This window comes from Canis lupus, chromosome 37 (genome assembly GCF_048164855.1).
Source record: "Canis lupus baileyi chromosome 37, mCanLup2.hap1, whole genome shotgun sequence".
NCBI classification, from domain to species: domain Eukaryota; kingdom Metazoa; phylum Chordata; class Mammalia; order Carnivora; family Canidae; genus Canis; species Canis lupus.
The window spans coordinates 20,457,361-20,528,905 of NC_132874.1; the positions used below are offsets into that span (position 1 = coordinate 20,457,361).

Below are 71,545 nucleotides of genomic sequence, written 5' to 3' on the forward strand. Positions count from 1 at the left end.
AAAGCAAAAAACATCGTGTTAGCATCTCCTCTCAGCCTTACGTGCGGGACTAACTGTGCTCTCTCACTTCTTCACTTTGCAAAGCGACTCCACGCCAGCGAGGGAGGCAGGGGCGCCAGGGGAGGGAGAGGCCCGCGGGGGTGCCCGTGTGTGTGTGTGGGGGGCGCCCTCGGAGACCCTCCCGGGGAGCCCCAGTAGGGCGGCTGTGCGCACGCGCGCCCGCACCCCGCGGTCTCTCCTCCCACACCCCCACCGCCCCGAGGTCGGGATGACGGCGGATGAACCCCAGGGCATCCTCAGAAAACGAGCTTTTGGAAGATCCGAAGTGGGTGGGTGCGCAGGAGGGAGGCAAGGAGGTTAAGAGCAAAAATCTGACACCGACCCCAGCTGGGTCTTTGCAGAAGTCTCAGCTCCGAGCAGGCGGGGGAGCAGACGACCGGGCCCTGCAGGGCGCGCGGGACCCCGAGGGGCGGGGCGGGCCGTGGGCGGGGCCGTGGGCGGGGCTGTGGGCGGGGGGGCCGTGGGCGTGTCCGGGGCGGGGCCTGCCGCCGCTTCCTCGAGGCCCCGCCCCTCGGACCAACCTCCCGCCTTGCCATTGGAGGGTGTCGGGGGCGGGTCCGAGGGACACCCTCCTCTCGCCACCGGCCCCCGCCCCGCCCCCTGCCGGCCTACGCCGTCGGCCCTTCCAGGAGCCTCTGAGCACCGGGAAAGGGAACACCGGGGCTGCCACCGAGCTCCTGGACGCTGCAGAGGCGGGCCCCCAGCCACCCCACCCGCCGGCCGGTGACGTCACCGGGTGGAGCTCCGAGGCCCCGCCCCCGCCCCCGCCCCGGGGCCGCGCCCCCACTCGCAGCCTGCGGCTCCCGCGGGGCGCGGGGAAGCGGCCGCCCTGTGCAAAGTGCTGCAGTCAGTCCCCGCGCTCTCCACCGCACGTCCCACCCGTCCTTTTTTTTTTTTTTTTTTTTTTTTTGCCCCTTTCTCTGACTTTGACTCTCCAAATGTCTGAGAGAGTGTTGGGGACCCGAAGATGGGAGCGCAGATGGCACGCAGCCCCAAGAAGTCCATTTGATTCGATAGCTCCTTCACCCGTTTGCATTTCTACTGCCTATTTAATATCTTGCTATTTTTCGCGTGTAGTTTTTGAAAGATTGGTGGGGTGGGGGGGGTCGTTTTCTTTTTTTTTCTTTTTTTTTTTTTTTTTTTTTTGTTGTTCTGTTTTCTCTCTTCGGGGACTTAAAGTTGACCGTTGCCTTTTTTAGATAATTTAAAAACACAAAAACAACAACAACAACAAAAAAACGGATTTAGTCATCTTTTCGTGCAGAAGGGAAGGAAACCAAAGCCTGACGCCCTTTAGAAAGGAAAGTAGCCCTGTTTGTTGTTTGTTTGTTTGTTTTTTTCATTCTTAACGCAAGCTGTCGTGGTTAGCACCTTGCACGGAGCACACACGCAGCTGCAGCACTCGGTTGCAGAGTAGGCTGCGTCTACACAGGGTCTGTGCCCGCGCATCCAAAGACAGTGCAGGTGTATGTGGATGCGGGTGTGCGTACGTGATGTACGTGTGTGCGTGTGTGTACGTGTGTGTGGAGCTCAACAAATAACCCCAAGAGGCGCATCATGAATCCGAAAGAGCCCCGCATACTATCAAGGGCCTAGGAAATTTCCTAAAGCTCTGAGAGTTAGCGAATCTCTAGTATCCGGACAATCCTCTTTGCGGAGAGGCTCATTTCTCCGTGCTCTCCGGTCCCCCAGAACAGGTGCCGCTGTGTCTTGGGTCTCGCCCCCTGCGGCGTCAGAAGTGGCGAAATTCACGGAGGGCAAAAGAAAACGTGGATTTCGGGGGGGGGGAGGGCAAGCGCGCGGACCAAACCCCCGGGGCCTGGGCGTGTGCGCGCGCTCCCGTGCGCTGCGCTGCGAGCAGGCGGGCACGGGGGCGCTCGGCTGGCGGGCGTGCGCGGGTGTGTGCGTGAGTGTGTGCTCACGCGCCCTAGGCTGCGCCCAGAGCTCAGCCGAGGCTCTGGCGAGAAAGAGGGGAGGCAAGTGCAGGGGGGCAGGAGGCTGAGCGGGGGTGTGCAATTAATAGAGCTGCTTTAGCTGTTCCCCCTCTCCGAATCTGGCCCGTTTAAATCCCACTGCACCGTACGGAGAGGGGCTGGATTCTCCGTGGAGCCGATGGAGGAGGGGGAAGCAACTTGCAACAACCGAGTGGGCGCGCCAGGACTCCCCGGCTCCAGGCGGGGAGGGGAGAGGGAGCCCCCGTTCCGCGCAGGGAGGAGGCGGGGTTGGGGGCCCCCCCCGCGCGAGCAGCGAGGAGGCGGGGGGTGACCGCGGGGACCGGGAACTGGTCACCCCCGGGAGGCGAGAATTCGTTTGGACCGCACATTAATTGGAGATATCTGATTAATTCCAGCTCCTGATGACTATAAATGGCGATTCTCTACCAAGGTGTCTTTATTTAAAAAAAAAAAAATCATTCCGTGTCATCCCCCACGTCAGGCCTGCTCGTGGGCGTGAGGCTGTACTTCCTCCGCCCCCTCCTAATGGAGTGAACCATTCCCAGCTCTTCCCCCCTCTCTCTCCGAGCCTCTCTCTCTCTCTCTCTCTTTCTCTCTCTCTCTTCCTCGCTCCCTCTCTTTCTCTCCTCCCTCTGCCTTCCCCGTGCATAAAGTCTCCGTCGCTCTTGGAACTTGTTGGCAATGCCTATTTTTCAGCTTTCCCCCGCGTTCTCTAAACTAACTATTTAAAGGTCTGCGGTCGCAAATGGTTTGACTAAACGTAGGATGGGACTTAAGTTGAACGGCAGATATATTTCACTGATCCTCGCGGTGCAAATAGGTAAGTGGCCGCCGGGCCGGGCTTGCGGCTGGTGCAGGCGGCAGCCGGGCCGGCCCGCGGCGCCCAGGGGGACCGACTGGCCCGCGGCTGCTCCGGGGGTGCGGAGAAGCCGGCAAGCCCCCAAGGGTGGGGGCATCGGCTCTTAGGGACTCGTGCGTCCCGGGCTGGCTTTTCTTAAAAAAAAAAAAAAAAAAGGAGAGAGAGAGAGAGAGAGAGAGACTCCAAACGTTCGCCAGGAAATGTATGCAGCTGGCCGTTTTCAGGAGGGGGCTTTTCCCCTGGTTTTTGCACACCCCCCCCAAACCCCAAAGCGCACGTCCATTTTTGCTTCCCTTTCTCGGGGTAGACCAGATTTCCTGCGCTCTGGGGCAATGCATTGGCCCCTGCGATGCTGCAAGGTATTATTTTGAAGGGTCGAAAGGTGAATGCAGGAACAAGATGGCTAGGCAGCTAGAATGGAAAGTTTATGTGCAGAAAGCAAAGATATTTCGGGGCTCAGACTGCTGCATTTAGAACTTTGTCATTCACCCGCCCCCCCTACCCCCCATATTCTAGCTGCAGCGTTTGCACCGGGCACCGCAGACCCGGCTCAGGGGCAAAATGAGAATGATAGGGAACCTCAGACTACATCTTTTAATATGTTTATCATTGAGGAGGTTGAATATAGCCAAATAGACATGGATATAATTTTCTATGAATATTTGTCCTATGTGGAAAGCCACATAGGTATCCAAATTTTATATATAGGAAAGGGTTAAGAAGTGTTTGCAATATGTCACATGGGGGGGGTTGTTATTTTTGTTTGTTTGGGGTTAATTATGACCGATTTGTTTAGTCCCCATTTTCTGTTAAGGAATGTTGAGTCCTAGTTACACTGTTTTGGGGCTTTTAAAAGTTCACATTTTTTCCATCCAGAATGAGGAATTCGTGATGGAAGGAAGGCAGCACTAGAAACCCCACTTCTGCGATGCAGGTTGGAGCATTAATTAACCTGACCTAAAAGTGATAGTGAAGTAGATTATTAATAGAATGGACAAGAGAAAAAATAGAAACTCTTCAAACGGGTTTTCTGGAGACAGAGGGAATTGTTGCCTCCTATCATTTCAGGCTGTAGCATTCTTTACAGACAAACCCTTGCAGTATTTGGGTAGGAGGATGCTTTAAGGAATGGGGCAGCAGGAAATGCATAATATTTTCCCCAGGAGAAATGTGGAAGAAATAGGGTTTGGACTTATCTATACATTAAAATGGATTCTTTTGCAGTGGTCTTTAAATGTATTTGACATGATTTTGTGTATGCATATTTTTTTTTGCATGGGCATTATAGGGATTTTAGACTGTGTGCAGGATGTTGGTATTTTCCCTTAAATCTAAGAAGTGATTTGATATTTTGAATCTGGTTCTTTTGAATCTTTGACATCAGTGCAAAGAGATTCAATAAAATTTAAAGATTCTAATTGCAGCAAATTCCTTAAATGTGGGGAATAAGTGAATGGGGCATTTTGCAATTAGCCTGCAAATTTTTAGAGAGCAGGAGACAGCAGTTACCTTTAATATAGGGATTTTAATCGGAGCAGATTCGGGGCTCTGTTTCCTGGAGGGAAATAACCTTACTTAGGAGGGGTTAAAAAAAAAAAAAAAAAGAGCGATTGTGCATGCGGGATATGCTTGGAACACATTAACCTCGGCCGGCAAATGACCATTTGTTGGTTGTGGAATTGAAATGGAGCATGTTTGTTTCCGAATGTCTGCCCTTTCCCGTACCAGAGCCTCAATCTTTAATTCATGGCTGGGAGCTGTCCCAAATCATTGACATTTGGCAACAAAAGTGGGGGGTTGGGAAGGGACGGGGAGACGGAGAGGGTGGCGAACAGAAATGAAGACACGCGGGAGGAAGTTTGAAATGAATGAGAGGTTGAACGAATGAATGAACGGATGGAAAAGGCACAAGCCGCGGACACCAGGGAGGGCAGGAAAGGAGCCCAGGTCGCCCGCCTGAGCCCCGCGGAAGCCGAGCTCAGGGAGGACAGCGAGGGTCGCATGGGCTGTGTGACCTGCTCGGAGGCACGAGCCTCCAAACACGTCCCGCGCGCAAGCTACAGTCCTCCCACAGCCAACTAGAGACGAAGCAGTTATAGTTGCAAAAAAAAAAAAAAATTTTTTTCACGACTTCTTATTTTACACACGCACACACTCACACATGCGCGGTGTGGAGGGTCTTCTCCTCCAGCAGCTCCCGCAAAGAAACCGTGACGGGAGCGCTTCCCGCCCCCATCGGGCCCCGGGTCCCCCCTTTTAAAATACTGTCCGTGCATCTTAAAGGCTACTTTCTCGCCACTGAGTTTTAGGGGTGGAGATAAAGGGTAAGGTGAGACGGGACGCTGGGTGGGGGAGGGGAGGATGGACTGTATTTTCCTTGGTTCTGGGGCTGCAAAGCTGCATTTGTGGCATGCATTACAGAGGAGGACGTGTGGGATTCGTTTCGTTGTGACCGCATCCTAGTAGAACAAAGATTGGCTTATTCTATCTCAATGTTCTATTCTACGTTGCAGTTGCAAGGGCTTTTCATATTTGGGGGTGGGGGTGGGGTGGGGAGGGAGATTCGTGAAGGTTTACGTATCTGCTGGAGCCGAGGTCGAAGTTAACCTTAGTCCCTTCCCCAGAGCTTCCCGTTCCGGATTAGAAAGCGCAAGGCCCGCCTAGCTCTTCCTGCAGCAATTTGCAAACGCGGAGCTCCCGGAGGCTGCTGCAGGTTCGGTCACCTTCCCTCTCGGTCTGGTTGTGGCCCGGCTCTGGGGACCAGCGGCTGCGGGGTGGCGGGGGCAGCGAGGTGTCTAGCCCTCCTTGGAGACATTCACACACAGGCCGTGGTGACCAGAACACTGTCCAGGAGGGAGCGGGCGCTCGGGGTCCCGGGCATTGGAGGCCCCAACCCTCTGCTCCCCTGTAGCCCCAACGGCTCGGATCAGCGGTTCCTGCGCCCCTCCCGGCCCCCCGCCTGCGTTTGGCTGAGCGCCAGGGAGCGTTTAGTCTGTTGGGTTGGCCTTGGGATGGACAGAAATGGCCTTGGCAGCGGCAGTCCGGCGCCGTGGGGTTTGGCCGCCTGGAGGCCAGGAGCGAGGACTTCGGTGCGGCTGGGGTTACCTCCCTCCTCCCGCGCCCCTCCTCCCCGCGGTGGCGGCCGCTAACCCACCCCCCACCCCCTCCCCCTGCCTCACCCCCTGGAGGGAACCCGGAGCTGGAAGCGCAGAGCCCCGGGGCGACTGCCACCTGCGCCCTGCAGGGTTGGGGCCTGGAAAGAAAGCGTCCCACCCGCCGCAGGCCGTTTGGGGACTTTGGTTTCTCCGGGTGTGCGGGGAGCTGAGACGCGGACAGAGGATGTGGCCGTGAGGATACGGCCCCCCGCGGAGGTAACCCGGGGTCACCCGAGCAAACACAGCCGAGACTCCCCGCCCGGCCCGGACTACCCAGACCAACTCATCACCCCCCGCCCAGTCTCTGGACGCAGAGGCTGCTCTTTCTCCAGGAGGGGGGGGGGGGTAGGGGTGGAGGTGGGGAGGGCAATCCTACTCCGCGGGAGGCAATCAGCTTTATAATGAAACAACCCGCGTCGATGGCTGCTGCCGGCTTCCAGAGACTTTATTAATGTATTCAATTCAGCAGTGTTGGCTGAGCACCCACCAAGCCCCGGCCCGAGGCTTTCTGGCACGACGGGGCCTGCGGTCCAGCTGCGCGGCCGCAAGCTTTGCCGCCCCCGCACCCCTTCCGCGCCCCCGCACTCTGCTGTCGTTGCACCCACCCCCGTCACCTCCGAAATGCAAAGATTGCGCTGCGAGAGCCAGGACGGGCTTGCTGGGGAAGTGTTGGGAAACGAAGGAGGGAGTGAGGAGAAAGAGAGAAATAAAAGAGACGGGGGAGGTGAGAAGAGGGGGCGATGGAAACAGAAAAAGATGCTGAGCGAGATGCGGGAGGGAGCTGCAGGAAAGGGATGGACTCGCCTCCCCCTCCCGCACCCGCTCACCCGCGGACAGTCGTCACCCGACAGTAGTTGGAGGCGGGTCAGTGATCCTCGGGCCCCAGCTCTCATTCACCTCTAACCCTGGGGCCCCGCGCAGCGCTGCAGGGCAGGCAGGGTCGCGACGACGCTGCTGACCGGTGTCCCCTCCTCCCCGCAGCGTACCTGGTACAGGCCGTGAGAGCAGCGGGCAAGTGCGATGCGGTCTTTAAGGGCTTTTCGGACTGTTTGCTCAAGCTGGGCGACAGCATGGCCAACTACCCGCAGGGTCTGGACGACAAGACGAACATCAAGACCGTGTGCACGTAAGTGTCCTCTTTGGCCTGCTAGGTTTTTGTCTGGGGGGCGCTGCTGAGGTCAGAGAGGGCCGGCGGGCCTGCGCTCTGAAGTCCCCGCCAGCGCGAATCCGAGCCTGCTGGGCTTTGGGCTCTCGCCCTCCGGCTTTGGCCAGGGCCTGCACTGCCCAGGGGGATCCTGTGGCCTGAGCTGGGCAGAGGAAGATCCTCCCACGCGGGGGCCAGGCCCAGCCCTGCGCAGCCTCACCCGCACCCAGGCGCCGGCGCTCAACGCCTGGACCTGGAACCCGGAGCCAGGGGCCAGAGACAGCTGCTCCACTTCCTTGCTCGACTTGGAGGCAGTCTTCATTCTTTTTTTTTTTTTTTTTTCCTACGTGAACTAGTGGACTCCTGGGTGCTCTCCGAAGAACAGTTCGTTTGGGTTCAAGGAGCGTTTTAGGAAAATACTAGGTTTGCATAAAGGAAAAGTCACTCCCCTTGTTTTTTTGTCCATTTCCCCTGATAAAACCCCCTTCCACTACACACCAAGAACAATTGGGTGCAGGCAAGGGAACGCGGGTCCCTCTTTCTAAGAGAGAGGCTGAAAGAATATTTTGTTTTGTGCTAATGATTTGGCCCAAGAAAAGTTATGTCCTGGGCATCCGGTGACCATCCTGCTGGGCTTGTGGCAGATTGGAGGTTTAGGATAGCCACTCTCCTTGCCGCCCCCCGCCTTCCTCTCTGCTTCCACTTGGTATCCCCAGGCCAGTGCAGCTAAGGGCTAAGAAGGAGCTTATGGCCAGGTCCAGTGGCTTTTCCCAGAGCTTGGCTGGAAAGCACTGCTCCCACTGGCAAAGGAAGTAACTAGCTTAGAGCCCTACTGTAGTAGACTAATGACATTTTAGCTGCTACAGACCTTAGGAGTGCCTCCAGCTTCTGCAACACACACACATACACATGTTTTATTTTACTTTATTTTTCAAAAAGAGCTGTAATTCCCACCCCTCACCCAGGAATAGCCCTTACCAAAGAGCCAAGGAAGAGGTGTTCCTTGTTCCCCATACGTTGAAGAAATGATATTCTGCACCATCATTTCTTTACCATCATTTCTTTACAGTGAAGTCCTTGTTCTCGCCCTAAGTCCTGGGGAGGGAGTGTTGACTTGTTTAAATGATGAGTAAATAAATGGGGGTCGATTTTTCCAGACCCCGTCCTAAATACCCTGGTATCCACCAAAAGCTAGGGCAGCTAAGTAACTGGTACCTTCCTATCAGAAAAGGGACAAAAGGCTGGATCTGGATTGCACACCCACCTACTTTATTCCAAATGTCTGATGATAGGTAAGCCTCTCCAACACTCGACGAAAGGTTAGTTGTAGATCAGTCCAAATTTTCTATCATTTGTCAAAATTCAGTTATTCCAAGTTATTTTAATTAATTAATTTATTTATTTTTTAGCAGGACTTGGTCCTGGAGGACGGAAGTGAGGAGGACTCCTCCTCCCCGCTCCCCAAAAGCTGCAGGCCACTGCTGGGTCTGGGCTCCCACTTCATTAGTGCTCAACACTCTGCTGAAGAAAACCCCCCTCTCAGTTCCATATCTGCTCTTTTCCACTCTATTCCTCTTCCGGGAGGGTCCTGTCCCCATCTGGGCATGCCTAAAGGATGGAGAGAATTAGCTATCCTTTGGGAGGTGCAATGACTGCAGAGGGGTGTCCCTCCACCTCTTAGTGTCTCTAAATCTTGCTATTTATTATAAACTGAGGAACCCAGGAGCCCTGTGCTCAGGCTCCCCTCGTAAATTAGAGACTCGCAAAGGTGGTTAGAAACCAGCCGGAGCTCAAGGCATTGCAACAAGCATTTCTATCTTTGCTATCAGCCAGAAGATGGGGTGGGAGTGGAAACCAGGATAAATCAAACAGGGCGCTTGCCTTCAACGCTCTTACAGTCCAGGCTAGCGAGCAGCAGGGAGAGGTAAGAGAAAGCACCACGACACTGCGCGGAGGGCGTCGCTGGTGACCTGGCGCTGAAGGCCCGGGTGAAGGGAGCCAGCCCGGAGTTAGCTAGACGCACAGATCGACCCAGTGCCGAAAGGAGACAGCGCCCCGGGAATCGATCACGGGTTGGAATTATATTTAGTCTCGGGATCTATTTTGGGTTTTCGGAAGAAAGGGGGACAATAAAAAAGGACAGGTTGGTTGAAGGTTGTGGGGGCGGGGCTAGGAGCTGAGCCCAGGGTGGGAGGAAGAGGCTGAGGAGGAAGGCGCGGGGCTCCGGGCAGAGGCGGGGAGCGGGGGCCCTGGAAGGCTGGCAGCCCTTGGGCACCAACGCGGCACCCACCGGAGTCGCGGACCGGGGGGCAGCCTACTACACCGGGAAGGCCCTGGGGGGTGGGGTAGGGGCTTCCTGGGGTCTCAGCCCACGGAGGACCTTGGAGAGGGAGAAGAGGAGGGGCCGGGCGCACGGAGATTGGCCCGAGCAGGTGGTGGCTGCAGAGCTGACCCCAGGGCACCGACACTCACCGACCGACTCGGGGCGGGGACAGGCAGGCAGGAGTCTCCGGACCGACTGTGAGCCGGGGGGACTGTGCAGAGCAAGGCCAGGGCCACGGAGGGCCGCAGAGGAGGGGGGAGAGGAGGAGGAAGGGGAAGTGAGGAGCCGAACAGAGGAAAACCGAGGGGAGGGAAAAGGAGGAAGACAAAGAAGGGAAGGGGAAAGGATGAACGGGAAACAAAAGGAAGGGAGGAGGGAGAGTGCGGCCGAAGGCGAGGGGGTACCGCAGCGGGGAGGGGGGGTGGCACACGGAAGGGACCAGGGGGAGGAGATCTGAGAAGCCAGGCGGGGAGGGCCGCGCTCTGAGCAAGTAACCCATCTTGCAAGCTAAGAGGCATTAATGGGCGGCAGCTTGCAAGGCTTAGCACTGTTTTCCTAGCTTTCCCCGAGGAGGACGAGCAATCTGTTTGCGCAGGCCGAGGTGCCAGCGCGGCGCAGCGGGTGCGGCCCGGCTCCCGGCTGCTGGGTCCCCGCCGGGAAAGGGAGACCAGACGCCGCCGGGGCGGCCTCTGCCCTCGGAGGGTGGCTTGCAGTGTGGGCCGAGGTGTGGGGAGAGCCGCGCTAGGTCGCGGCGGTGGAGGGGAGGTGGGAGGTGGCGCCCGGAGGGGTTTGCAGAGGCCGCGAGGTGGGGGGAGGCGCGGGGGCGCAGGGGGCGCAGGGGCGCAGGCCCGGGTCCTCCCCGCGCCCCCAAAGTCAACCTGCTTCCGTTTTGTTCTATTCCTCGCCAGATACTGGGAGGATTTCCACAGCTGCACGGTCACAGCCCTTACGGATTGCCAGGAAGGGGCGAAAGATATGTGGGATAAACTGAGAAAAGAATCCAAAAACCTCAACATCCAAGGCAGCTTATTCGAACTCTGCGGCAGCGGCAACGGGGCGGCGGGGTCCCTGCTCCCGGCGCTCCCTCTGCTCCTGGTGTCTCTCTCGGCAGCTTTAGCGACTTGGCTTTCCTTCTGAGCGCGGGGCCGGCTCCCCCCGTGCGCCCACCCACTCACTCCATGCTCCCGGAAATCGAGAGGAAGATCCATTCGTTCTTTGGGGACGTTGTGATTCTCTGTGATGCTGAAAACACTCATATAGGATTGTGGGAAATCCTGATTCTCCTTTTTGATTTCGTTGGGTTCCTTGTGTTTCATTTGCCAAATGTTACCAATCAGTGAGCAAGCAAGCACAGCCAAAATCGGACCTCAGCTTTAGTCCGTCTTCACTCAAAAATAAGAAAACGGCAAACCCACCCCCATTTTTTTTTAATTTTAATTTTAATCTTTTTTTTTTTTTTTTTTTGGCACAAGAATCTCAGGAACGGCCCTGGGCCACCTACTATATTAATCATGTGAATACATGACAAATGATGGGCTCCTCCTAATAAGAAAGAGAGGAGAGGAGAAGGCCAGGGGAATGAATTCAAGAGAGATGTCCACGAGGGAAGCATATGGTGAATAACTCACGCTCACGTCTTTCTTCCACAGTATCTTGTTTTGATCATTTCCACTGCACATTTCTCCTCGAGGAAAGTGAAAGGACAGATTGTTGGCTTTGTGGTTTAAGGATAGGAGGGAGAGAGGGAAGGGATTGAGGAAATCTCGGGTGTCTAGGTAAAGGCTTCCAGAAGAATCGCTGCTAAAGTCACTGAGAGGTTAAGCTTTACCTGCTGTTGTCGATACATCTTTCCAAGTCCACTGCCTTTATTTCCCCTCTTCTTTTAGCTGTTACACATACAGTAATACCTGAATATCCAACGGTATAGATCACAAGGGGGGGGGGATGTTAAATGTTAATCTAAAATATAGTTAAAAAAAGATTTTGACATAAAAGAGCCTTGATTTTAAAAAAAAAGAGAGAGAGATGTAATTTAAAAAGTTTATTATAAATTAAATTCAGCAAAAAAAAAGATTTGCTACAAAGTATAGAGAAGTATAAAATAAAAGTTATTGTTTGAAATGGGGGTGTCGTTTTGTTTCCTGCCCCAAGCCTGCTTTCTTGGCCCAGTTGCCCCCTGGTTGATTACCTGTAGGGACCCAGGATGCCAGAGGACGGATGCACCTGTTGGCAAGCGGGTCGACGGCCTACGGTCTTCAAGCAGGCCCTCTTCGACTAGGTCACTTTGCCACCTTTTCGAAATTCTGTTTACTTCAAGAAGAGAAAGAGGAAGTTTAATTTTTTTAAAAATAAATAAAAAGCAGAGATCTTTTCTAGAGGAGGTTTCAGGGGGAATGGGACTTTCGCGCGGGGGGGGGGGGGGAGGTGGCTTACAGCTCACCTAGACCCAAGGCCAGTCCCCAGCCTGCGGCCCCCTCCCCAGGCGGGTCGGAGCCCTGACCTCGGTCCGCGCGGGCCGGGTCCTAACCACGATTCGCCTTTTCCTCTGCGGTGGCCGGACGCAGCTTGCGGACCAACCACCATTAAGGGCTCCAGCAGAGGGGCCGCGGAGAGGCTGTGGTCCCTGGCAGGGCTCAGGTGAATCCTTTCATAATTAATAAGGCAGCTCAGCTGACCTGGCGAGGAGACGGGGCCCTATTGATCTGCAGTCGAGCTGCTTCCCCCTGTCCTATTTATAGGCCCCGCATGGCCTTAGAGAGAAGTAAACACTGGAGAGTGCACGGAGCAGGGGAGACCGGGGTCCGAGCCCAGCGGGAACTGGAGCAGGAATGGGGGAGGGCGACCCGAGCCTGCGTCTCTGGGTTCAAGGAAATTGAAATCTGGTTTCCAGGAGCCGGGGAGGATGGGAGGGAGCTGCTGGAGGGGGAGGGGTGGCCTCCCGCGGGGGTGGGGGTGGTGGGGATGGAGGACCAGCGGCGCCAGGCCGCGGAGGCTGCGGCGGGTTCCTGCGCCCCCCGAGGGCGCGCGGGGGGCCCTGAAATGCAATGTGTAAACAACCGCTGGAGTAACAGTTCATAAATCAAAGCCGGCAGGTCGCAGCCCAATCTGCATTCCCCCCACGGATTGAATTCCAGCAACACATGCGCCCCTGCGCCCGGAGCGCTCCCAGCATCTATGACCGCGGCAGGTGCGCGCGCGCGCGCCGCGCCCCGCCGCTCCCGGGAAGAGCATCCCCCCTTCCTCCCCCGTGCACCCCCCCACCCCTCCCCTGCACAGATCCCCCGTTCTCCGCCACCAGCAAAGAGGATCCTCTCTGCCTGCGCCGAGCGGTCCCCCACGGGGAACGCTGGTTGTTTGGGAAAACAGCGTTTGGTTTTGATCATTTCGTTCCAGTGGTTATTTTCGCCCCGAGTGTAAGTGGGATGGCTCTAACCCGAGCTCAGTCCCCTGGAATTCAGACGAAAACGTCTGAGCCTGTTTTAAATACGAAATCTATTTAACGAGGGGGAGGAGACCACGGGAAAGAAGGAGGGGCTCCTACTGTCCTTCTTTGCCTGCGGAGCTCGCCGCCTCCCGCGCGGATCTTTCCCGGGGGACCCCGGAGGCGCCCCGGTGCGCACCGCTGGGCCCCTGGCTAGCCCGAGGGAAAGGCGCCCAGGCTCTCCGCAGGCTTTCGGGGGAGGGAGATTTCTGCGGCGGGCGGAGGATGCCCCTCCCCGAGCAGCGCTCCAGGGGTTCCCACCTGGAAAGGTGTCTCCCTCGAGGTCCGGGAGGAGGCGAGGCTGACGGAGGGGCCAGGAGCGACGGGGCGCAGAGGAATGGGAACGCGGGCTCGTCTGTGCTCCCTGCAAGGTTCTCCTTAAGGAACCCGGTCCTCCTGCGGCCCCAGCTGCCTCCATAGACGGAGGGCGCCCCGTGGCCACGACCTTCCACTGCACCTGCCCCCAGATCGCCCTGGGGGTGCCTGGAGAAAGCGTGTTGGGTGCTAGGCCGGCACCACCTGCACGTGCGCTGGGAGGGAGCCCCAGGAACGCAGGGCCTCGGGTCTCCGAAACACGGGCTACCGCATCTGGCTCCTTAGAGAACATTTCTTCTTGTTGCGGTGATTGTTTAGATTATTATCGCGCCGTCTTCGACTATAATTTGCTGTTTAATCATGATGACATCTCCATATGTTAGCTGATGTTGTTTTTCAGCAGCAACGCGGTAAGCCCTGTTCCCAGCTCAGAGAGATAGTAACCTGGGTGCCAACACCCGTCGTCCAGACTGGGGGTGGGGAACCGAGTGGGTTTCGGGCACTAAGGAGATGGTCACACCCGCCTCCACCACCAGCAGCAGCATCCCTAGCTCTTGCAGGGCCCGCTTCCTGGGGCCCACCGGCGCGGGCTCTGAGCCTCTGAGATTGGGATTGCAGGGGCGCCCTCCTTCAGGGCACTGCCTGCCCAAGCCGATTCAAGACACGGAGGCCCACTAGAGTGTCATGTTTGGGTATCCTCGTGAAAATGTCAGGGAGGTCAGCTCCAGAGACCGTGGGAGGAGGAATTAGAGGGAACAAGGAGACAGCAAGAGGAGGAGGACCTGGAAAATGGGGAGGCACAGAAAGAAGGGGAAGAGTCAGCAGATAGGAGAGAGGGAGCTGATGGTCTTCTTTTTTTTTTTTTTTAATTTTTACTTATTTATGATAGTCACACAGAGAGAGAGAGAGGCAGAGACACAGGCAGAGGGAGAAGCAGGCTCCATGCACCGGGAGCCCGACGTGGGACTCGATCCCGAGTCTCCAGGATCGCGCCCTGGGCCAAAGGCAGGCGCTAAACCGCTGCGCCACCCAGGGATCCCTGATGGTCTTAAACACAGAAGGGGATGATGGAGAAACTTCGAGGTGGAGTGATAGAGTTGCAGAGGAGGCGTGGAGGATAGAGAAGAAATTGGGACTGATTTTCATTCAGCACTCTCAGAAAAGCAAATGGGCACAAGAACCACCGTGCAGATTCTCTTTCTGTAGATCCAGAGATGCTTCCACTCCAGAGGGAACCTCAAGGGTAGGGCCACTGTCATCACCGAGCCACAGAGCCACCGAGCCAGAGCCACTGGCTGGGCAGGCACTCTCTACACACCTGAGCCCATCCCTGGGGAAATTAGATGGCTGAGATAAGATGAAGCCTTTCCCTTTTCCCCCTTCCTGAAACTCCTTCAGATCCAGGCTGAGCTGCTTCTGGGAAGGTCTCCAACTGGTCCTCTTCCTCTCCCACTCCCCCACACAAGCAAGGCTGTGTGCCCCAGCAGCTCCAGGCTGGGCACTGGCAGCCCTGGAGGCATCCGCTCTCTGGAACCGTCTACTCTCTGGTTCCATGGGACCAAAGAAAAGGTCCACTGTTTCACGGGTCCAAAGCTTTGCTTCCCTCCTGCCTTGCCCCTACTGTGTAAATAATGTGGGGAGGGGGGTGACAGTGAGGATGCCAGCTGTGTGGCTGGAGCAAGACGCACGGTTTACTTCCTGGCAAGCCCTGCCCTCTCAAGCCACTGCAGGCAGGCATTAGGGAATTTTGTAATGCTAGTTTATTCCCTCTTCCCCCAAGGAGAGGAACAGTGTCTCTCAGGGACGTTCCTGGATGTTGGGGCCAGGCAACCTCAGCAGCCAATCCCAACACAGGAATAAAGAAACCCTGCCCTGCCCTGCCCACTTGAGCCCCGTGGGGTGAAGACGTAGGGTAACATTCCCATCCAGATGTTCACCCTGGAAGGACATGGCCTTTAGGATGAGGACTGCCAAGCCAAAAGACCTGTTACCAGCTGCATAATCTTGGGTGTGTTACTCAACCTCTCTATAACTCAGCTTTCTCCTCTGTAAGATGAGGAATAATCATACCTACCTTGTTGGGTTGCATTTTATTTTAACAAAGGGAAAGCGTTTTCCCACTACGTGCCTCTTACCTAATGTTGGATATTATTTTTGCTTCCTCCTGCCTCTAAACCAGTTTAATCTGATAAGTCTTGATGAATTCTTCAAAATAACTCCTAGTAGAAAGCCTCACTATGATGGGTAATACTTTAGGGAAGTTTTTCTTCCTAGTCCAGCAGCTTAAATTCCTCTTGCTGCAGGCTACTTAGCGCTCCACCCCACGCTGGCCTTCTCAGAGGATGCTCTAGATAAGTTCCTTGAAGTAAGTCTGCTGCTCCAGGTTGACTGTGCCCCCAGACCCTCCAGCCACAATCCTCCAGCCCTGGCTCTCTCACTGCCTGCAAACCCCCAACGTGGAATCCCTAGATTCTCCCAGAACTGACCAGATTTACCTTGGAGCTTCCTTGACAGTTTCCCTTCTTCCTCTTCTCTCTGCTGCCATGTATATGATAATAATTTATTATAAATTAATATTTATATTAAATTCCTTTCCACAAATTAAAACAAAGTATTTATTGTAACCATCAAAGCAATACATTGATGCATAGAATGAAAACAAATTAACCCACCCTGCCCCAGTAATAGATGGATGTGTTTTCCTTCCGGACTTTTCCTCATGCATTGAAAACATATTGGCATGAACCTATACAGAGAGTAGAAATTTTTCCCCTTCCCTTCCCTTCCCTTCCTTTCTCTTCAGAGGGAGAGAGAGAGAGCACCAACAGGGAGGGGCAGAGGGAGAGGGAGATAATCTTTTTTCTTTTTTTTAAAGATTTTTTATTTATTTTTCATGGAGACAGAGAGAGAGAGAGAGAGAGAGGCAGAGACACAGGCAGAGCGAGAAACAGACTCCATGTAGGGAGCCCGATGTGGGACTCGATCCCAGGTCTCCAGGATCACATACTGGGCTGAAGGCAGAGCTAAACTGCTGAGCCACCAGGGTAAAGAATCTTAAGTAGGCTCCACGCTCAGTGGAGACTGACGTGGGGCTCGAGCTCATGACCTGAGTCAAAATCAAGAATCCCATGCTTAACTGACTGAGCCGCCTAGGTGCCTCCAATTTTTGTTTGTTTGTTTTTTAACAAAATTATGATATATGTTTCTCTTGTACCAAATCCTTTGAGATCAATAACTAAACAAACGACTCCTTCTTTTAAATAGTTATACGATATTTCTCGGGATGGCCATACTACAGTTTATTGAATTCTCTACCCATTGATGGACATTTAGGTTTTCCTGTGTGTGGGGTTTTTTTTTTTTTGTCCCACAAATATTGTTATAATAAGCATTCTTATTCAAACAGCCTTATGTATTAGTATTTTTGTTTTTTGATACAACAGATTCTGCCAAAGTTGGATTGCTGGCCAGAAAGGTATGTGTTTGTGTTTACTTTTTATTTTTAAAACGTATATGTGCTTTTAATTTGAAAAAAAAATGCTGCTGGATTATTTGTCCAAAGTGTATAGAGTGCTCATTGACCAGCATCATCATCAACACTTTTTAAATTTTTTTTCAACCCAGTAGATAAGCTGGTAGCTTTCTGGAAGCCCAGCTTTTCTGGGCACCAACACTGATATGTCTGGGCTCCTCTAGGGCCCTGATAGTCATCAGAGCTCTGGTCAGGAAAACAGCTAGATTTTGAATTCTCCTCCTCCTCCTCCTTCTCCTGCTGCAGGCAGCCACTGTGGCCCTGCAAGTAGCGACTTTCATGCAAAATCAGATGTAATTAGTCCTGGAAAATTCTGACTCTCTCGCACTAATCTAATCCACAGGCCTCCGGAGCTAAGGACATAGGTGCTTCAGGGCAGGTTCAGTGATTGATTGTGGGTGGGTGGAGTGGGGCTCAGCCATGGGTGCCCTCCACCACTACTTCCATTAGGAGCTATCCTTGCTGCCAAGCCTGCTCTGTGAGTCGGTACCAAGTCTTCAACCCCTTGGCCTGTCTGCCATAGAAGGTGAGTGAAGGAAAAAGGCAGCAAAGGAAAAGAAAATTTTAGCCCCCAGGAAGGGTAGCAAAGATGGCAGTTGAACTTTTCTTTTCCTTGCCCAGTAAGATGGAGAGGCTTCTTCAGGTGGGACCAATTCAGAGCCAGCAGGGAGGAGGTCTGAACCATCAGTAGATATTTGGTGTATAGACACCAGCTCATACGCTGTCCTTCTCTGCCTGCACCTCAGCCTAACTTTATTTTTATTTTTTTTAAGATTTTTATTTATTCATGAGAGACACAGAGAGAAAGAGGCAGAGACACAGGCAGAGGGAAAAGCAGGCTCCATGAAGGGAGCCTGATGTGGGAATCGATCCCTGGTCTCCAGGATCACACCTCGGGCCAGGCCGAAGGCAGGCGCTAAACCGCTGAGTCACTAGGGCTGCCCTCAGCCTAATTAAAAAAAAAAAAAAATTAATTTACTGTTATTGAGCACTTAGTGAATACTAAGCATTATGCTAAAGCTTTACAAACAGTATCCCATTTCTGCTTTGATTTCTATAGATTGTATTATCCCCATTTTACAGATGAAACACAGGCTTAGAAAGAAAAGAGGTTAATAATTTGCCCCAAATCAGCAGGTAGTAAGGAGCCGCCTGAAAATTTGAGTAGTTATCTCTTTCAGAAACCTATTTTAACACTTCACTTTATCTGTTACTATTTTGAGCCAAAAGAAAGAGAGCACTAGTTAAAAAACAACCATAAAGCTAAAGTCCTGTGATAGAACAATCTCCTGAAGATGCTATGCTCTGATTTCTGGAACCTGTGTATATGTTAGTTACTGGCAAAGGGGGAAGTAGGTGGCTAATAGGCTGATTTTAATAAGACAGGGAGATTATTCTGGATCCCTCTGAGGGGCCAGTGTAATCACAGGGGCCCTTAAAATTGAAAGACAGAAGCAGAAGAGGACTGAGAAAGGAGATGAGGGGACTCACCATTGTTGGCTTTGATGGAAGACACAGCCCAAAAGCCAAGGAATTCCGGTAGTCTCTAGAAGATGGAAAAGGCAAGGAAAGGATTCTTCCCTAGAGTCTCCAGAAAGGAATGCAGCCCAGTGATTTTACCCCAGTGGAACCATGTGAAACTTCTGACCTGTAGAACTAACTGTAAGAACATAAATTTGCACTGATGAAGCCCCCAAGCTTGTGGTAATTTGTTACAGTTGGAAGTGGAGAAATAATGCAAGTGCAATTTGCATCAGACTGATGTCGCTGAATACATTTACGCATATCCAGAGAGCCTAAGCGTTCAGGATGTAGGTTTGCTGGGGCCTGCTCAGGGCCCTTCTTTGTCTGGGTGGGCGGGGAATGGCAACTTCAATTCAGCATAAGGCAAAAGGATATGGGAGGAAGAAGACATTAGGGAATAAATTTCAAAGACCAAACAAAAAAATTATGTTGATGTTTTACAGTACATTGGCATAAAATATTTTTCATTATTTTTCCCCCTTCCATGCCCTCTGGTAGCCGTCAGAGCCTCCCATTTGCTTCCTTGTCTTCCAGTAATTTAACAGACATTCTGGTGAGTTCCTTGGGTCTGTACCGGTCACAGGCCTGCTCGATATGAAAAGTTCATCGCCACATTGATAGATGGTTTGGTGGTACGTTCATGAAATGTATCACCAGGTAGTTATTCTCCTGGTAAATCATAGCAGCTAATATTAACTGCATAGCTTATCACCTGGACAAATTGTGGGTTAGATTGATTTTTAATGGTGGTGGCAATCCCGACCTTGCCCATTAGGCAAACGGAGCACGGAGAGAAGTGGGTCCAGTCTCCCTGGAATTCCTGAAGTGAAGCCCCTGCTGTGGGTGTTACAGGGAAGGAGGTGGATCAGAGAAAGTGAAGCCGGATCCTCCGCAGGCAGGCACTGCCTTCCCCTTGGAGAAAAACTCCTTTAATCGTCCACACTCGATAAGGAGAAGGCAGAGAAGGACACACTTGTCCATCTGGGTTCATCAAGTCACAAATTGCCTTGTTTACATTAAGACACCACCATAGGAGTCTCTTCCTGATTAAGACAGAAGCAAGCCGAAGCAAGCAAGCTAGCAGGTAGGGGCAGGGAGAGATAATTAGCTTCGGCCTGCCTAGGGGACAGCGCCGTCTTTCCATCAAATCCAAAAGGTATTCATGCATATTCACTTCCATCTCTACTCATAAGTACATACTCTACTTTACATATTCTCTACTTCATATATATATTCTCCGTAAGATAGACACACACACACACACACACACACACACACACACACAGGCACACATGCACACACAGCACTAAGAACCTTGACCTTATTCCCTCTGATTTGCTCTTGGATCTTGCCTCTTATCTACTCAATTGTCCTTGCCATCTTGTGTTTCATTATCCAAGTGTTCCATCACCCCAGCTCACAAATACACTCAGGGCTCTGGTAGCCTGAAGGATAACCACCCCCCTCCCGCCATCCATTCTATTTTCCACTGACCCCTTTTTTCCATCAAGTTCTTGCAGTAGAGCCCAAGCCAATGCAGACACTCAGTAAATTGGGAAGAACACAGATGGGTAGTTTTCTCCTTTTCTTCTCTGCCAGCTTTGCCCTCACTGCCCCCACTCTGGCCTCCGGAGCCCCTGGGGACCCAGGCTCTTTCCCACCCATTGCAGACCCTCACTGTCATTGGCTTCCTCCGTTGTCCTCGTTGATAATTTCTATTTTACCATACAAAAATTATTTTACTTTAAAATTCACTAAATAATCCACAGTCACCATAGGAAAGTTAGCCACTGCAGGTGACCCCAAAAGAGACAAATTTAAATAGCCATAGTTTCTCCAGCCAGCGGTAAGTACGCATTTTGGTCTTGGTGTCTCTTATATCAATCTTCTCCTTTCTACATGGGGTGATAATGTCATTTCCCTCTTCAAGAGGCTCCTCTTCCTTATCATTGCTGAGTGATTCAGGCTCCCTGCATGGCACTGAAGACTCACCAGGATTTGGTCCCTCTCATCTTGCCAGACTTCCCCCACCCCCATCCCCAGATCCTCAAGTCCCCAGCCCTCCAGGCCCCACATACACTGCAGCCACATGTAATTCTGTGCCAGTCCTTGCACTGTCACATTCTTTCCCATATTTTATATCTTTGCTCACTTAGGTCTTCCAGTCTAAAATATACTTCACTTCTTTCTACTGACTTCTATCCACCTGGGGATTCCCTACTCCTTCTTCAAGATTCTGCCCAAGTTTAGCCTTTCATGAATTCTTCTCTGATCCCCAAGTCAGAATTATTGGGTTGCCCCTTACTGTTCTTAATTTTGCATTGTAATTAGCTATCAATGGGTCTATTTTTTCTTAAAATTGTAAGTTCCTTCAGGTCAGGGAGTATGTCTCATTAATCTCTGAATCTCCCACAATGCTTTGCACTGTGCCTGGCACAGATGATATGGGATAGACCATTTCCAGCCCCTCTTGCCTCATACATTTGTCATTGTTCATTCTAATTTTGAAAGGAAAGAGAGAAGTATGGCTGATGTTAACCCTTCTCTGGGCTGCTTCTAGTTAATCCATTTTCTCCCTCAGAAACTCCTCCCTGGCACCAGTGTTTACCCTTGGGAGAGGAGAGGCATACAACTGACAGATGCATGCCATGAACTATTGTATCTTCCAGTGGTTAGAAGCAAAGGGATAGATGTGCCCATAACACTGTAGATAAAAGGGAATTCATGAATGACGGCCACAACAAGAGGGTGGAAAGAGAAAAGAAGCAGCTCCTCCTAGGTACATGATTTCCATGCTTCTCAGAACAATTTACTCAACATTTCATACTTTGTTATGGTTTTTTTGTAGGCTAACAGGGAAATGTGGAAGACCCTTCATCCCTTCCCTCTTAGCTAAAGAACTCTTGAAATTAATAACTTTTCTGCTTTCTTGTTTGAAGAAGAGAACCTTTCATGATTCATCTTCACTTGGATTATATATTCAGCTCCTCACATAAACCCAGCGACTATGCATGCAGTAGCCAGCCTCCAAGGTGACCTTCAGTGATCCTAGACTCCTGTCTACACACCTGTGTATAGTCACTTTGCACAACAAATGGGGGTGGGCCCTATGTAACCAATAGAATATGAATGAAGTCATAATGTGTGACTTTCAAAGCTAGGTTATAAACGGTATTGCAGCCTTCTCTTTAGTCTCTTAGATTACTTGTGTATGGCGGGGTGGGTGGGGGAGAGCCAGTTTCCCAGCTATGAGGGTGCTCTAGCAGCCTTACGGAGAAGGCCACATAGAAAGGGACTACATCAACTTGCCAATAGCCAGCACTGACTTGCCAGCCATCTGAGCAAGTGACCTTGAAAAGTAGATCCTCTAGGGACAGTCAAAACTTCACATGACTGCAGCCCCAGCTGATATCTGACCATAACCTAATGGAGACCCCAAGCCAGGACCGTGCAGTCAGGCTACTCTAAATTCCTTGTGTACAGAAACCAGGAGAGAAAACAGATGAGTATTGTCAAGCCACTGATTGAGGATGCAATAGATGGCCAATAAAACGCATCTGGTACTTCCTTTCATTTTATTCTTTAGTGTTTGCTCACTTGTCCATATGTCCAAATGAATCTTGAAAGATTTTTTTGGTGGGACCCAAAAGAGAAAGGACTTTATCTATTGAACTGTTGTTTAATGAGTAGCAACATACTTTGAGGGGAGTTTTGAGTATCTAAATACTTCAAACAGTGATTCTTGTCACAGTGAATCTGGTCCCATAAAGTGGTTTGGGAATGTATCAATAAGTGTCCAAACAGAAAACAATCTAGGCATCGCAAATAGAGATAACTTAATATAAGAGATTGGTTAAAAAGCATTAGAAAGGCTGAAAGAGTAAAACGAAGTAATGTTACCCAAAGATTAGTAGTAGGAAACCGCCACAATACTTAGGTCTGAAGGACCTAAGAAGGGAAGATGACATTACCCAGAGCCCATGGCCACTTCAACCCTGAGGCTGCTGTTGCATAGCTAGAAACACTGCAGCAGAAGTTGGAGGGGGGAGATTTGTTTCAATTTTTCTTACCACCCCTCAATCTCCTGCAAAGCCTCCCTCCAGCAGAAACAAAGAGGAAGCAGTAGGCAAAGGATTCTGGGAAATGTAGTGTGCAAGCTTCCCACATGGGCGCTAGAGAAAAGTTATAGATAGGGCCACTGAAGAGCTGAGAGCCAATAGACATTACTTGTCACTGGAAACAATATCAGAGTTAGTGGAAATTAAGATGTGCATAGTTGATTAGGTTCTACTCAAAAATAAGATATCCAACATATGGTAGTCATTTGTGATTAGAGAAAGAGGAATTCAAATGTACCCACATTCATCTTTTAAGACATATTTCGGTAGGAATAGGTTCAAAACCAAATTCTTCAAAAGAGCTGCCACACCAAAGCCCTTTTATTAATTGCAGAAGAGCATAGCGAATATAACACACTGGGAATGCAGTATAGACCAAGCACTATTGCAACTGCTTTCTGATTATTAACTCATTTATCTCTCACACATCTCCATGAGGTCAGTCCCACTGGGATCCATTTTACAGGGAAGGAAACTCAATCCCCGGGTAATAAAGTCACATAGATGGTGACTGGCAGAGGCAGAGGCCCAACATAGTAGCCTGGCTTCAGAAGCCATGTGCTTGACCACTCTGCCATACTGCCCCCTGTGCCTTCCTCACCTTGCCTGAATTTGGGAGAGGGGGAGCTAATCACTGGTTACACCTCTGCCCAAAAATATTCCAAAGGATTAATAATATTCAAAGGGACAAAAGACAAAGCCTGTAGATACCCAACCCCTGAGCTATGGGGCTAACTTTTGACTCAGTTTGTCCAAAAGTTGACTCTATTAGAATGTGACCTATTAATTCTTTTAGAATTGGAAAGGCCATGGTTATTGAATTACCCCAGGGCTCCCTAAAAGAAACTTCTTAGTCTGGAAATATCAGACTCAAGTACCGAAGAGGACTGATAACCAGCACCCAGGGAGAGGGCCTGTGAAAGAGAGAGCCAGTTGCTTGGACAGTGATGAAACTTCATGCAGAACACTGCAAGTGGGGTGCTGCTTTCTGTCACCTGTACCTATGCAAAAACCTGAAGATGGTACTGCCAGCAAGCTTGTCTCATCTCTTTCCTTTGATAGAGAGATAGAGAGGAGGAAGAGATTGGTTCTTCAGACATTGTGTCCTAACATCTATGACTTATCTTATTTTTAAAGAGCTGGTGATTTCTATCATTTTGAAATAATCAGTGACATCCTCATCATACCTTGAGAGAGACTAGCTAAAGGGAAAGGAGATGGGGCAGGAGGTTGGGGGTATGGAACTCATCATGTAATAGCACCAGATCCCCCTGTCAGTCACCTTTATTTTCTGAAGATTTTGTTTCTTTCTTAGAGACCATGGCGGAGGTGGGGAGTGGGGTCCTGCCTGTTAGATTTTAAAAGGAACAGAAGGGCAATAGTGAATATTTTTCAAATAATTTTAGATGGCAGACCCACTGTACCTGGTGCCGCTGAGTCTAATCGTGGAAGTATTAATAATTCTTCTGAACTAATGCGAATGGCCTGAGGAGAGCAGAAGGGCAGCCTTCATATGTCTTTGGGCTCTTTAGAGCATTCTCATGTATTGGTTTGCATCATACAAGTTTAGCCAAAGTGAACACAATTCCTAACCTCCAGGCAGGGCTTCTGAAACAGAGAACATTGACATGGAAACTTACAAAGGATTCTACAGCTGTGACTCTAATGTAAGAGATTGGTTTCCATGCAATTTATGGAAAAAATGTTCATTATTTTATAGTCATCCCATGTACAGGCTCATATAACAAGCAAATCGGTTTCCCTTTGCCTCACTCTTGGCCAAAGGAGAACAATAGAGTACCTCAAGTAAGAAGGAAAATGACCTATTTTCTTGATGGCCATGTGCCTGTGTGTGGTTCTAAATGGAGGCATGAGGAAAGAAGAATTAATACACAAAAGTTTTCCTCAAGATGAATGGCTTGTTTTAAAGAATGTGTGTTCCTTGGGGCACCTGGGTGGCTCAGTCAATTAAGCATCTGCCTTTGGCCCAGGTCATGATGCCAGGGTCCTGGGATTGAGCCTCACATTGGGCTCCCTGCTCAGGAGGGAGTTTGCCTGTCTTTCTCCCCCTGTCCTTCCCCCTGCTCATGCTCACTCTTTCTCTCTCTCAAATATATAAATAAAATCTTAAAGAGTAGTGGTTCTTTCATTTCAAGGAAAGAGCTACTTAAAAACCACCATCTCTGCCACTGCCTTGCACCACAGTGAGGGATGAGCCATCTTCCCTTGCTCAAAGCACATGCAATATGTAAACTCTTCCCTCCAAACATACAACTCAGGGAGGTGTTAACTCCAAAGCTCACACTTACATACCCCAGAGTAGCCTTTTTGGTTTTATCCTTCTCTCTTTAGGGTCTTTTTATAATACAGCTGTTAGCGCGAAAAGAAGAAAGTTGGAACTGGTTCAGCAAGCTCAAAGAGCTCACTACTGACTTATACAGACGATGGTTTCTGAGCAGGTGCTACAACGTTATGAAGAGGGGTGAAAAATATCAAGTCACAGATGTTTGTCTGCTACAGAGAAGGAAAGCAAAGAGATGGGAGGACCCACCAGGGTTTGGATCTTAATTTGCTGTTTCTATAACATGCATGTCCCTACTTGACTCTACATCTGCCTTATTCTCTAACCTCACCTCCTCCCAGCTCTTTCTCTGCCCCGGATGCCATAAGTTTATCAGCCTTAATGCTTTTGTACTTAATATTTCCTCTGCCTCTCTCCAAAATCTTTGCATGGAAGGTTCCTTCTTGTCATTTAGCTTCAACCTCAGGATCACCTCTTCATAGATACCTTTTCTGACCTTAAATCCCAAGTGAGGTCGCAGCCTCCCTTGAAAATTATCTAGCAAAAAGGCATGATCACATTGTCTGGTTGTTTTACTTATCGCCCTTATCGCTTGTACCATTGAATAAATTCCTGCCTAACGTGTAGAATCTTCTAAATTTTGATGCCCTAGGCAAAACTGTGCCCTAGGCCTCAGGCAGATAGACAGTCTGTGTAGGTTTCTCCCTCTTAAACATCTTGAACTTCACCTCTGGGCCTCCCCTTCCTTGCATTTGCATCTCTACAGTTCAACATCCAGATTTTATCTCTACCACTTTGGGGGTACCTCTACCACTTTGGGGGTATCTCTACCACTTTGCAGTTTGGGGGTCTTGGTTTTAACCATAAGCAGGTCTCAATATAACATGGATTGGCACATGCTAAGCACTCTTCAGAGAATTGGGTGTGCTGTCTCTGGGACCAGCACAGGTGGTAATCGGCAATGGTAGGCTGGCCTGGTCTCTCCTGGGTGAGTTTGGTGGTGGAGGCAAAGGTCGGTTGGGGTTGGCCAACTCCACCCAACCGCAGTCAACACCCCCAGAAATCAATATCTGGTTATAGTAGAATGGTCCAGATGGTTCCTGGCCCAAAGCCCCTGTCCAGCTGTCATCTGCACAAACACAGAATATGGAGGATAAGATGGTATTTACATATTAACATTCATTTTGTGGGAAATCATACTATCTTAGAAATAGCTCAAATGATTATTTTTTTTAACAAATATTCCTCTGAGAGATCTCTCTTTCTTTGTAATACAACATATGTAACAAACTGCCACTTTCCTAAGTAAAACCAAACCTTGGCCCTTCAGAGTTGGCAATGGAGGAGGAATTTCTACATGAGGGAGGACCTCATCCACTGGACTGACTTTTCTGTTCCAAGAGATTCATTACTCCCTTAAGGGGCTCTATGAAATTGCTTCTGCTACCACCAGGCTGGCCTCACAGGGGGCGCCACCAACCCTCTTTGAGAATTTACCCTCCCTCTCCTTCCCCAGGGGGCTTTTCAAACTTGGCTGTAACTTCCCAATCTCCTAGGGGGGGGTTGGTTTGATTTTTGAAAATACAGATCATGCATGACCCTACTATCTCAGTCCTACAGCATCTGAAAGCCAAACAGGGAACAGGCATGGTCATGGACTTGGCAAATGATTCTGGCCAGAGCCAAGGGTGATGCTCCCTAAATGTGGATGTACAGTCCTTAAACTCATCCTTTAGTTTCCATTAAACAGCAGGGACAAAACAAGATCATTTTTAAAAGATGTTAGGAAAGACCCGGGAGAGAAACATCCAAATAGATGAGCAAGATTACAGTTTTCCATTCTGGAGTTTTCTAGAGCACCAGTTTCAAAGAAACAGTATTCTAGAAAGAAGTTACACCAAAATTAAAACACATGAGAAGTTTCTGTAGTTAAATGAGTTTAGGACATGCTACTTATTTGCTCCTAGTCTTGACAGTCATGATGTTACATTCCATTTTGAAATCTCCTAAAAGTTCTACAGTAAAGAAACCCATTGGGTTTGTCCAACTCATAACTTCCTAAATGTATGTTATTGCTGAAACACAATGACTGAAGACACTGTGAAGCACTTCTAGATTCTTTCAAAGTCCATGGCAGGGCTTACGGAGTGCCTTGATGGCTCCCACTTCTCCACTTGGCCCAGCTAGAGTTCCCGCTACCTAAGGAACTTCCTTATGTTGGGGCTGATCGTTCTCTTCTGAGGAAAACCCACCCCTACACCCAGGGCCACTCCACAGGCCGCCATATCAGAATTCCATACAATAAAACTTCTCTCTTCAAGAGATGGACAGTACAGTAGCGAAGAGGTTTTTGTCTTAAGATATGAAATAAATGCAGCTAATTGTCCATCCAGAAGAGTAGAAAGTAAGGCTTCTTCACAGCCTGCTGTCCACTCATCAACCCAAGATTGCACAGGTAAACGCAGGGTTCTGTTTGGCCTGTGGCTGAGGATCATCCAGATTCTTGGCAAAATGGAGCAGGAAGCAAAGTTTATCACTGAGGCAGCACCTCCCAGTTCCCTCCTCCTCCTACCTAAAAGGGACCTGCCCCATTGGAAAGCATCTTCTCCTGAGTCTTCTTCTTGCTCTCTCTGCCAGGGAGCTGAGGGGAAGAAGAAAATGAAATCTATGTGACAGGGCAGAGATTAGAAACAGAGAAAGTGAGAACAGAGAGAAAAAAAAAGCTTGCTGAGACTATTGGGTGAAAGAGAAGATATGCATCCAGGGTTCCTGGTTAAAATTTGGAACACTTTTCCCCCCACAGATCAGCAGTTCTTAACCAGGAACCATTTTGCTGCAGACGACCTTTGGCAATATCTAGAGACAATTCGGATTGTCACATCTGGGGAAGGGGTGCTCCTGGAAGCTAGTGGGTGAGGCCAGGGAGACTGCTAAACATCCTACCATGCATAGGACAGTCTCTACAACAAAGAATTTTCTAGCCTTCAGTTGCTAGAAAATAGGGACGAGGTTGGGACATTGCCATACACCGTGATGTATTTGGTAATCTAGTTTAATAACTCAGGCATCATGACTTAAATAGGTTTTCTTGGTTGTCTTTAATATCTTGCTAAAAATGTCTCCACGAGATATTCTTCTAAGCTCTGCTTGGTCAAATAACATGATTACGTGACTTATACACAGTAGGTCCATTTCCTTCATGAAGTGGAACAATATTTTGAACTTGTTTAAATATAATATACACCTTCCACCTAACTAGGTTATGAGCTTCTAGAACATTGCCTGGTCGAGAGTAGACATTCAATCAATATTTGCTCAATGAATGAATGAATTCAGATAGTTGAGAGCTCCCTGGTCATTCTTATAAGCAGAGCCCATCTCATGCATATGCTTCCACACCTACAGCTCCTGGCTCTGATCTTCGCATACAGAAGAGACTCAATCCTGACTGCTGGATGCATGAATCAATGAATGTGAATGAATGAATGGCAAGCAGTGTCAATATCTCTGTGGCATGCTGTGAAAAGCGAATAAGCATGCGTGCTATTTTAGAGGATGGTTAAGCATATGGTGATTGTAAGGGCCTTGCCACCCCATGCTCCAGGTTTTCACTGGAACATTCCCCCAGGGAGTCAGGTGAAAAGCGTAGACTTAGCATTAGAAACAGTTCATTCTTAGCAGAACTCCAAGCCCAGACTGAGAAAGCGATTATTCCTCTCCCTTCTGAACCACTTTCTAAGAATGTTTTGGCATTCTGCCTTCAAAGGATGAATGCCTCGTGTGGTCTAAGTTAGTAATACAGGGAATCTAATGATTCTAATGTCTAGAGTAAGGGGGAAAAAGGAGAGAAAAAAAAGGCTTTATGACAGTCTTTTCTATTCTTTTCTATGGTTAGCATGTTGATTGTTAAGAGCTGTGAAGATTTTATAAACGTCCTTTTCTGGGTGCTATATGATGTCAAGCCCTGTCTTCACCCTGTGGCTCCCAATTTCCTCTACTGTGAACACACCTTCAGCTTCATTTTTCCTCTGTGATAAATATTTGCATGATTAGCAAGTCCCTCATTAGGGATTATAGTCATCCTGGAGGTGCCAGCAAAGAAGAAAGCAACAATTTTAGATGAGGAGAATAAAAACAAGAGAGAAACCAGTTTGCAAACTACCCCAATAATGTCCTAGCAGTGTTTCCCGAGAGCCAGATCAATATGGGACGGTGTATTGTGTCTAGTTGTCATGCCTCCTTCTGCTCCTCTAATCTCAGACACTTGTACTCTCAAGGCACATCCACTTAGTTAATTGGAAAGCTTTGCATAATTATTTTTGTACATAAAATTGAGTTTCCAATGGAATCATTAGCAACCCAGGATTTTACTCTAGAAACAATGCCTATTTACACATCAAGTGACAATGGAATTTCAACATGCAAAGCACCACAAGAAGACTGGTCACCCTAAGTTACATCCAGAATGCTTACCTCTATTTGACTATTCAGATACTTACACTGTGTAACCCAATGGCATCTAATCCATCTTATTTGTGTTGTGATACTGATTACATGTGATAACCTAGGCTCTCACATGCTGATGCACAAGGACAGACCAAAGGCCAAAAATGACATTTTACTTTGGCCTTTGAAAGGCCAACACCAAAGGCAAAGAACAGATTTTAGTAAAGAATGAGGTGGTAGTCAATTTTGTGCATTTACAAGGTGTCTGTCAGAGGTGGATTTACCCGAAGCTAAGAAAGTTTAAGCTCAGACACTAATGGGTACTGCTTGGGAGCAACCTGGAAGAGCCCTTGGCCACATGTTCTCATGTCCTACCTCGCATTCTCTCAGCCTACCTTTTAGTCCAGCAGTGCAATCACCTTCATGCATGTGGAACTGCGTAGCACCACACACCTCTTTCTGCCCCAGGGCTTTTCTAACTCTGAAGTGAGAGATGTTTGAGAGAACTCTACCTGGTCAGTACTCACACACATACAGTCAGAAAGTGCGAGAAAATGAACTTTCTATGATCAGCTCTTGACAAGTGGAAGATGGAAAGCTGGTGAGTTAAATACTCCCCTCTTCCTTTTCTTTTTTTTTTTTTTTAAGATTTTATTTATTGATTTATTCATGAGAGACAGAGAGAGAGTGAGACAGAGACAGAGACACAGGCAGCGGGAGAAGCAGGCTCCATGCAGGGAGCCTGACGTGGGACTCAATCCCAGGTCTCCAGGACCAGCACCAGGCCTGTGGCTGAAGGCGGTGCTAAGCCACGGAGCCACCGGGGCTGCCCTCCTCTTCCTTTTCTTGGTTGAAAAATTCTGATACACGTTCTACACAGTTTCTCAAAAGTTCCCAAAAGCACTGGGATACATTTACCCCTGAAGGTGACCAGAATAAGAACTCATCTTTGCAAGGATCCAGGAAGGGAGAACCCAGAGAGGGAGAACAACAACAACAACAACAACAACAACAACAATCAGTCAAAAGAAAATTATAATAGAAAAGTTAAAAGACACAGAGTCTTCACTCAGAAGCCCACATATTGATCTAATGAGCATTCCAGAAAGAAAGAACAGATAAAACAGAAAATTGCAAAAGAAAATGTCCCTAGCTAAAGAAAAGGTGAGTTGTCAGATTGGAAGGGTCTTTCCAGCAACTTCTCTAGAGAGAAGAAAGCCACTCACCTGTAATGAAAAGAAACAAATCAGCATCACTCTTCACATGGCAGTGCCACACGTTAAATGGCAACACCAAAAAAAATAATAATAAAAAATAAAAAATAAATGGCAACACCAATGCAACAAGAGAAAGTGGCAATATTTTCATTGTGTTGGAGCTGAAACCCTTTGGTATCTCTCCCTCCTGGATATAGAGCTGTCTTTCCCATCTTCCCTCCCTGGTCATTGTGGAGGTCTAGAGCTCTGCCAAGCTCTGCTTTCCTATCCTTTCAGGGCCCTACACCAGGACACTCCCCATAGAAGGGATTTTACTTTCTTCCGAGTGTGGTTTTGTCTTTGACCTAGAATCAAACATATGTGTTGGCTGCATAACCTGGGGGGAGGTTTGACTGCTGGACTATCCTCTCTGTTCTCTTATAGTGATTTATCAGTTGCTATAAAGACTACCCCATGGTTCCTTCCTTCTCCTTCCATTCATTCTTTCTGATCTTGGGAAAAAATAGAGTTTTTTTATTTTAATACAGGCAGGATTGGAAAGAAAGTGAAAGGTTGTGTTCAGTTTCTCTTTCTCCCCTATCATTTCTGTGTATTCTAATTCTCATAGACTATAAAAAATTATGTCATGAAATCTATATACATATAAAATATCTATATATACTAAAAATCACATTATATGAATTACTTTGTTGTCTCTTTTTCACTTGGCATTATGCTTTGAACATTTCCCTATAGAAAAACTCCGTTGCATTTTTTTCTCAAATATAAAAGAGAGACAACTGCATGGGCATATTTAGCCCATGACCAGAAATAGGAAATAAAATTCAGAGTCTATTAATTAAGGGAATTGAGGGTGGGAACATGGGTAGCTCAGTCAGTTGGGTCAGATCATGACCCCAGGGTCCTTGGATTGAGATCCGTGCTGGGCTCCCTGCTCAGCCAAGAGTCTGCTTTTCCTTCTCCTCGATCATGCTTTTTCTCTCATTGTCTCTCTCTCTCTCTCTCAAATAAATAATATTTTTAAAAATTAAAGAAATCAATAAATGTAGGATATGTTATTTTTCTTCTTCAATGTCAGATCTTAAAACACCTGGATATTACACAACCAAAAACTGGTGAGGTTACCAATGTATTTGTTAATTTAGCTGTTTTGAAGTCTAGTTATTTCAGTTTCTTAATGGCTAAATTGTATCAACTCTGTGAGGATTCAGTGACTGGAAGGGGAAACATGTATTCTTGTTGTATATATATTTTTTAATTCTATGGTTATACTCATAACATGAAGTAAAGATGTAAGGAAATTGCACAAGAGTTCTTTTTTTAAAATGTCCTTATGGAAAAATAAGGATGCAAGGACTGCGTAAATATTTGAAAGTCAAGGGAAAGAAAGTAGGCGAATAAGAAAACTCTTCCCCCTCTCCTGGAGATTTCCTTTTTCCTTTGAAAAATGTAGGGAAAATTTATGATGTGGGCCCTCTCCAAAGGACCCAACGGAAAGAAAATAAACGTATACAATAAGGAAGCAAGTCACATTATAGTTGATGATGCTAAGGGAAAAAAAAGAGTGTGAGGAATAAAATTATGATGTTGAGCCTTTGCATAAAGCTCAGTGGGGAGGTCAATAATGTTCTTTGAGAATTTACTAAAATATAAAGGAGTTAGCCAAGAAACAGCAATAGCTGAAGCTCTTAAATATCAGAAGTATGAGGTTAGAGGCTTTACAGGGTATCTTTTTGGTTCACAGAGGAGCTCACTCACACCTATATCAAATGAATACTTTTGAAGTAGGCAAAATAAGGGCCCTCCTACACCCAAAGATGTCTACCTCCTTTTTTTTTTTTAAATGTATTTATTTATTCATGAGAAACACAACAAGAGAGTCAGAAACATAGGCAGAGGGAGAAGCTGGCTCCCCGTGGGAGCCTCACGCGGGACTCAGTCCCAGGACCCTGGGATCACGACCTGAGCCAAAGGCAGACACTCAACCACTGAACCATCCAGGCACCCCAGATGTCTACCTCCTATACCGGAATATGATATGATACCTGGATTATGCAAGTGGCTCCAATTTCATCCCACCCATCCTTAATAGTGAAGAACATTTCTCAGCAGCTGTCAAGGACACAAGAGGGAAGGAGGAGATATTCAAAGCATGGGAGAGACTCGATATCATTGAAAGTTCTGGAGATGGAAGAAGGTGGCCACAAGCCAAGGATTGCAGTAATTTCTAAAAGCTGGGAACAGCTCTCAGGGACAGCAAGGAAATGGGGACCCTAGTATAAAACCACAAGGAACTGAATTCTTCCAATAACCCAAATGAGCAGGAAGTGGATTTCCCTTGGAGCCTCCAGAAAGGAATGCAGTTCACCAACACCTTGGTTCGAGTCCAGGGAAGCCTGTGCTGTTCTTTTGATCTACAGGCTGTGAGATAATACATTTGCGATCATGTGAGATACTAAATTTGTTGATGTCACTAAGTTTGTGGTAATTTGTTATGATGGCAATAGATAATTAATACAACTTTTATCAGATAATGTCTGCCAAGTAGGTCCAGATAAAATCAAATATTCAAAACTTGAAGTTTCCACAACCTTGGATATCTTAAAGGATGTCTAAAAATGGAGAAATTTGGGGATCCCTGGGTGGCGCAGCGGTTTAGCGCCTGCCTTTGGCCCAGGGCGCCATCCTGGAGACCTGGGATCGAATCCCACGTCGGGCTCCCGGTGCATGGAGCCTGCTTCTCCCTCTGCCTGTGTCTCTGCCTCTCTCTCTCTCTCTCTCTCTATCATAAATTTAAAAAGTTTAAAAAAATATTTAAAAAAAACAAAAAAAAATGGAGAAATTTAATTGTGGGCCAACCAACTCTATGGCACCTTTCTAAGAGTCAAGACTCAAGGGCAGAATTTGAAGGTGATGTTTGCCTCTGATGGGGTCATGAGTAAGAACTTCTCTGTGGGGCCCTTGAGCAATCTTGAGTCTGGATGTTTCTGCTCCAGACATCTCTGCATCATCTGCCCACACAGAGGTTATATTCCATTCTTTTTTTTTTTTTTTTTTTTTTTTTTTTTTTTTTTTTTTTTTGTGGAAAGACTAAATTTTTAAATGGAAGCTCTCCTGAAAATAGAATCCCATTTGATTGGAAGCTTGGATGCATGGCAATGCTACTCAACATTCTCTAGGGCTGAAATGTGTAACCACTTCATGTCCTGTTTGGATGAAAGGAAGAACACAGATTTTAGAAAACATGATTTTATTTCTTTTTATCAACTGTTGATTTTTTTTCTTTTGCCCTTTGAGTGTTTAGCCTGGACCAAATGGGGAGATATTAAGTTATTTAAGTTTAGTGCTTGGAAGTGATATTTGCAAATATTTTGATTAGCAAATCTGTTAGATATTGTCTGGATAACCCAAACTTTAAATTTAATGTTTCAATTAAAAAAAAATCTATGCTTAAGTTATACCAAGTATATCCATGCTATAATGTGAAAATTATGTTCTCCAAACAATGGCAACTCAGATTTAGATCATAGTTAAGGACACAAAGAAAACTTTGTTATAATAAAATATTTCCATGGCCACAAAGCTCAGCAGAGTAAGTGGGCTTGGTTGAGAATGTTAGCTTCTTCCTTCTTCCTTTTTTCTTTCCTTTATTCATCAAACATGTATTGAGTCCCCACTGTGCTATGTACTATGCTAGTGCTAGAAATTAAATGATAAACAAAATAGATATGTTGTTGTCCTAACAGGGCTTAGAATTAAGAGGTCATCCATGCATTAAATAAATAACCATGTCGATATGTAGAAAGACACTGAAATAATTGTTTAAGAAAAGTGTATAGTAGGAAGCTATTATGGACTGGATATTTGGTTCCCTCAAAAATCATATGTTAAAATCCCCACTGGGGATGGTATCAGGAGGTGGGGCCTTTGGGTGGGAATTAGGTCATGAAAGTAGAGCCCTTATGAATGGGACTAGTGCCCCTTTACAAAGAAACACAGGAGATGGTTTCTTCTTCTCAACCATGTGAGGAGACAATGAGAAGACAGCCATCTGCAAACCAGGAAGAGGACTCTCAACAGACACCAGCTCTTGATCCTGGATGTCCAGCCTCCAGACTGTGAGAAATATATTCTTGTTATCTAAACACCCCCAGTCTGTGGTGCTCTGTTATAGCATCCTGCACCCATCCAGATGGGGCCCTAGAATGGCTCTGGAGGTTGGAGAAAGCAGTCTAAGGAAGTAATGCTTAAGTTGCTCTGTGCAAGATAGGTGGGAGCTAGCTGAGAAAGAACAGCTTGTGCAGGTCCTAAAGGGAGGTGGGGAATCATGGAGCACTGAGAACTAAGGGAGTCCTGGTTAGCAGGGAGGACAGAAAGGATAGGCTGGAGGAGAGGCAAGGAGGGGAGTGGGCAGGGCCAAGACTATGCACTTCATAGGCCATGTCAGGGGTCTTAGTCTTTACTTAAAAAGCAAAGGGAAGCAACAGAGGGTTTTACATAGAGAAAAACCATCATATTTTTGAGTTTTTAAAAGATCTTTGTGGCTGCAGGAGATAGGTTAGGAAGGGGTAGGGTAGGCAAGAATGGATTTGGGGCTGAATGGTGGCCTGTCGCCATAGGATGAAGGGGAACACCAGGGAAGAATGAGTGTCAAGACCATTCCCAGCTCTGATCTGGGCATTGGATGGTTGATGGGCCATTCACCCTGGAGGACCAGACATGGAGAAGAGGTGAGGCCAAGTTGGACATAGTGACTTTGAGATTCCAAGTGGAAATGTTGATGGGTCACTTGGATAGGAGTCCCAAACTCAGGGAAAATATGCCTAAGGACCATAGCAAAGAATGCTAATTAAAGCCATGGGTGCAGAATAAGTCAACTGAAAAGCATAAAGTGCTTCAAGTCATCTTTGAGGAAAATCATAATTGAAAGGCTGGATAGAGGAGGATCAGCTCTGACAAAAGAGGCTGAGGAGAAGCAGCCTGGAGGTTAAGAGGATACCCGGGAGAGTGTGGTGGTGTAGAAGCCAAGGGCAAGAGTGTTTCCATGAGAATATTGTTACAGAGGTCTGGCACTTCTAAGTATGAAACTGACTATTTGGTTAAAAACTGCTAAAATGTCTAATTAGGATGATGACCTGAAAATGCTCATTAGGTCTAGCAACCTGAAGGTCCCAGAGCTGGAAGTAAGGAAGTGGGGAGAGTGAATAAAATGTGTCTTTGATTGTATCCCCGCAATGCCAGACATATAGTAGGTGCTGAGTAACTATCCTATAAAAACTTTTATGTCAATAATATATATATATAACCCTATAAAATAATACTTGAGAGATTCATTAAATTAGTCCACAAATATTTATTAAATACCTATTATGTGCCTCGCACTGTTGTGCATGGTTGAGATACATCATTGAATGAAAGTGATACAGATATTCTGGCCTTTGGGGAGTTTACATTCTAGAAAGACTGGTAAGCAGTGAGGGAGAAAGATAATGAACAATAAATATGTTGTATAGTATATTAAAAGGTGACGAAGTTAATTCTGTGCAGAGGAAAGGAAACACAGAGTGGGAAGAGCAGGATGGAGTATGTTAGAGCTCAGGGTTATGATTTGTGATAGGATGAGCAGGGTAGATCTTCTTAAAAAGATGATACTTGAGTAAATACTTGAAGGAGGTGAGAAAGAAGTCTGGGGAGAGTTTTAGGCAGGGGAACATCCAGATGGGCTAGGCTAGTGCCTGGTGTGTTTGGGGAACACAAGGGCAGTATGGCCAGAGTGGTGGGAGGAAGAGTATAGGGTGAGCCCACATAGAGGTACTTGTGAGCCCCCAGCAGCAGGACCCTGGCTTTTATTGAGGGAGAGGGGCAGGAATGGGGAGCACTGAAAGGGAAGACTTAGCACTGACATGACCTATGTTCCAAAACGCTCGCTCTGACTGTTGTACTCAAACTAGGGTAGAAGCAGATAGACCAATCTGCCTCAAACTAGTTAGAAATCTTTTTGGCCAGGCCCAGAGATGGCATATCTCTCATCCCATCACCTTCCACTGGCTAGAATTCAGTCAAATGGCCCAGACATGTGGCTAGGAAGAAAAGGAAACAGGTTCTGTGAACAGCTGGCCCCATCCATGCCACAAAAGGCTTACAATGATCTAGGCGTGAGCTCCTGATAGCAAGAAGCAGAGTGTTATTAGTGAAAGTATTAGGAAATTATCCAATTCTGGATATATTTTCATGGCAGAGCTGGACAGAATTTATTGGAAGACTGGATGTGGATTGTGAAAGAAAGGAGTCCAGACTAGCGAGCCTGAGCAACTGTACAGATGGAATTGCCACCAACCAAGTTAGGGTCTGTTGCTGATGGAAAAGGTTTTAGAGGAGAGGTCAAGAGTCCAGCTTTCCTGTAGGATAAGAGAATTTTATTTGGCACCCAAGGGAGACAGTGAGTGCACAGTACACAGTCTGGGGTTCAAGAGATCCAGGCTGGAGATGGGAAATTGGGATAATCAGTCAGTACATGAGTGGTTTAAAGTCTAGAAAATACCTAGCCAGAGAAGAGGATTGAGGACGGAGCCCCAGTGCACCCTGACATTAAGAAGTAGGGAACAGAGGAAGGACCAGCAAAGGAAGCTGGGAAGGAGCAATGAGGGAAGAACATAAGGAGTCCTGGAAGCCAAGAGAAGAAGGTGCTTCAAAGACAAGGGAGTGTAAAAAGGCAGTGCCTGCTGCCGGTAGGGTGGGTAAGACAGGGACTGGGATCGGCCTCCGATGGGGAAAAAGGAAGCAGCAAGAATGGGACAGGAGGAGAATGTGTTTAAGAAGTGGGAGGAGAATCAGGTACAGCAAGTGTAAGTAAGTCTTTTAAAGAGTATTTTTTATAAAAGGAAGCTAAGAAATTTGGTGGCTATTGGGGAAAAAAAATGGGTTCAAGGATAGGTTGTTTTTTTTTTTTTTATCTTGAAGAAAAGGCTTTATTGCCCAGCCATTAAAAGCATTCAAACATATATTTTTCTACATAACTTATTGTGAGGTGATCAATGTTAGATAAAATATTCATTTTCATCATCGGCTTCAATTCATGTGTTCTTGACCGATCTTCATTTTTCCTTCCATTTGAATGCCTTTGAGGCAATGCAGAATTTTTATTTTGAAGGGGGCCTGTAGAGGCAGAGGGAGAGGGAGGATCTCAAGCAGGCTCCATCTCACCACCCTGAGATCATGACCTGAGCCGAAATCAAGAGTCAGAGGCATAACCGACTGAGCCACCCAGGGGCCCCTACAATGAAGAATATTTAACCACCATAGTTAGAGACTTAAACATTCCTCTGCAGCTCCCTGCATGCTTGTCACATGAGCTGTGCTCCTAGTGGTTTTATCACAGTCATCCTCTGTGAGACACTTTTGGAAAACATCAGGATAGCCCTCATTCATCTTCACTTCATAGACTCTGTTGCACCTCCAAGAGCCCGGCGACGTGCCCTCCTCCTTCAGTGGCTGCGTGGAAAAAGAGGGAAAGGTATTTTTAATGAGAAGTCACAAACAGATCTTATGTTGATGTTAATGATCCTATAGAGAAAAGAAAATAATGATGTAGCCGATGAACTTCTGGAGTAATGTGCTTGGGTTAGCCAGAGGGGATATCGTTTAAGGTGAAGTCATGGGATTAGCTTTAATAAGAGCGTGGTCTGCTAGTCCAAAGTCGCAAATGGGAAGACAGAGCCACACTCTGGGGTGGAACAGAGAAGAGACAGAGTCAGAAGGCAGGAATTGGCTTTATTATTCCCCCAGCTGGGTAGTCCTCCAAAAATAGTTACCCAGTGATGGGTGTTTTTTTTTTTCCTTTAGCTATTCTTTTACTCCAGATATATAAAATACGTATTTTGTACCTTTATAATTTTATCAATATCATTCATAGTTGTCTTTTCCAGGCTTATTGAGTTTGACATACAGCACTGCGTGAGTTTAAGGTATATGACATCATGATCTCTCTTGCACATACTGTGAAATGGTTACCATAGCAAGTTTAGTTAACATCTATCATCTCACGTTGATACCAAAGGAAAAAAAAAAAGGAAAAAAATTATTTCCCTTCAGATGAGAGCTCTTAGGATCTACTCCCTTAACTTGCAAATACACCCTACTGCGGCGTTAACTAGTCGTGGTGTTCTACGTTAACATCCCCCATATGAGATGAGTTTTTCTAGATTTTTTTGTTCGTTTCTGTTTGTGTGTATGTATGTGTATGTGTGTGTGCGGGGGTGGGGGGGGTGGGTAGTATTATGAGCTCATGGATTTTTATATACCTGATGTGTTTCCATTCATGCCAGCTCTATTCCCTTTTAATTCATATTGTACCACCTTTAGGCACTGGGGGACCTTCAAGTCTGTCCTTGTGACATGACGTCAGTCGTCTAGCCATTGTTTCTTTCTGCCCTGGAAATGGCCACTTTCTAAGGAGCCCTGGTTGGTTTTGGTGGTAGGGGGTATGTAGAGACCACATCCCCAGAGCTTGTAGTCTTACCACCTATTTTCTAGGTCTGCTTGCCCCTCTGTGGGCCCACTACAGGCAGCCTTGTCAGATGCCTCTCGTAGAAACCCAGGTGGCACATGTTCTCCTTCCTGAGATAAATACCCTTCAATGAACTTTGCCCCCGGGACAGGTGAGCCTGGAGATCAATGCCTTTTGCATCGTCCCGTGTTGCAATCTTCCCACGTCTTTCCACAAACACTGGAACAGAGCCAAGCAGCATGAAGTTTGTGCCCATCCGCACCTCTGCATCAGGGGTGGGCTGAGCCAGAAGGCAGGCTGGAGCACAAGGCCTCGGAGGAGCAGTGGGAGGAACCTGCTCTCAGGTGGGCATGGCATGCCTCCCACCTTCTTCCAGGCACGGACACCGGCCCCATCTCCCCCATCTCGGCATTTGCTAGCTGAGTGATTGCAGCATGTCATCCCTCCTACCAGCTGCTCATTCACAAAAAAAGGGACCACACCAGCCTCACAGCGTCCTTGTAAAGATCCCGTGAGAAGATCCATTTTAAGCAACTGGCTCAGGACACTTAACAGACAATAAATAACCATTACCTGCCCTTCCCCCTGTCACTTACCCTCTGTTATGCAATCAGATGGCTCAGAATTGAAAAATACTGTGTCTCTCTGAAAGTGCTGCTGCTATTTTTACCTGTCCCTTCACAAAAGGTCACAGGTATGTCCTGTTGTTGGGGAGAGGGCAGCCCTGACTCACTTCCTCCCCCACTGCTGCGCCTGCTGGGCCACATTGGATGGGACCAGGCTGTTCACAGAGAGCTGCCCAAGGAGTCCTGCTCCTTGACATTCAGGAGGGATTTCATAAAATCACGGTCTTTGCGGGAGACTGGGCTGACTTCCCACTTTCTGATTTGCTCATGCTTCTTTACCTCCCTGGCCATCCTCTTCCTGAAATTGACCACTGCTCCTCCCAAAGTTAGCCAGGATTAGCAGGTAGTTGATAGTCAAATTTGAGGCTGACATTTTTGGGCTTGAAGCAAGTGATAAGACTCCTTCCTTTAAAAGACGAGAATGAGGGGCGCCTGGGTGGCTCAGTCTGTTTAGCATCTGCCTCAGCTCAGGCCATGATCCCAGAGTCCTGGGAGGGAGCCCCAGGTTGGTCTGCTCAGTGGAGTCTTCTTCTCCCACTCCCTCTGCCACTCCCCCTGCTTGTGTGCACTCTCTTTCTCTCTGTCAAATAAATAAGTATAATCTTAAAAAAAAAAAAGATGAGAATGAGTATACAGCTGTGGTCCACAACCATGACTGCATATTGGAAGAACCAGAGGAGCTTAAAAAAATATATATATATATTTTTGTATTTTTATTGGGTCCCATCCCAGAGACTCTGGATCATTGATCTGAGGCATGGCCTGGGCATTGGGCTATTTTATAAACTCCTCAGGTGACTCTGCTATGCAGCAAAGGGTGAGAACCGACAGAAGGTAAATGCACACACAGGTGTCTGCTCCCACACAAGTGTCTCTTCAGCTGGGAGCTGCAAAGTAAAGCTTGCCTTTCTCTGACTCCTAGAGCTCTCCTACTGTGACTTTAGGTGAGGCGAAAGATGGAGCACCCACCAAGTCACGGAAGGCTTGTGGGCCATGCCCAGGAATCTGGGCTGGACCTTGCTGAGCCCCTTGTTGAAACATTTTCAGTAGATTGGCAGCTGGGTCAGGTCTGCTTTGTAGGAAATAGTGTCTGGCAGCATGGGGAGAAGGGAGGGGAGTGGGGATGCTCGGAGGAGGCCAGGACACCCCTGAAGTCTCTGTGCAAGATACAAGAGCCTGAAACAAGGCGAGTCATGGCAGATGGCAAGGGCATGGGGAGTGAGAAAGAGAGGGCTTCACTTGATCTTGCAGGTGCTGGCTGGAACACGTGCCCTCTCTGTGCCAAGCCCACCCTCCCCATCACCTCTCAGCCGGCATTAGGGACTTTTGTATGCAGGCCTCATCGTCTTGTCTTCTCGGAGTTATTTCTTAATCAGCATGATGAGCCACATTTCTTATGCTTTTGTTTGGAGCCAGGCATGTGGCTAAGAACTTCTCACTTTACCATTAAGAAAACTGAGGCTTAGTGAGGTTCAGTGACCCGCCCAAGGTCACACAGCCAGTAAGAATTAGAGCTGGATGTATATAGGTTTCTGACTTAACCCCTACACAGCCGCTGTCTCCCCTTCCTACCTGTGATATTATTTTTTTTTTTAAGATTTCATTTATTTATTCATGAGAGACAGAGAGAGAGGCAGAGGGAGAAGCAGGCTCCATGCAGGGAGTCCTCAGGATCATGCCCCAGGCCAGAGGCGGCACTAAACCACTGAGCCATCAGGCTGCCCCCTACCTGTGATATTCAAATGTCCCCTCCCTACCCTTCCACCACCCACCCTCTCCCCACCCAGTCCATCTCATTTTTTTTTTTTGAGGCCATCTCATTTTAAGTTAAATCTCAGAACTGACCATACCCACAGGCTTCATCTGAGTGTCCATCCTGGTCATTCCTGGCCAGCCCAGCCTTGGAGTCTGGTTGCCCACACCAACAGGAGGATCCAATCTGTATTTACATCAGGTAAGTCGGCCAACCTCTTAAAATAGTTCTAATTTATAGGATTTCACCTTGTGCTACCTCATAACTAAAAATACCCCCTAATCCCTTAAGTTTTCCACATGCTAAGGCATTGAAGCCCCATAACTTTCTTTTCAGGTGAAAAAAATTAAAAATAGTATTGGTAATGAATTTAACCTTTTGAACAGGCAGAGATTTCTGTATAAGACAGGTTCCCAGCACACCTAGAGAAATCTGGAAGGCAGGGGATTTACACTTTCAGAAATTTTATGTCAACACTGTTGGAAATGCGACCTGGAATGATGGCCACAATAATTGTAAATAACTTCTTAAGGCTCTGTCAGTTTCCAATAGTGATCTTTTTTTTTTCTTTTCAAGATTTTTAAATTTATTTAGAAAGAGATTGAGAGAGCAGAAGCACAAATTGGGGGGGGGGGAGGGTGGGCAGAGGGAGAGGGAGAGAATCTCCAGCAGACCCAGAGCTGAGCGTGGAACCAGAGGTGGGGCTCCATGCCACAACCCTGAGATGACAACCAGAGCCAAACACAAGAGCCAGGCACCCAACTGACTGAGTTGCCCAGGCACCCTGCAATAGTGATGGTTTACTTCAACTTCTTTACATATCACGTGGTTGTGATTAACATTTAGTGAGTACATAATTTGAGGCAATGCTGAGCTAAGGATTTTCCTGGATTAGCTCTCATTCTGACATCACTAATTTACGCATAAGGAAACTGAGGCTCAGAGAGGCCAACTTGCACAAGTTTCCAAGATGGGGTGGAACAGAAACTACATTTGAAACTGGGTCTGTGTAACCCCAACACATGCTCATAACCATTCACTATGTTGTTAGGGTTCTCGATAATAACCACTGTAGCCTAATTTGTGTACTAATGCTGGCCACATTACACACTGCATCTATTGGAAACATTTTCTCTGAGTTTTGCTTTAAAAACTTGTATATTGCAGTGGTTTTTCCCCATAAAGACTATTGTAATATTTCTATTTAACTCTGTTGTGGAAATGACATCACTGGTGTGTTTCAAATACATTTATTGTCGGTCATGGTTAATATTCAAAGGGGTAATGATTGGGAAATCATTTCTTGTCAAGATCTTTGCACACCAGCTATGTCACTGCTTGCTGTGTGGTACGGTAGGGGTGTCAGTCCCCTGGGCAGCCTGTGGCAGGGGTCCACTTAGCCTTCAACTCTGTTGGGACACCAGGTAAGTGCTCTCTTTCTCTGGGTCTTGGTTCCTAAGATAAAAAGTGTCTTGCAGCTCCAGTGTTCTCTGATTCTCTCTGGACAGCTGCTGGTAGGACACTGGTGACTCTCGGAAGGCTCCTCTGGCTCTATGATTTTTACAGTATTATTGTTGGATATAGTATTGTCCTTTTCTAAAAACAGGAACCAATCTCTATTTTGCACAACCTGTATCTCCCAGTCTATGGCAATTACAAACATCAACCTCTTGTTAAAACAGTTGATTCAATAAGATGTTTCTGAAAAAAAGTAAAATCATCAGGACTCAGGCATTTGCATCCTCTGAAGAATAGGTAATCCAGTCACCTGACCACCAATCCCCCTGATAAGCCAGCTTGCAGTGGCAGGGTTAGGGGGTGGGTTGGGGAGGGGGACACCCAAGAGCATTTAGTCATGACCAAGTGCATTTAGAAATTCTGTTCATCATATGGCCTTGCCAGAGCCACCTGCTGGCCATATTGCTCTCTCTGTGTAGTTGAGTGTTTTGGAAATTAAAACTTCATCATCAGTTTGAAAGAGCTCTTTGGTGATTCTTGGGGTGCCTGGGTGGCCCAGTCAGTTAAGCTTCTGACTGATGGTTTCAGCTCAGGTCATGATCTTAGGGTCATGAGATCGAGCCCTTCCTCAGAGCAGAATTGGCTTGAGATTCTCTCCCTCTTCTTCTCCCCCTTTTCTCCCCACCCCACCCGCTCTCTCTCTAAAAGGAAAAAGAGAGGGGAAGGGGAATAGAGAGTTCTGTGGTGATTCTTTTGGAAAAACTAAGAATTATTTGGGGATATGGATAATTTCCTCTAGCTCTATTTGGGGAGAGAAATTTTTGTGTGCTAGATCTTATTTAAACATGGCACTTCTGTGATTTTGGTACAACAACTGTGAGCTCCTTTACCAGATTGGGACACTGTGGGTAGGATCCATATACAATCTCATCTGGCCCAGAGTAAGTTCTCAAAGACTGCTTGTTGAGTGAATGAGTACATGAAAGAATGGTTAAATTCCAGCATCCAAGAGGGCTTTAAATTCAAATTTCTTGACTTTTACCTTATAAGAATCACTGAGTTTCTACGGGGGCCATATATAATTATCTCCCTTATGTTACATACACATTTTATATGTTTTATAGGTTCTTCTAATATTGAAGAAGATGGGACAAGAGTAATGGTTTATGGTTGTTAAGATTTCCAGTAGGCTTTGTGATTAGAGTGTATGACTTTCTTTTGTATAAAATAATATGTGAACAGAGGCAAGAAACCACATAAGAGAAAAATAAATGCCAGAAGAATTTTCCTTCTTCATTTAAGTAGAACTGAATGAAGAATTTGTTCAGGTTTTACCATAAAGATGAGTCTTGTAAAAACTTCAGTTTGGTATTCTATTGGGTTTAGTTGAAATAACATACTAACCCTAGTAAATTTTTAAAAAAATACAGTCTTCAAGTAAAACAACATCTTAACTATAAATGTGATTCTTCAGTTTGGATAAATGAATGTAAAGTCAGGTCAGGGATCCCTGGGTGGCGCAGCGGTTTGGCGCCTGCCTTTGGCCCAGGGCGCGATCCTGGAGACCCGGGATCGAGTCCCACATCGGGCTCCCGGTGCATGGAGCCTGCTTCTCCCTCTGCCTTGTCTTTGCGCCTCTCTCTCTCTCTCTGTGACTATCATAAATAAATAAAAATTAAAAAAAAATAAATAAAGTCAGGTCAACTGGTGAATCAAGTTCAAGAACTAACATTATCTGGATAAATTTTTAAAAGTTGCCCTCTGGGGTACCTGGCTGGCTCAGTCATTGGAGCATGCAATTCTTGATCTCAAGGTTGTGGGTTCAAGCTCCACCTTGGGTATAGCTATTACTTGAAAATAAAAATCTTTATAAAAAATAAATAGAAGTCACCCTCTGAAGGAAATTCTTGCACATGCTGCAATTTGGATGAGCCTTGAGGAAATTATTCTCAGTGAAATAAGTCAGTCACAAAAAAGACAAGTACTGTGTGATTCCACTTATGTGGGGTACTTAGAGTGGTCAAAAACATAAAGCCAGAAAATGTAATGCTAGTTGCCAAGGGCTGGGGAAGGGGAAGGGAGTGTTTAACGGGCATAGGGTTTCAGATTTGAGAAGAATCATGGGGATGGATGGTGGTGACGGTTGCACAACAATGTGAATGCATTTAATACCACCGAACTGTATACTCAAGAATGATTAAGACAGTAAATTTTATGTTACATGCATACAATAATTACAAGGTGAAAAAAAGGTCACCGTCCAACTTGGTCAGTATAGAGTGACTTCTAGAACTTTGTGTCTTCCTCATTGTATGGACAGGATGAGTACATTTTCACTTTCATCAGGTTGGGCAGAAGCATGGAATGGTGATGGTTGCTCTTTGAAGTTTAAACATGGAAAGAGGAACATCTGGGTGACTCAGTGGTTGAGCGTCTGCCTTCAGCTCAGGGCGTGATCCTGGGTCTGGGGATTGAGATCTGCATCAGGCTCTCTGTGGGAAGCCTGCTTCTCACTGCGCCTATTCTCTGATTCTCTCTCCCTCTCTCTCTCTCATGAATCAATAAATAAAATCTTTTTTAAAAAAGTAGAAGAACTCTGTTAGGCAGCTGAGATGATTTGCTATGGCTTTAGGGGGGATGGGAACATCTCCCTCCCACCCCCAAGAGCCACACACTGAAATCATGGGTAGCAGCTGCCCTTGGCTTTGAGACACCCTCTTGGGAACCACCTGCTTTGGGGCTGCAGGCAGCTGGAGTCTGGGGAGCAGCTTCCCTGTGATTCCTGCTCTCCCAGATTTCCTGAGAGCAGATTTCCTCAGCCCTACTCAATAGTCATGTACTTCTTTGGATTAAATCTCTTTCTACTTGAAATACTTAGTGTCTCCTTTTCTCCTGAATGAATCCTGATTGTTAGACTATTTTCACCTTACTGGACCTTTCAGGGAAAAGTGAGATTTTTCAGGTCTGTGTTGTCTAACCTCACTTCTGGGTGACCCTGAGTCCCAGCGTTCTGGTAGTCTTGGAATAGAAGTGGGGAGGCGCTGTCCAGCCATTGAGGGTAAATGAAAGTTCTCCCTCGGCAAGCCCAAAGCATGGGGTCCCAGGGGCAGAGTAGGAGGAGCAGTGTGTGTAGGTGGAACCCTGGCAGTTTATCAGAAATAATGGTTAGTAGAAGAATCTTTTCAGAGAGTCTGGTTGGGGAGGCTGGCTGTGGGGCTGCTGAGTCAGTTTTCACAGACACATTTCTCTGGCCATTAGAGGGCATGTGTGAGGAAAGAGACCCAAAAGCTGAGTAAATGTATTGTCTTTATAGAGGAATGACATCACGCACAGATTTAACTTGCTTTGACTGAACTGGAGCCATGTCTTCTATATAGAATTAAAAGTACTATAGACATGCCTGGGTGACTCAGTTAAGCATCCAACTCATGGTTTCAGCTCAAGTCATGATCTCGAGGTCTTGGGAATAAGCCCCAGGTTGGACTCTGTGCTCAGCATGGAGTCTGTTTCAGATTCTCTCTCCATCTACCTCCTGCTCACTCTCAATCTCGCTCACTCTCTCTCTCTCAAATAAATAAATACATAAAAACTTTTTAAAATGCTATATCTAAGGACTTATGGTAAATTGAATTATTTTTCCTATTTCCTCACTCCTCAGTTGTGGTGCTAGACAGCCACATTTGGCCATGGCCTCATGGTGTGAGAAATATACTTCCCTGCCCCTTGACTTTGGGCTTGAGCATATGACTTGCTTTGGCCAATGGGATGTTAACAAACGTTGATGCAAGGAGAAGCTTAAAACACACTTATGTGGTCACTCTCTTGTGTATCTGCCATCCAATGGGAAGAATGGCAGCCAGTGTCTCTCCAGCCTGAGCCCCAGAGAGACTGCAACAGACCCAGAAGCACATGAGTGATACATAAATGCTTATTATTGTTTTCCAGGGAGAGTTTGGGATTGTTTGTTACCCAGTGAACTTGTGGTAATGGCTACCTGATACAGTTGAATATGTCACATCATAGATACTATTCTTTATGGAATAACTGAATACTTTCAAGGATAGCTTTGAACACATTCAATTTTCACAGTCAATGCACTGACTTTAGACTCAAATTCATGCCAAGAGGAGATTCCATCCTATCTTCAAAGACAACTGGGTTTCTCTTGTTGGATGAGTAAAAATTGTTTCAGGTTGCTGCAGTTCATATCCTAGCTGACCTCTGTACCTTCTAGATAATGAAGAATAAGCCTAGAATTGATGTGGAGCAAAACTAATTCTGCATTTACAGGCCCACAGAAGTCTCTTTCTTCTTCTTATCAGCATTTAAAAATGGTACTTTCAGATAACTTTATAATTATGTTCATTTTCCATTTTGCTTAGTGAAATTTACACAGCAGAGAAGTGTCTTTAAGAATGAACAAACTAAAAAAAAAGGCACGAACAAACTGAGAAGTATACATGATCATTCATTTGGCACTATCTTCTAAAATTTCACACTTCGAGGATAAGCAAAATTAGTATAATTTTCTTCTTAAATTGCTTACTAACATTGTAAGTGAGCCAGTGCAAGAGAAAGGAAATTATAGCTTTCAACGGGATACGACAAGGCAAGCCTTTGGGGATTTTAGTGAACACAGTGATGCTAACAGATGCCAACCCTACCGACCCTACTGATTCCCCACTGACGGCTCCTTGAAAGTGACCTGAACTGTCTGGCTCCTGAGGGCCCCTTTGCTTATAACTCCAGACTCTGGGTGGTCAACAGGTAATATTTCAGTCACCAAATTTCTACACTGGCTTTTGGTACCCAAGTTGAATGTCTGTGGTAAATTATTCTAGCAGTTGTTTCTTAAGATGAAAAGTCTTCTTTCCATTGGGTAGAGATGAGGGTATATCCTGGTTGCTATGGTTACTCAAGTCCCTTCTTTGAGTTTGGACAGCACCACCTGGTAGCCAAGAAAACCAGGTTTATATGAGCCCCATACTCAAAATACTCCATCTGGGGGAGAAGCTGGATTGAGAAGCTTCCCAGACTGTTTCTTACTATCTGGGTCAAGGACAAACAAGAGGTGCCTCTGAAGTAGCTTGCTTAGGTACTCCTGCATTACCTGGCCCAGCTCGACCCCGCTGGGCCCTGCTTTCTGTTTTCTCTCCAGATCTCGGGTGGACAAAGGCAAGTGTGGCGAAACTCACGGGACAGCCTGGGTCTGGGTCCCTGCATCAACACCTTATTAATTGAGTGAACATAGGCAGGTCACTTAACTAATTTAGGCCTTACCTCGTCATCTGTAAAATGGAGGCAGTCACAGCACCCGCCCTATAAGCACAACAGGTGTGCAAATTCAACCACGCCATCCTGTAAAGGGCCTGGTATGCCGTGTGTTCCCAGCTAATGTTAGCTGCTATAAGAGAAATAACACTTGCTCTTATGAAGGCTGCTTCTGCCATAAGGTAGGGCCCCTCTCAGGTGCGGGGGACTTTAAATACAATGACAGCAACACGATAGTCCCCTGCCCACCACCTCACCCTTCCATCAGCTCCCAGAGGCTCCAGGTAAGGTGGCCCAGTATTTTAGGGATGTGGCACTCGGCATCCCCAGGCTCCCATGGACCCTTTTACCCTGGTGAGGACTAGGGGGTCACAAGCCCCAAAGCTCGCTCTCCGCCCCCCTGCAGTGGATGGAGGGGACTGCCTACTGTGGTCCCACACAGTACCAGCCACAGCTGATTGCCGAGGAAGAGAACCACGACGTGGGGCGACATCCCCAGCCTGCAGGGGCTGGTTTTGATGTCTTATTTCAGATCTGTTGAAGCTGCCCCAAGCTCCCCCAGGCTGCTCTCTCTTGTGGTTTGACACACTCGTCTGTCACTGGGTACATGCCGTTTGGGGCTGCTGTGTGACAGGCAGGGCCATGTCATTCGTGAGCCACACAGTGACACTTACTCTGAAATGCACCACATGGAAAAGCCCGTGCACAGCCTGCCTTTCATTTCTTTGCTGCGTTCAGCACCTGCTGCCCCTTTCTTAGCTCCCGACATCGGAGTTTGGAAGAGGCACATCTGCTCTTCCACTTTGCTCCAAAATGCACTGTTGAGAGGTTTCTCAGCTCCTTTCAAAAAGCCCTAAAAGAACACTGGCTCTTGTGGGGAGTGGACAAAGCTCGTGGAGCGCGGTGTGGGGAATCTCCCCACCAGGCCCTGATACATCTGGGAAGACGGACTTCACTTCCCCTGGCTCTTGTCTTCACTTTCTCAGACTGCATTGCAAGTTGTGCTCACCTGCCCCTTATTTCAAAGTGCAAAATGCTGGGGTACGAAGCCCTACCCCGGAGGGCCTGACAACTGTTGGAGGAGCCACCCAGAACATGGCATGATAAACATCCGGATACAACAGTGGAGGAGAACAGGAGAACAGGACAGACAAGGACGTGCCTGATTCTTCCTAATGCACCTCATGCAGATGCGTATGGGGAGAGGAGTTGGTCAAGAAAAGAGTACCCAGGAGCTGACCATTAAGAAGGTTCTCAAGGGACACCTGAGTGGCTCAGTGGTTGAGCGTCTGCCTTCAGCTCAGGTCGTGATCCCGGGGTCCTGGGATCAGGTCCTGCATCGGGCTCCCCACAGGCGACTTGTTTTTCCCTCTGCCTGTGTCTCTGCCTCTCTCTGTGTGTCTCAAATAAATAAATAAATAAATAAATAAATAAAATTCTTTTTTTGGAAAAAAAAAAAAAAGCTTTTGAAAGAATTCCCCAGGTGGAAGAAAAAAAGAGCAGGGTGGAGACAGGTGAAAAAAAAAATTTCAACCTGAAAGGAAAAAAAAAGCATGAGAAAGTCTGGGGCAGGAGAGTCTGGGAACGGAGACTCCAGCACATTCTCTGGAGTGCCTGAAATCTGGGATGTGAAGAAGGAATGATATTTAAAAGGCTGGTAGGGCCAAAACAATGAAGAAAAATACATTTAGCGAACTTTTGTGAATTATTCCTCTGTATAGTGTCCTCAGGGCACACCTGTAAAACCAGTGATTGTCCCAATTTCATAGGTCATCAGAAGGGAAAAAGAACAGGAGAAAAAAAAAAGGAAATAATGGGTACTTTTGCCTGTTATTCCATTTGTTCCATGTCTCAAAGGATGATTCACATTAATGTATATAGAATAAATTGGTCAATAACTGGTGTATTCCACAGAATATTATGTTTTGCTTTTATCATACACTAAAATAAACTTCACTTAAAAAATAATGGAAATACCCCTTTCTTTTCCTTCTTTTTTTTTTTTCTGTAGATGAAGGTCAACAGTAAATCAACCTAGAAATGATCTGTTTTTTTTTTTTTTTTTTAGATTAAAAGCTCAACTGTTTCTTCCTATGGGAAGAAAAGGTAAATAAAGTCAGAAGATTGAAATGTCTTGCCTAAGTTATGAACATAAGATACCTAATTTCCAGTCCAACCCAACAAATTCATTTGTAAAATGTTAGGAATAGAAGATAAGTCACCTTGAGGAGCCCCATTTTATAGATGGTGAAATTGAGATCCTTCAAGAGGTGAAATGAAGGCATATGGTCTTAAAATTGCCAAAGAGGCAAAACTTAAATTGAGAACCCCCTCAGACAGCCAGTGTCATCTACGGATACAGACTTCCTTACTCCTGATCACAGCAGGAGAAGCAGCTCACGTGCTATTCGAAGGGGGTTGGTGGCACCATTTTTGTTTGCAAAGGGTAGTGTCATTCTGCAGAAGCTCAAAGAGCACCCCTCCTAATAAGCACTTCTTGGAGACCTTGGCTGGAGAATTATGACCCTACAGGATGGTCTCAGCCTTCTGCCCAGTACATGGCAGTTCCTGTGTGCCACATTCTCAGCTAGCCCAGGGCTGAGGACTCCCTGTCAGTGAACCACCCCTCCTTAGGGGTAAATCAAACTCATAGAGTCACCTTCTGGGCCCCAAGCTATCCACCTGGCATATGTGAGTGGCGTGGGGGACAGAGGCCTGAATCTTCCAAGCCAGGAACGGGCAGACATTGTCACCTGCCTTACGTGACCCAGATTTCCTTTCTCCCCTGCAACAGAATTTATATCTCTATTTCCTCTTGTTCCTGTGTGAGTTTGGCTCTCTGCTTTGGTCTTTTAGCTCCTTAGAAATGTGGCCTTAGTAACCGAGGGGGAACGTCTGCTTTCACAGTGTGTATAAGTGACACAATGAGGCAACGTAGCCTGATCACCAGCCCTGCAGAGGCGTTTAACTCACACGCCCTCCACAAAAAGCCCCTTTGCAGTCCACAGTGGGATTACTAGGAACAGATGCTGGACAAGCTCTCAAAGAGAAAATAATGACAGGGAAGAAAGCTTGAGAATAGCAAGGCAAAGAGAATGGAGAGACATATACACAGAAGAGTAATAAATAGCACATATCAAATATTGTTCCAGGGAAAATCTATCAATCCATGTATCTTACAAACATAGATTGATAACCTACCACATGCCAACACTGTGCCCACTCACATGCCTGACTGAGCTAGGATTGCTGCCCCGATCTGACTCATTCAAACTGAAATCCTATAATTGAGTGGAAAGAGGACCTAAAAAGCCAAATCCTCCAAAATGCCAAATCTGAGCAAATCTGACTGGCTGTGCAAATCAATCAATCTCTCTCCTCCGAGACTGGTCTTGTCCCTTCTCTTTGGCTAAGGGTATCCCAAGATGCCTCACTTCCATCTCTATCAAGAATCATCTCACTACACCCTTCAAATGGAGAAGAAACCTCCAGAATTATGGAGTTTCTTTTTTTAAACAAACCTTTTATTTTGGAATACTTTCAGATTTTTAGAGAATTGCAAATTTTCGCTAGACCCCTCATCCAGTTTCCTTGATGCTCTTGTCTTACATTACCATCAGTATTAACTGAACTCCAGACTTTATGCCCTAGTTTTCCTATTACTCAGGCCTTTTTTCTGTTCCAGGACCTTCTCCAGGATATCACACTACATTTAGCAGGATTTTGTTTTGAGGCTCATGCGTTTGTAGAGAAAATTACTGAAAGCAAAGGAGGCCGTTGCTAAGTGTTTAGAATTAGGACTAATAATTCCAAAACCTAGCTCACATTTCCCCCATCTTATGTTTATACAACAGCCTAAATAATTAGCTGAGCTAACAGTCATTTCTGAAAGAAGGTTTTCAGATTTTTTGTTGTTGTAATTGCAAAATGTGTTTTCTACTCTTGGCTCCCCTTTTTCTTTCCCAGAAAGAACTGCTGCTAACTCTGTTTAGTGGATCACAGAGATTTCCCTTCAGGGCCAGAATTCCTGTTCCCTTGGAGTTCCACAAGTTTGGAGGAAGAGAGGGTTGTGTTCATGTTCCCTGAAGAGCCTAGTGGAAGTTTCTCTTCTCTAACTAAAGTGTAAGAAAATGCAGCCTCCTAAAAACTCACACCACAGTTGTGGGGCTAAAAACAAGCCAGATGCCCAGTTAAGAGCTAGCCTGCACTTCTATAAAGTGTTGTTACCACTTGTGTGGCAACTTTTTCATGAAAAGATTCTGGAATGGGGATGGTGGGAGGCAAAGATCCATGTGCAAATCCAGAGACAGGCATACTCAGGGCCCCCCACGCTGTATGAAGGGTTCTGGAGTGACTACCAGACTCTTCCTTGGAGCACACTAGAGTGAAAATAGTTACACTGCTGCATTTCTGATGAAATCTGCTAGTTCCCAAAAGATCGAGTTTCAGATGATTCATTTTTGCCACAAATTCTGCTTTCCCCTCATTAACCAACATATTGGCTTACTTATCTCTTTAGCAGAGAGGAGGATTTTGAGGGTGATGGCAGTGACAGTTGTCATTCATATTATTGCTCAAGTATTCAGTGTTTTGACACAGAGTGCATGCTTAGTAATAATACTATTTAATCAAGAAGGATAAATAAAAACTTAGAAGATCACCAAATTAAAAAGAGCTACTTTGGGGGAATGGTTTGTGTCTTGTCGGCTATGGGCAGAGCATGGAAAAGGAAGAGAGTTGACAGAAGGGGTGGAGAAGGAGAGCATTCACTTTGCAGGGATGTATCTGGACACCAAGACTCTAGGCACATCTTTTTTTCTCCTTCGGGAAGCATTTTCCACTGTACACTTTTATTTCTGATTTATAAATTTTTTTCAGAGAAAAATTTAACCTCAAGAAATCTTCCTTTAGGACCTCATTTTGTCTTTCCCCATAGGATAAGAAAAAAAAAAAACAAAAAAGACTACGCTTAAAAAAAAAAGTTTTTCCAAACAAGAGTGAATCATGTGATTTTAATGACAACCTTCAAAATATTGTTTTTCCTCATTTAATAAATTATATTCTGCGTTTCATTCTTTACATGAATTATGCAATTATTTTTTAACAAACTACAAAAGCATCTGCATTTTTTATTGCATGTACGTTAACATACACTGAAATTTAGCTATCGGTTATAGCATTAAAATAGATAAAATAGGTTTATTTATGTAATTTTGTAAATTTGTTTCTCAATAGTAAGAAAAGGGAAAGGATTATAGATTACTATTTATAAGCTCTTCGCCACAAATATTTCATTGCAGGGTACATAGTAGACACTTATATAAATGAAGATTGTGGTTCTTGGCTCATCTGCTATTACGTCGTATAAAAACAACTGGATTGATTTTTGGGTAGAGTATATGCTTGGGATAACATGGCTTAAAAGGATGTGTGACAGACAACATTCCGTTTGGACACCTAAGCTATACTGACAGAGAAAGGCAGATACCCTCCCAGATAGCGGAAACGGGTCAAATTAGATGACCTCCTGACCACCAGTCAGAAGTGACATTTATAGACTAGGATGGACTGAATTGGAAACATAGAAAAGTAGTGGTTTCATATATGACCCCCAAATTAAAAATCAATGGAATAGATACACCCAACTGCACAAAGTTTTGTGCAACAGAGCTATTTCTCACCTTAGGAACCCAGAGCTGCTCTTGGGTGATGAGTAGCAGAGATTTATTTATTTCATGAGAAATTCTTCTACACATTCTTATAGAATATAATTCGTAGATAGATTCTTCTTTACAGTATGAAAAGACCTCAATAAAAGAAAAGCCAGATTGGATAAGTTCATCGTTTAGATGTTTTGTTTAGTACCAGTATTTGAGGTCCTTAGAGACATCTTGATATGTTGTGAAGAATTTTGATCAAATGAATACAAACTTCAGACCCAGTATGGGTTCCCTAAAGGCAAATTTTTGGAATATCATCTTTATGCTCCTCGTTACTTTGTTGAATTTCTCCATTAGTTTCCAAGGCCTTCTGTCTAACCAATGGTCTGCTGTGTGAATAAATCAATAATATTTGACTAAGATTACAAACAAGTGAAATTGTACAATAGTCAAAAGTTTCAAGCTGCTAGATGTCTGAACTGAGCAACAAACCAAGTGCCAGAATCATGAGCAGACTTCTCTTTACTGGCCACCACATATGATCACTTGATATGGGCTTAGCCTCTCACATGGTTCCAGCTATTTATTTGTGAATGAGGAGCACATTTAATATGTTCCAGCACTGAAAAGTAAAAAAATGCTATAAAACCTTTCCTTCTGACACTATAGTCTACTTCTTCTTCCCGTAGACGACTTATAATTACTTGGTCTCTAACAGAGATATATTATGACATGTAAGTAAATATATATTATATATTTATTTAACTTAACAATACATCTTGGAGCTCAGACTATATCAATTCAAAGAGATGACTCATTTCTTCTTAATATCTGCAATTCAATTACATATATGTACTGTGATTTATTTAAGTTCTTTCCTCTTGATGGACATTTAGGTTGTTTCCAATCTCTTGCCATAAAAAGCATGCTCTAATAATGAATAACTTTGTATCTTGATCATTTCTAACATTTCCAAGTATATTTGTAGGACAAATTCCCAGAACTGAGAATTGCTGATTCCAGGACCCCATGCATTGGACCTTTCATAAATATTGCTAAGTTGCCTTCATTTTAAGATTATACAAATTTTGACACCAACCAGCCAATCAACCACCAATCAATATGGTTTGATTTTAAAGGCAAGATATATTTAAATAATTTAATTGGTTAATTCTCTAAAAATGAAAGGGAAACAGATACCATCACCACTTTGGGCATCGTAAAGCCAATTGAGGCAACTCTGCTGAGCGCTCAGCAGAAGTCTATACAAGCTAACCTCAACTCTGCCACCAATTGCAATGTAACTTTGGACAAGTCTCAGTTTCATCCAAGAATGGATGCATCAGCAGGTTTCTGGGCCTTCTGGCTTCTAGTGGGAGTCAGCCATTAGGAGGCTTATCTGACACTCAGGTGTCAGACCTAGACTGGTAGACAGGAGCCAAGAGAAAACAGATCAGGGCCAAGCACTGAAAGTGACTAAGTCCAGGGAGGCACCAGGAATAATAAGAGCTAACATGTATGTGATGCATTCTATGAGCCAGGCCCTGATCCAAGTGCTTTTCTTGTGTCAACCAACTTCATCAATACTAGAGATAGGTACTATTACTGTTCTTTTACAGATGAGGAAACTGGGGTTCAACGAGGTCACTCAAGCAGTAAGTGACAGAGCTGGGATTTAAAGCTGTGAAGTCTGACTCTAGGATATAAATCTCTGAGAGAATCAAAGGGACCAAAGGATTATGACAAAATATCAGAAGCCTGGAAAACATTTGATGTGCTATCTTCTTGCATGGGAACCTATCCTAGCATGTAGGAAGCTACGATGTAGGTGTCTCTGGCAGGATGAAGAAAAGGGGAGGTAAGGAGATGGATTGATGGACAGATGAATTCAGATGTACTCTTCCTTGAAGGTTAACGTAAACCTGATCTTCAACTTGCAAGTGAGGGACCTGGCCTCATAGTCTGGCAATTTATAGTGGTGTCATTCCAATAGTCTGTGGAACCAAACACCAGAAAGCTGCTGTATCTTGTTTCATCTACTAGCATCTGAGAGATGAAAAGCGAGAAGAGCCAGACATTATTTCCCCAGCCAGGTATCTTATTACTTAGGTGCCTACTCATTTGTAGGGCTGTTTGAGCACACTGTCCTAAACTCACAGAGCCTTGGAGATTAGAAAGACTGCTAGAATTAGGACCCACCATTTAGGCCTTTTACAGAATGCTTGCAAACAAAGTAAACAATCCAAAATATTCATCCTTCTTAACTTAAATCAGGAAGATTTAAATCTGTGGGCAGGAAAGAAATAACCAATTTATTTTAAAATTGCTCTTTTTTTAAAAAAAAATTATCAGGGCCAGTGTCTTACTAATCATTTGATTAGTAAGAGTTATATTACTATTATAAGCCAGTTTAGACAGGAAACAAAATTTACCAGCAAACCATTTTTTCTTACCAGAATTTATCCCTCAATTAAAAAAAAAAGATGCTGTCTTGTTTTCCTTCATGCATAACTTCAGGAAAATGGCTTAAATATTTGGCTAAAATTATGGGTGCCCATCTAGGAAGGCAGCCCACTCATGAAAAGGTCCCATCACCTCATCTACCCCCAGAAACAATGGCATACTCTGCTGGTGGGTTGTGAATTGAGGAGCTTAGAAGAGGGGTCTATGGTGGACGTCATCAAGGAACTACATGTAGGTATATTCCCTGCAGTGAATTCCACCAATGAATTCACACCATAAACCCCTAAATAATCAGCATTTGGATGTCTGCTATACTAAGGACATTGGCTGTAATATCATTTAAGCAAGAGGCATTTGTCCCTTTCCTTATGTCCCTCTTCCTCTGGGAAAACCCAGAGACCCAGAGGAGAGGGGTAGGAAAGGCCTCAGAGTCAGAGAACCTCCCTACCCCCTCCATTCCAAACTTAGACTGTAACCTTTTTCGTACTCCAATGTCTTTTTGCTGAAAGTCCTCTGTCACTGAGGGGAGGGGAACTGAGATTAGATTTGAGACTGGAGTTTTAAACCAGGTAACGTTTTTAATAACATAATTTTGTTAAATAATTATGGAATCTGCCCAGTTTTTCAATATGGAGCAGAAAGGGGAAATTTTGCATAGCTTAATTGGGCAAGCACAGGGTGAGGGAGGACAGAAATCCATTCATGTTTTCACTTTTCTGAATTCAGACTATTTCACAAACCCGTTATGAGTGTGAGAACTGCAATGACAAAAAGGGAGGAGGGTGTCATGAGAGCAGATATGTGAAAGCTCAGAGAGATTGTAGCATCTTTAAGGAGTAGAAAGGACCTCCATAGGGTTGAGGCTCAGAGGCTAGGACAGGAGGGTTGGGGAATGCCTGGGAGCAGGTGGGGAGAGATGTTAGCAAGATAAGCAACAACCAGATCCTAAAAGGCCTTGGCAGCCTTAAGCAGGAAGCTGGTGTTATCCTAAAGGAAATGGGAAGTTGTAGAAATGCTTTAAAGCTGGTGGGGAAGTGGGCAGCAAGATGAGACACAGACTGGAAGAAGGGAAAGTAGAGGCTGTTGTGCTAATCCAAGCAAGAGATGATAACCAAATGGCCCAGGATTGTCGTCAATGAGAACGAAGAGCATTGCCAACATTTGAGATATATGTAAGAAGCACAATAAACAGACTATGTAGTGAATGGTTGGATGGTGGATAGTAGGATAGATTGAATTCAGGGTTAAGAAGAAGATAATACTCAGATTCTACTTTACCCTATCTTTAATTGATGGCGACAGGTGGAACTTCCTGGAAATGACCCATTTCTTAACTTAGACCTTCTGAATACTGTCCAGTTCTCCTAGTCTTTAGGAGATGCCCACATCCTGAGTGGAAAGCTTACACCCCAGCTAGGCAAACCAATTATAGGGGGCCAACTAAAAGGCAAAAAGCCTAATTCAGTATGAGAAGGATTGTATCAATTAGCTAGAGCTAGAGTAATGCTGAATAACCTCCCCAAACTCAGTTTCTTAAAAGAACATTATTTTTATTCTCCTGGAACTGTGAGTTGGCTGGGGCAGTTCATCTAGGCTGGACTGCAGTTGGTGTATTGTTTCAACTGTCCATCTAGCAGAGTCTGGCTAGGGTGGCTCTGCTCCACGTTCTCAATCTGGACTGAAAAGGCAGTAGCTACTTAGAGAAAGTGCGTCTCAGAAAGATGGCAGAAACAAGAGACCAAGCCCTGTCAGGTGGATGCTTTTCAAGGCTTTGATTACATCATGTGTTCACGTTGTATTGATGTTGACTAAAGTAAATCTCAAGGCCAGGCCGAAAGCCAAAGGTCAGGGTAGTGTACTTTGCTCATAAAGGTGAAGGTGGGTCAGGAAGGACTATTACTGGGCGGCATAAGTGATAATCTACTAGAAGGGTATAGTAGAAGTGTTTTCTTCTACGTGACTCTACATGATACCTGATTATAGGTTGTAAAGGTAGATGGGGGAAATAAATGTACTGCCTCAAGCTGTACAATGAAACAATATCCAAACTCAATAGGGTATGGGAAAAAAATTCCAATCTCACCAAGAATTCCCATTAATTTATAAGTTAGGGATTGCAAGACTTCCCCTAAAAGGATTTGTTATTCCTTTCTAGATGTTAGTCCCAAATTCTATTGAGTTGCTACCAGGTGAGCAGTGGTACCTGACTTATGAGCACGTGGACCCAAGGGTTAAACACGCGGATCTCAGAGAGACCAAACAGAAAATACATGATTTAGCCATTCATGAATTTTCTACCAGATTATAACTTCTGATTCAAGTAACAGCATAAATATTTAACCTGTTATTCAGCTTCGACTGTTATTAACCACTTTCTAATATAATTCTGGTTTTATCTTCCAGACTTGAGGTCAGAAACCTTCCAAGGTAAATGTATTCTTTTCAGTGCGTGGCTCCAACATGGAGGCTTTGAAGAAGTTTTCTCATAAAAACCCTTGCCAGTGACTTGCAATCTGCAATTTCCTCTGTCTTCTGTATTAATAACACTGTTCCCTTCTTCTGCTGCCTTAATGAAAGTTTCTTATATGTGACTGCAAAGTGTCAAATCTCACAGAAGCCCTCGGGACAATGTTTTAAAAACGTTTTAAGCCTGTTGTCTGCCTTTTAAAATAGGTGAGATTTCAAATCAAATTCCAGTTTTCTGGCTTTTCTCAAGATATTGGAAGATCTGGCTCCTCGGGGCCCTGCTGTTGTAGATTGTGACAACTGGCTGGGGCTGGGCAGTGCTGTCCCCCTGCAGGCTGGGCCCCTCTGCCTCTGTTTCCACAGTTGGCATGGCCCCTGGAGGCCGGACAGTTGTCACTACTTTTCATCCTTGTGCCATCTTTGCATGAATGATGGCCGCTCTCTAATCTATGTGATTTTTTTCTCTGTGCACAGCCTCCTCTTGGCCAAGAGAAGTGAAATTGATCTGTCTCTCTCCTCCATCTTCCCTGCAACTCATCCCATATATCCTTCCTAGGTGAGAAGGCTGCTCTCCTGCATCAGCATAAAAGCCTGTGGTGGCTGCTTTTCAACCAGAAAAATATCTCCCTGGCCATCATCCAACCATCTCTCCCCACCCTGCTTTGTGGCCTCTAAATCTCAGTGTGTTTTGAATTATTTTGCATAGAACACCCAAGTCTCTAAAGATTATCCTCCACCCTAGTGCCTCCAATTTACATCAAATGATTTCAAAGTGTCATGTTTTCTTTAGGAGACATTTGGAAAACCACAATTTTTAAGCAAAATTATATAATGATTTTTTTTCACACCGACTTCACAAGGCTCCCCCCCCCCGAAAATGTCTGAAGAGTTCCCTACTGAATAAGGAAGGGCCTACGATCCCCCTTGGTGACCTTTTGTGATTTCTTCAAGCTATAAAAACCTTTAAGTCTTCTTTTAATTAATTTTCCAAAATGTTCCAACTCTCTACCCAAGGATCTCAAGGTGGATTCAAGAACAATGATAAATGTAAGCACAGCACATCTCAGTTGCTAACTAAATTCTTTCTTAATCATAAAGTGAAAGACCAAATCAATATAATTTTAAGGGAGAGTAAAACAGATAGTGAAAGGTTAGCATCCTGTCTTGCTTAGAAATAGAGGCAGGTGGGGATGTCTGGGTGGCTCGGTGGTTGAGCGTCTGCCTTCGGCTCAGGGCATGATCCCAGGGTCCTGGGATTGAGTCCCACATCGGGTCCCCCGCGGGGAGCCTGCTTCTCCCTCTGCCTATGTCTCTGCCTCTCTCTGTATGTCTCTCATGAATGAATAAATAAAGTCTTGAAAAAAAAAAAAAAGAAGAAATGGAGGCGGGTATATTTTTTTCTGCATTGCCTATAAAGGAGCGTGTAAGTGGGCTCAGCTTGTCCGTTGCGACACCACCTCTGGGAGCCCCGGGAGCAAACCAAAGGCAATTCGAGAAACCCACTGAATCACACTGACATGGAAGACCTTAGACTCCTTTCAGGCAGAGGTACAGTTTAAGCAGAATAGACTTAATCTAGCTGTTTAGACACATCCCATGCTCCCGAAGAATCTATTCCTGGCTCTGGGCTTCATTATAAATGTCAGGACACCATATAGTTATGGCTAAAAAGGCACTGTCATTAGAAGTCCCTCTTCCAGGACATTTGCAGCATTTTGAATAAATTACCCTTTGGGATGAAATTTCTTCTCGTCATAAAAGTAAATTAGTATGGAAAGCTTAACAAAACCCAGGTTCTCTTCTCCTTTTGGTGGGATGAAACACAAGGTGGAAATGAACGATGACTTCCATTAGAATCTGGAAGGCTTTCACTGCCAGAGTCCATGTAGGATATTCTTAGTATTTGCAGACTCATTGTGGATTTTATTATCAGTCTAGCAGTAGGTTAAAAGCAGAGGGACGGTCAAAGACAGAGAAGGGAGAAGGAAAGAGAGGGACTGCCTCTGTTACCACAGTATATATATAGTCATTGACTTTCTCAACATTCATGAATGCTGACTAAGGTGAAAGGTTGTTTCCTATAGGGTCAGAGTTAAAGCAGGAGATCCTCTACCTTTATAACTAGCAAGACTTGTTGAGTGTTAAAGGGCTCCCTAGGCAAAAGTATGCAGAAGGAAAAGCCAAAGTTCACATACCAAGGTCAGGAGAGTAGAGAAAGGACCACGGTCAGGAGTCTAGAGGCAAGAGTTGAGTTTACTGGGGAATGAACTGGAACAAAACTGATCGGTAAGGTGCTGATGGGATGGAAGTCGCCTCAGCTGGCCCAGAGATACAGAGTTTGATGAGGCTTTCCAAAAAGGTCTTCAGGAGTGTGAGAGTGATGAAATTAGGACCAGGCTCCACAACCCCGCCTCTCGTTAGCTGGGAAATACAAATGCCCAGACATTGGTGTCATCGACATGATCTGAACATCTTGTCTGTCCCATGAGTCAAAAAAGAGTCAGTGTTTAAAGACAGGTGGCCTTCTGCATAATTGCCTGGATATTCAACTGCTTTGTATTTTTTTTGGGTTTGGGATGGCAAACAATTTGTAACCATAATGGTCACATATAAACCACAATAAGTGCTTTAAATTAAGAAAGGTTTTTGTTGCAAACTTGAATGTTTGAAATATCGAAGGCTGTATCTTACTTGTCCCCAGTGAGTGGGTGTGGAGAGCTGGGGGACAGTAGTTCCCTGTTGACATCACCCTCAGCAGTGTGGGCTCCTTACTGCCAAAAAAGAAGACTTCCTCCTTCAACCCCAGAGGCTCTGATTCCTTCTATATTCTGACTCCTGCCTTCCCTGCATGTGTGGGTGAATGCTAAGTGCCTTTGACACTTATGAATAGGCCTGTGTTAGGAATGAATCTCTAAGGCTTTTAAAAGCCACCCGCTGAACAAGTAAAAGTTGTCTTTCTTACCCTGATAGAGATTTTCCAACTTTTTAATAAGGTATCAAGGTAGAAAATGGGCTGTACTTTGAGCCACCACACTGGCAATGAACAATCAAGGATATTTCCTAACACATTTATAGCCCAAATAGACCCTTCGGATCTCCCAAGTGTTGTATGAATGTTGACCCATTGGATCTTTGTAATCTCTGCAATCCAGGATGGGGAGAAGTCAGCCCCCTCTGAGGCTCTGCCTCTCTGGGGTCCAAACTATAGTTCAAAGATTCCACAGCTTAACTGAATTTGAACAAAAACAACTGAGCATCTTGCCAAAGAAGCAAGGAAAGGGGTTGGTTGGCATATACTCCCATAACGCAGTAAAAGTCCTCTTTAAAATAGGGATCATTTGAGTCCTATTCTTGTAAGAAAGGTGGAGTGATTTAGATGAAAGCATTTAGTGGCTGCTTACTTTAAAAGCCTATCTAGAACAATTCAGGGGAGATCATAATTTGAAATTCTTTTCTCCAAGTAAATATGTATTCTTTTCAGTATCAAGTTGCTGAAAATTCTACAACAATGATGGTCTGCCCTGCTCTGATATAAGTATTTCCATGGTCACAAAATGCATACCTTGAAGTCCTAGCCCGCAAGCTAATGGTATTGGGAGGTAGGGCATTTGGGAAGTGCTTACATCATAAGAGTGGAGTTCTCATGAATGAAATGACTGCCTTGTGAAAGAGACTCCCACAGAGATCTCCAGCCTCTTCTTGTACATGAAGATACAAGGGGAAGTCTGCATTCTAGAAGGGGGCCTTCATTAGAACCCAACCCTGTTTGCATCCTGATCTTGGACTTCTAACCTCCAGAGCCCTGAGAAATAAATTTCTAAATCTCTTTTTTTTGTATCTACCCAGCGTGTGATATTTTGTTAGAGTAGCTTGCATGGAGTGAGACATGTCCCTTGGAGGATACTGGTGTTACTTGGCCCTGTTAATAAGGGTATGTATGCTTACAATTTTTTCCAGCTATCAGCCAGTGTTTAAGCCATGGCGTGAAGCTCATTCAGGAACCAAGGTTTTACCTTTGCTGAATGACTAAATTCACTCTGTCTAGGGAAGAGTCACATGAGGCGCCCCCTGTCAACCATGGCTACCAGCCAAGAGCTGGGGACCTGGAGGGAATGGCTTAGCCTTTCTCTATCCCTCACCATGTGGGAAAGGTTCAGACCTCTTTCCAAGGGTCTCCCTTGGTTCCTGATTAGCACCAAACTGCCACTCAAAGCAAGTGTTGAGTCCCAGTGCTATTTTTTTTCTGGTTCCTCCACCATAGAACAGCTGTTCCTATCATCCCGGGTTTCTCACTGCTCCACACACCAGGGTCACTGACCAATAAGCTTTGCTAAAGCTCCTGGAATACTTCAACTTTCTGTAAATACTGAGTCAGGTTCATTCTTGAGGACTGAGTTCTTTCTCTGTCCTCAATACCTTTCTGCCCTGACTCTGGGCCTCACTGAGGCTCCTCTCTCCTGTTAACTGTTGCTTCACCTTGCCCTGCTCACCTGTTGTGGAATGAGTGTTTTCTGAATGTGAGCCACCCCAATGAAGTTCAGTCTTGCCAAGTATCTGAGCTCACACAGTCCAGGGAAGGAGTAGATGAAGAGCCCCATATCCACTATGGCTATAAGCCCAGAGCTGGGGAACTGGAGGGCTTGCCCTATCCATGGCCTTTCTCTATCCCTCACTATGTGGGAGAGGACTTAGGTCTTTGATTCCTAGATAGCACTCTAGTTCCCTTGAAAGAATGGCCATGACCCCTGACCAGTCCTGAAAGGCTTTTAGAAAACAGAACTTGCTTAAGTCAAACCCCAGGGGAAAAAAGCCCTTGTGTCTGCATTCACGGTGGCTTTATTCTTTACTTTATTTCACAGAACATGGGCACCAAAGAAGCCAAAGGTCCTCAGTCTTAATTTCATTCAACAAACTTGCTGAGCCTCTATATGTCAGAATCCATCTATCATTCGACTTGGACACAGGTTGGCTGGGGAATGGATGAGAAGAAGGGGGATTCAAGAACGACTGCATCATGGTTGCTGCATTCATGGACCTTAAAATGAGCTTGAGAAAATCACACCAATAGCCGAGTGCAATAGAAGTCCCATGAATATAGATATTATAATAAAATTGTCATTGGGTCACAGGGGTGGGAGAAATCCTCCTCAATTGGGAGAACCACAGAAAGCTTCTTGACAAGATGTCATTTTCATCGAATGTTTAAAGATGAAGAGAATATAATAGGTAGAGCTAGAAGTGAAGGGAATAATGTTACACGTAGGGCCAAGAGAATGAAAGTCACGTGGGCACCAGCAAGGTATCCTTGTGTCTCAGATCTTGGGCAAGAAAAGGAAGGGGATTAGTGAGAAACAAGGCTAGAAAGAAGGGCTGGAATAGGAAAGTGGAGAATTATGTTCAGAGACAGGACCCTCTGGCTATAAACCAGCCACCTAGTCCTCATGCCCTGTGCCCATGGCCTAGGAGCCCCCGTCTTCCTGCCACTTCCTCTCCTGCCTTATCAGAAAGTAAGAGCCACATGCTCTTTCCTGCTTTCTCCCCAGCACTTTCTGGCAGTTATGTTTAAAAACAATGGGCAAATGGATTTGTTTTCTTATTTTAGTTGTAGCTCTGTTTCTTTCTGTAGATCCAAATCTCTGTCTGGCATCATATTCTTTCCGCTGTTAAGACTTCCTTTAACATTTCTTGTAGCTAAGTCTTCTGACAATGATGTCTTCTGGTTTTGGTTTGGTTGAGGAAGTCTTTATTTTTCCTGCATTTTTGAAAGGTATTTTCACCAAATATAGAAGCCTGGTGTCATCCCATTGCCTGTAGCTTCTTGTTTTTTTGTAGAGAAATCTGCAGTAATACTTATGTGTTTCTCTACTGGTAATGTGTCTTTTCTTCTCTGTCTGCCTTCAAGATTCCTCCTTTGTAATTTTGTTTCCAGTAGCTTGAATGTAGTGGTATTCCTAGATGTGTGGGTGTTTTCTCAGCTTCATGAGTTTCTGAAATGGTGTCTGTCATTAACATTGGAAAAATTTTTAGTCCTTAGTCCCACTAAGTGTTTCATGTTGGACCTCAAGGATAATCTTGGTGTCTCTTCTTGTCTATTCTATTGAACTAGCTCTGACTCCAGTGATCTTAGGTAATCTGTTAACTAACCTACCTTCAGCATCCGGCAGACATGGCCAGCTTTCAGTGTGTATTGACCAGAACTTCAAAAGGAAAACAAATACATGCTAAGTAGCTGGAAGTTAACTTTGCTGGCAGTATGGGAATTGTGCAATTTTTGAGTAGGAGAGAAACCTGACCACAACTGTAGTTTGGGAGGATATAATTCTGAATGCAGAAAAAATAATAAGTTATAATTGGTAGAGACTGACAGTAGGAATAATAATTAAGAGGCTGGTACAATCATCTTCTTAAGATGAGAATCACAGAGGAAGTGGACAATGGGTTCTTCTGGAAGGGACATTCCAGGACTGTACTCCTAACAAAATTCTCCAAATTAGTAATGAACCATTGCTATGTAGAACGCTAATAGGAGTGCCAACAATTGTTCTATGATTGAAAATAGATGGAAACTTTTGTGTAGAATGAAGTTTAACAGGTTTCTAAATTACAGACCCTTCCAGAGACTTTAATATGCACATGCACTCTGACCATATCTAGAGGTGGGGTATTACATGCAGTGTTTCCCAAACTTACTAACCAAAGAATGCTGTTCTCATCATGCCTCCAACACTATGTTCTGTGTTTCATGGAACATTAGTTTGGGAAATACATTTCAACAAAACAAAAACATTTGAATTCAGTATTAAGGAGTTAAGGAGAGGGAGGAAGATGTTGACCACAGCTATGAGATTTAGCTTGAGTAATTAACCAGATGATGAGGCCAAAGCTGAGCTAGGAACATGAGAAGGGTAACAGGCTTGGAAGGAAAAAATGAAAAATTCACTTGGGGGCATGAAAACACATATGCTGAAAAGGAGAATGATTCTTTGATATTTCCTACAAGAGTGATTCATCTCTGCATAGGAAATTTCCAACTGATTTAATAAAAAATAAACCTCACATCCTCTAAGGCCATTAACTAGAGCAAAAATCTATCCATGAGTGGAGAGCTAGGTTCCAGAGACTTGGTTTTAGTTTCCTAAAATTCCCTTCCCCTGGACCTCTCCATATTACTGCAACCACCAGCATGATGACCTTGGGAAGGACCTTGCTCACCCTATAAATAAAGCCCTCATCCAAATTAGGAAACATCATATTCCCATTAATACCCAACAGTATGGCTGAGATAGAGCTGGAATTTTACTAAGGGCTTTGGCTTAACAAAATGAAAGAAGTATAGGTAGTCACAAGAAACTGGCAATCCAGCCTATGCACTATTGCTTCCTCACCTTCCATTTGGAGCCTACTCAGCTTGCCCGCTTTCCTTCTCCTATGAAGGCTGTCACTCTCTCACTCACTCAGGAGCAACCTAGAAAACAAGTCTATGTCCAGTTCTAAATTCGAGAAGTGGACACCAATGTGTAACATAGTCCCTGACACATACTAGGCACTCAATAAATACTGTCCAATTAACCCACATTGTGTTTAGAGAGAAGCAGAGTTTCTTTTCCTGTTCCCAGAGGCTTGTCTTCTCCATTCTGGTTTCCTAGACAAGGACCAACCTTGTCTTCATATGATCGACAGCATGACAATCACATTAGGATGCAAAGCACAGCCACCTCAGCTTTTACTGGACATGCCCAGTGATCACCTGCAGGTAGGACTCTTGCCTGGCACGTCTGCCTACTGCAAGGAATGGCTTCAGCCTTGAAGAGAATCAGTCTGTAAGTATAGGGTGATGAGCTGGAGGGGAGCAAGATGTGATTTGTGTGCTGCTGGCATTCTCTAGGGTGTATGGAGGACAAAGTGTGATGGGGTCCAGGGACATTACCGGGACCTGCCAGTTTTCTTCTGCATGGCAATGTCCAATCAAATTTGGCACATGCTGCAGAAGGATGCAGGTGGCATGTGGTATCTCCATTTGGAATGAGGTTTAAGAGAATCAGGAATCAGTCGGTGGGTCCTTCTGTGGTTGTGTGTGAACCTAAAATCCTGATGAGCAGCTCCAGAGAAGCTGCTGGGAGCAATATGCTAAGTTATCTGGCCTTCTTTTGACTGTTCTTGGCCCCACCTTTCAACCCAGAGTTTACCGCCTTGCAGCCCGCAACTGAATCAAACCTTCAAAGAGTTCTTTTGTAGTTGGAAAGGTATTCTGTGTTTATGTAAATTAGTTGTCAAACATTAATTACCTGAAAAGTTCACACAAACTTCCAGATTTCCAACTTCTGAAAAATCAAGAGCTCTAACTACTCAGGCCTTTTGTCAGCTGCTCTGAGAACAGCTGCTCCTGGTAGCTCTGGGTGTTAGTCTTCAGTCCATACCACACCCCTTCCCCCCCTGCCCACTCTACCCCTGTGACCTACCTGCCTGGTGACCAGAAGCATCAGAGGCTGAGACTCCTGGATTACACAAGGACCTGTCATCTGCTGGGAGATGTGGGCTACATTTGTGAAATCCACCTGTAGTGCCAGCAGTTCATAAGGAATTCTGTGAGGAGCCGACTATTCTGGGACTTTCTCTCCTCATATTTCTGCAGAGCATGTCAATACACTCGTGGCTTGCAAATCCAAAGAAAGCTATTCTTTAGCTGTAAGTTTGGTTCAGTTTACTTCTGACTACCATCCAGGCAAGTTCTATGCAAGGCAAGCAGCATTGTGTATGATTGCATTTGAGACTGCACCTATGTGCCAAGGCGTTTGGCTGACATGTGGCTGGCTCTAGCGTGGTCCCCAGTGAATTCAGGAATATGATTTAATGACTCATTTTCAACCTCACTAGCAATGTGAATGAGAGTTGGCAGTGGAAGGCAAAGCTAAGTAAGATAATCCAGGCCTTTAGGCGGAGGCTGTGGGAACCACCCTTGTCCCCGGGCTTGGTGAGGCAGGATCTGTAGAGAGGAACATGAGGGGTGGGCTCAGGAGCGGGAGACCTCAAGGAGAAAGGCATAGAAGCAGTTAGGGGAAGGACTCTTAAAGAAGTCCACTAGTAATAAGATTTCTTTATAGCAGATGTTGCAAACTGGCTAACGGGGGACTGAACTTGGCCTACAGATATGCTATAGCTGGCCTGCACGGTGTTTGTTTTAAGTTTGAGCTATTAAGAATATCGTGTAATTTTTTTAAATCCAGATTTTTAGTTCTTGGGGGTAAAAAAAGAGTTCCAGGAAAGATGTTGCAACACAGTCAGCAGGCGTTCCCACGCAGCACAGAGCACCGGCGCTATGCAGAGCCTGCACCCTCGTAGACTGCGTGCTCTGGCTCGCGGGGCCCCAGGATAGATGTGGCCCTGGCGAATGAGCTCACACCTGGCTCCCTTCGGTCATCACCATCGCCTGCCTCCTCCAGACAAGCATGTGGGTTGGGACTCTGCTTTTCTGGGACTTTGCTTTTCTGCACTGAAACTTGAACACACACACACACACACACACACACACACACACCCCAGATATCAAATCAACTCTGAATCTAGTCCTGGCCGAGCCACCTTCTCCCCGGTAGCCATGGCCAAGTCACCTCAGGCCAAACCCTGAGCCTCCGTTCTATCATCTACACAATGAAGGGGTTGTATAGAAAAACTTGGGTCCTTCCCAGCTCTGACAATTAGGATCTGCACAACTGCATACAACTGGGAGGGGGAAATTCTTTAAAACCCAAACTAGGGATCCCTGGGTGGCGCAGCGGTTTGGCGCCTGCCTTTGGCCCAGGGCACGATCCTGGAGACCCGGGATCGAATCCCACGTCGGGCTCCCGGTGCATGGAGCCTGCTTCTCCCTCTGCCTATGTCTCTGCCTCTCTCTCTCTGTGACTATCATAAATAATAAATAAAAAAAAAAATAAAAAAATAAAATAAAATAAAACCCAAACTAAAAAACATAAAAAATAAAAAATAAAATAAAACCCAAACTAATTCAGGCTGAATTTGCCTTCGAAAGTGAGGGAAGGAGGTATCAGGGGGTAGCGACTGTCAGCAAGGGGGAGCAAGAAGTGATGTGGCCCATTGGGTACCTAATGGAAGGCTCGGAGCCCAGTGGGGTGTGTAAGCTGGAGAGAGGCGAGTTGTTCTCAGTAAGAAATGGGGAGAAGCTGAGTTTGCAGAAGTGGCTGAGGCCTGCAAGAAGCGTTCCCTATTCACTTCTCAGTTGCTAGTGTGTTTGGGGTGCCTTCCCCTCGGCCCCCACACTTCAGGAAAGGCTCTCTCTGTGTGAGTGTGAGCTTTTGTGTGGCTCTCTGGGTCCTCCCAGTGCAATGCAGCGGCTTCTCTCACAGGTCGGAGGGCGACGGGAACCTTTAAACAGAACGAATGCAGGGGAGCAGAAGCAATGGGCAAGGTGATGAGGAAAATGTAAGCCACCCCCACCTTCCCCTCTGCCCAGGAGAGCCGGGGGAGGACATGGAATTTAAACTTCAGGGATGAGGTTCCTTCCCTGCAATCTGGGACACCAGGCATGTGCATGTTATTCTGCTTCCTCCATGGGCTCTCGTTGCTCCCCCAGGGCTGGCAAGGCACACCTCAGAGCACCCCAACTTCTCAGATGCAAAAATGGGAAGCCGTCAGGTGCGCTGCTTTATTTGCTTGGAGGCATCTGGAAGGAAAGACTCCCAGCAGCCAGAGCTGTTTTCGCTGAAAACCTTCGCCCCCACGCCCCCCCTCCACACCCCCCTACACCCCCTCACCCCGGTGTGCCTCAGAGCTGACGAGAGTCCCCAGGTCCTGGCTGGTAACCCGCAGAGAGCTGCTGAGGAGCCAAAGCAAAGCATTTGTCCAAGGGCCATCATGTGGGAAGTCCTGTCTGCGGCCTTCCTTCCTCTCCAGGGCTCGAGCGCTCACCCACAGACACACTGGCTGGTGGTCCTTTGTAAGCGTTTCTTTCCTCAAAGATCACTTGAAGGGAAGAGGCTAGTTATGGGGCGTGTGCGGGTGTTGGCTTTGGTTTTGCCCACTTTTCACACTGTCTCCTGCCGCTGTCAGGGAGCACCACTCTTAGGCCCTAATCCCCAGGGGGCAGGAATTGGGTCATTTCCAGATAAACTGTGGAAGTGCCCGATGTGGGGAGGGGGAGCATGATGAGTGGGTGTGTCATCGGGTGTGGGTGCTCTGGTGCGCGGAGGCACTTGCTCCTGCAGGAGTTGTCAGTGCCTTTCACTGGGGATGACGGCCTCACATGGCCCAGCCTTGCTCCTCTCCTGCCCAGGGCTGTATCCAGGCTCTGGGGCTTAGGCCGTGTCAGAGAGCATTTTAGGACAACAGTCTATTTCTAGGCCATCCAAAGGAAGCCAGAGAGGTCCTAATCAGACTCATTCATTCTAACAACATGTCCCTTGAGCAGCCTCTACATGCTAGCTTCAGGGGAAAAGCAGTTAACCTGAGGGAGGCAGTTCTTTCTCATATTGAGCTTACACTCTTGCAGACTTTAAATGACTAATTAGATGATTTGCTATTTATAGCAGCCATTGTTAGTGATATAGGGAGGTACCAGAATATGAAATAGCATATAAGAGGATGACCTAATTTTGGGCGTCAGTGAAGGTAGCTCTTAGGAACTACCGTATTTCATGAAATCGAAGATGTCACCAGCGGTAAGTCACACCATTATTCTGTGTACACTAAGGAAGAAGAATGCTTCCAATTACCTAGGACAGAAGGATTTCTCATGACTTACAATATTTATTTCATTTTTAATTTGACATAGGTTTTTGTTACCTATCATTTTGTGCATAGATAGGAGAGAAAATGTAAACAAAATAGGGTTTTTTTTCCCCTAAGGATTTTATTTATTTGACAGAGAGAGAGAGAGAGAGAGAGAGCCAGAGAGCACAAGCAGAGGAAACAGCAGAGAGAGCAGGAGAAGCAGGCTCCCCGCTGAGCAGGGAGCTCGATGCAGAGCTCAATCCCAGGATCCCAGGATCAGGACCTGAGCTGAATGAGGACACTTAACCAACAGAGCCACCCAGGCGCCCCAGCAAAATAGGTTCTTAAGGAATTCTTACAATTTCTTTACGTTGGGTCCATTTCTTCCTAAATCATCTTCAACTCAGAGTTGATGTCTCTGGTTTTCCACACATTCTCGTCCTTTGTGCTATCGAGAGCATCAGTGCTATGGTATTTCTTAATGGAATCTATAAAAGAGCTAAAAGCTATTGTTGCTGCTCTTTGAAGTCAAATTTGCAGCAATATAGAGCTAACACCTTTTGCCTCCTGCTTGGGAAATATTGCAAAACAGGTGAGATCCACCATTTCCTCCCTTCTACCTCATGCCCTACTCCTCTGATTCCCAAGGGGTAGGAGTGCTCCACATTGTATTTAGGGGTGGCTGCCAAACCTCTCACCCCATGCTGCAGGTCTTGCTACTGGTGCTGTTGATGTGTGCACGCATACATACAGGCCATGGACAACTATGTCCTACTGCTGCCGACTGCCAGCCAATGCACCCCAATTTTGGAGTTGTTAAAATGTGGGATACACACTTTCAAACCAATGAAACATGGTAGTTTTGAAGATGAGATCTTATGGGTGAATAAGAACTAGCAAAGCAAAGAAGGGACGGAGACAGGGATGCCCTAAAGGGAAGAGAGCACATGCAAAGTCTCAGTGGTGGCCAAAGTGTGGTACATTTCAAGAAATCAGAAATGTCGGTGTGGCTGACGCCCAGGACAGGGGCAAGGTGACAAGAGATGAAGTTAAGTGATAGGTAGGGCTTGTCTCTACCCACAGGAGACTTCCTTACAAGCCATGTAGGGAGCATGGAATTTCATCCTGAGAGTAATGGAAAGCCTTTGAAATGTTTTGGGCAAGAAGTGGTTACAGGAGGGTGAAAG

General features: G+C 46.0%; 1 protein-coding gene and 1 long non-coding RNA gene across 2 annotated transcripts; one reads left to right on the top strand and one right to left on the bottom strand.

Moving 5' to 3' along the window:
• Positions 1–2,541: 2,541 nt before the first annotated feature.
• Positions 2,542–11,617, top strand: NRN1 (neuritin 1). Its single transcript, XM_072813603.1, has 3 exons — positions 2,542–2,835; positions 7,011–7,155; positions 10,405–11,617. The coding sequence occupies exons 1-3, from the start codon at positions 2,781–2,783 to the stop codon at positions 10,631–10,633; spliced, it is 429 nt and encodes a 142-aa protein (XP_072669704.1). The 5' UTR covers positions 2,542–2,780; the 3' UTR covers positions 10,634–11,617.
• LOC140625954 (uncharacterized) lies at positions 8,550–10,177 on the bottom strand. The gene is made up of 2 exons (XR_012025213.1): positions 9,646–10,177; positions 8,550–8,781 (listed from the first exon to the last, which is right to left on the bottom strand). It is a non-coding gene; the product is annotated as an uncharacterized lncRNA (long non-coding RNA).
• Positions 11,618–71,545: the final 59,928 nt, after the last annotated feature.

What these genes read in the sequence shown, in the direction of transcription:
- NRN1 (XM_072813603.1), top strand. Translation starts at nt 2,781, where the DNA reads ATGGGACTTAAGTTGAACGGCAGATATATTTCACTGATCCTCGCGGTG. An exon ending in GATCCTCGCGGTGCAAATAG is followed by an intron (nt 2,836 to 7,010) that starts GTAAGTGGCCGC and finishes TCCTCCCCGCAG; the next exon opens with CGTACCTGGTACAGGCCGTG. An exon ending in AACATCAAGACCGTGTGCAC is followed by an intron (nt 7,156 to 10,404) that starts GTAAGTGTCCTC and finishes ATTCCTCGCCAG; the next exon opens with ATACTGGGAGGATTTCCACA.